The sequence below is a fragment of the Lissotriton vulgaris genome, chromosome 12 (assembly GCF_964263255.1).
Source record: "Lissotriton vulgaris chromosome 12, aLisVul1.2, whole genome shotgun sequence".
Lineage (NCBI taxonomy): Eukaryota > Metazoa > Chordata > Amphibia > Caudata > Salamandridae > Lissotriton > Lissotriton vulgaris.
The window spans coordinates 492,418,326-492,490,414 of record NC_141700.1 but is presented as its reverse complement, the minus strand read 5'-3'; the positions used below and the strand labels follow the sequence as shown (position 1 = coordinate 492,490,414).

The 72,089-nt window shown below is 45.5% G+C and overlaps 1 protein-coding gene across 1 annotated transcript; it reads right to left on the bottom strand.

Moving 5' to 3' along the window:
* Positions 1–13,487: 13,487 nt before the first annotated feature.
* On the bottom strand, positions 13,488–57,749 carry LOC147677584 (chymotrypsinogen 2-like). The gene is made up of 7 exons (XM_086945243.1): positions 57,617–57,749; positions 52,809–52,912; positions 49,103–49,182; positions 40,377–40,455; positions 38,699–38,879; positions 27,191–27,324; positions 13,488–13,737 (listed from the first exon to the last, which is right to left on the bottom strand). The coding sequence occupies exons 1-7, from the start codon at positions 57,666–57,668 to the stop codon at positions 13,576–13,578; spliced, it is 792 nt and encodes a 263-aa protein (XP_086801369.1). The 5' UTR covers positions 57,669–57,749; the 3' UTR covers positions 13,488–13,575.
* Positions 57,750–72,089: the final 14,340 nt, after the last annotated feature.

Genomic DNA, 72,089 nt, shown 5'->3' with positions numbered 1-72,089 from the left:
AAATTGAAGAAGGGGCAAGCTCTCTCCGGATCTGCGCTAGGCTGGTGTGGAAAAAGAAAGAACTGACGTAAGTTCGTAGGGGGTGAGTGTTTGATTTCCTCGAGCGCTCCGTCCATCATCACCTCTGGTATAGCTTTGTTCGCCCTAAGTTGTCAGGGTATGCCCAGACATGGGTCCCTTGCTCACTTTGCCACTGGATTCAAGATAGCCTAGTTGATGAGGGTTATGAACCCGAAACCGGTCCCAGGATGCTTGTTTCCGGTCCAGGGAAGACATGGCTTGGCAGTTTGGGCTGGTTTGTTACATTGAGGCACAGGGTTAAACTGATTTGCATATGGCCATGTCTGAACTGGGGTGGCGGAGTGAGCTAAAGAATGATGATGGATTAAACCCAGATCAGTTGAATGGGGGTGAGTGTTTGATTTGCTCAAGCGCTCCGTCCATCATCCCCTTTGGTATCGCGGTGTCTAAATAGACACTGCAACATCATCCCGGAGAACACGACGCTGATGACGGACGTAGAGTCGAACAACACCACCTACTGATGCACAGGAATACTTCTAAAGAAAGAATCTCCGGATCCTATCTGACACCTGAGGGTAATTCTGAAGGTAAGGAATCTATAACTACAGTCTCTTTCACATAGACTTCTTTTCAAGAGGAAGAGGGAGCATAGGAGTGGACACTTCAAAAGAAGCAGAACCCCAACAGAAAGAAATCAAAGACTCAAACCTTAAATCACATTTGGTGTCTGGAAATGGATGGTAAGAAGGGGCGACTGACACACCAAAAATTGTCATCTGCCAAGCTGCCATACTCGTTGTGAGAGGAGGGGAAGCTCTGCAAGACTTCTTCCTGTGACCAGGACTGGGAACCAAGGGCTGCTAGTTTCCTTGATTTGTGAGGGGACATCACCCCAGGAATCCAAGCCCACCTTCCCTGGAGCCCGGAGCAATAGCACCTACCCATTTTCCAAGACCAGTGTTTCCTGTGCGCAAGAGGAGAGAGTTGGATGGTGCATGGTTTAGTGGGGAGCCTTGCTGAGTGGACTCTGTGTGCCAGGTGTGAGGAAACAGCTGCTGCACCAATCGAGTCATTACCCATGTACAGGACAGTCTTATTGTCAGCAGAGAGCCGCCGTGAATCGAGCTGTGTGACTTGCTGCGACGATAGTACCAGAGCCCGTGTGTGGTAGCATGCCTGCAAACCAAAAAGCCAGGAGAGACTGCCTAAGAAAAACTGCCATGTGGAAAGGGGCTGCATCCCAGTGCGGTAGCAGAGTGGCGACCATGTATGCCAGGAGGGCTGCCAGAGGATGACTGCCCAACGGAAAGGGGCCGTAGCAAAATGGTGACTCAGAATGCCAGGAGGGGCCACCATAGAGAGTATCACCACGAGGATCAGGCCAGAGCTCATGGACTATCAGTTGTGGTGACCTTGTATGGCAGAGGAGGTCCCTGGGAGCGTCAAAGACTACAATTTGTTCAGCCCTGGTGGAGAAGTGAGGATGCCAAGGGAGCACTGGTGCCCTGTCACCTTGGCAAGGGACCCAAGACAGGACTGTCTTATTCAGCCCATTCTGGAGCCGAAGAACACTTATCTTGCAGAAGGAGCTGGAGGAAGCTTCCAGTTACTTCAGGAGCACGACAGCGAGTGAGAGATTCTGCACCCGCTAATTGCAGCCGCCTGTCAGCATGAGTCTGACTTACCTGAACTTGGCAGCAGCTACTGTGAGCGCCTGGGGGCTGGGCTCACAAAAGACCTCCAACCCTGCACACCTGCTGGTGTGGGTAAGACTGGTTCCAGGCCTGTCAGCCCTGGGGGAACTTGCAGCTAATAGCGCTGTGGCCCTAGAACATAGTTAACTTTTACTAAATGTCAAAGTGGACTCTTGACACTCGGACTACTAGTAGAGCATACCCTGGATGTTGATAATAGTGAATGGGGAATGACCACTATAGCTAACACGAAGAGGTAGTGGGACAGGGAAACACCATTGTAAACCTGGAGTTCCTATCTCAAGAGGGGTTAGTGTAGTTGTCAGTGAATTCTGTATTTTTCCTTTATGTGGTTAGTGGTAGAAAAAAATACTTCTCTTTTTTAATAAAAGTGAGCATTTGGCTGTACAATGATTTATTACTGCTGCTGCGTGCATTTTAGGTGGTGAACCTGTGTTCACTATTCTTTATCCACAACTTCCCTCCCGAGGGAACCTTGGACTGATCTGATCATGATATCCTGAGAGTCAAGTGCAGAAGGATTTCTTGGTCCAGTTACTCTTATCCATAGTAGGCCGAGCCCCAGGTCATCAGGAGTAAAGGCCTCAACCTGTACGGTTGGGCCCAGTAGTGCTTGCGTGCCCCTGGTCCTTTCAAAGGGGTTCTGACAACTAAGGGGCATATTTACTAGGGCATTGCGCCACCAGAGCGTCACGTTTTCCGACACTCCGATTGCATAGTGCCCTGCTCTAAACCATTTTGCATGGTTTCACACCACCTTGTAAATATTGCCCTCCTCAATGCAGTTTTGTGCAGCAAAGGGGTGTGTGATGGGTGTTACTGTGGGCATTCCCAGGCAACACCCATTCCTTTTTGACACTGCTCCATATTTACAAGGATCTTTACATCTGAGGTGTTGCGAGAAACTAGCGTTGTTCAATAGGAGGCGTTAATGTGGTGCAATGAGGAGAAATTATTTTATATCTCCTAGTTTTTTGCTCTTTCTATGTGTGCCATATTCTGCAGCACACATAGAAGCAGCAAAAGACCATTAAAGATGGGCAACATGTTGGTTCTAAATGTGGTAGTGATGCTGAAACTTTAAAAAATGATAGAGGGGTGTGGTCTGACCGAGCTTGGCTTAGGACATCTCCTGCCTGACCTCTGGACCCCAGAGGCCCTTCTTCAGGCTATTGTCCACAGCAGGGCCACCGACCTATATAACCTTGGCCCCTGGAGCTACACGCTCCACACCAGGTGGCAGTGGAAGCATTGAGGCTTTACCTGGGTGCAGTGGACAGCGCAGCGAGGACGCTGACATCTTGATTGTAAGCCCGGGAGGCAGTGGCCTCCAATTAAGTAGGGTTGGCAGTTACCAATAGGCTGCTGATGTACCTCGGGGGGGGGGGGGACTCTACCTGGGAGTGGCCCCGGCAGCGGAGCTGTCTACCTGGGGGGGTGGATCGCAGGAGTCTCCGGCGGAGCTCCTGGAGCCTGAAGAGTGAAGGCTGCCCTGACCGCTTCTCCTGGAGCTCCTCCTCGCCCCACAGCGGTGTGCACCCTGGTAGGTTCCTGGCTGTGCCAGCCCTGCTTGTTGGTGCCTGTTGACTCGGCAACAGATGGGGGAGCATCAGTGGCGGTCCCGTCCTTGTGGGAGGTTCCAGACAGGGCCTGCTCACAGTGCTTAGAGCATCGCATGCCTGCAGCGGCCGCTGTGCTAGAGCCGCTGTGTTGCGTGCTCTAGCAAAATTGAAGGAAACAAATTTGAACATCAGGGGGTCAAGTGGAAGCACTCTGGTTTTTCCAACTGTAAGACCAAAAATGTTATATATGTCATCACTTGTCCTTGCCAAAAGATCTATATTGGCAAAACGAATCAGCAAGTTAACCTACGTATCAGTCAGCATAGGTCTCGAATTAAAAATAAAGTCCTAACTGCTCCCATGGTCGAACACTTCATGGAGAAATCTCATACTGAACATGATTTCAAATGGTCAGTACGTTACACAATTGGTACAGTACAGCGCCCAGCGGATGTTGACAAGGCGTTATTACAAAAGGAAGCATACCTAATTCTCAAATTTAATAGCACACTCACAGGTCTAAATAGTATGTCTGAACTATCCAGGATCTGAATGCATCCTTTTTTCGACAATAGCTTTCTTTGAATCAGACTCCGACCTCAAAGTCATTTAAGTATAAGCATTTGGAGTTGTAAATGTTTATGCCCTCCCCCACCAGCCTTCATCACCACATAAATCGTATGAGTTGATCCCAATTCATGGTGCTCCTCCATTGAGTCGATGAAATTTATTCAAAGGTAACAAGCAATTAGTACACCCGCGTCGATATTGTAGTCATTCAAAATCATAAACTAATATTGCCCAAAATGAAATACACGGTATGGGACTACGTGTCCCACAATACCTCGGGACGGGAATTTCGCGTTTGCTTAAATGAGACAAGATGGCCCCCGCGAGCTGTTAGGCAATCGTTTGGGAGCCCGACATTGAAGGCATTGAGTGCATTGATTCAGGTAAGAACGAGCGTCTTTCACTTGTAGACCGATTCTGGCAAGACTAGTTCCCGCGGTTATCTTTTCCAGCGGTCCCCGTATTGACTTTCCAATATTTTCCCATGCAGTGCGCCACGAGCGATAGAGGGACGCACAGGAAAGTCACACGAAAAAATGCCTGGAAAGCAGACTTCGTCTAACATCCAGGTACGCTTTATTTCGCATGGAACAAAATGATGCTGGTGTTCACAACCAATACACAAGTGTCTTTGCTTACAAGTCCTTTAATACCTGTCAGGTTATAAACAATCCGCCATTGAATGATAGAGACCCGAATCGTTTTCCCAACTCAGGATGAAGACGCAAGGTATGGGGCCTTCTGAATAAATAATTACCCACTCGCTGAAAAGCTAACATGATAGTACAACAACTTCCTCTTGTTTCCCAACTAGGATTCCTAGAATAGTGATCACAACCTTCTCCCTCTAAGAGGCGCCGGACGGTGCACATAGAGGTAGGTAGAATTAAATTACATGCACCGTATTGTCTGTAAAGAGACATTATTACCAAAATGCTTCATATAGTCCTTGCTTCACTTACTGTAGAAGTTAAGCCTGAAGCGTCGTCCCCCAGGTCCACCATTGGAAATCGCGAGCCTGGTTCTCAACAGAACTTTATTGTTTTTTGTGTTCCTCACAGACAAATAACAAAGCCCTGATGAGGGTTCGAAAACTGGTTACTCGAACCTGAAACGCGTCGGCATATCTACAAGAGCCAATCATATCATTGAGTGATTTATTTTCTAAAAGAATACACACTGTTTTTGCTCTTGTTTTTCACGTTGCTTTGTTTGTCTTGAAACAGGAATTGATTTGCAAACATTGATGAAATGAATATTTTAATGTGTAATGTTCTGCATTAATCCGATGTCCTTTTTGATTTATCTGTAGTTATTATTGTCTAGTTTTGCGATGGGATAAATGTGTATCTATTTCTGTCTAAAAAAGTCATCCTATAAAAAAAGTACAAAATATGAGTGATGGGTATAAATAAAAGTACCTCACCAGGTTTCATTAATTTGCACTTGGTCTTTATCATATAATTGTCATCCAAATATTTGAGGGTTCGGGCACTTCTTCTTTGTTTGAATAATATTAAGGTCCAGCCCCCCCTCAGTCCCCCAAAGGACCTTACTCCTTTTGTTTTTTCCGTGTTCCCCGGTAGGGCATGAGCACCTACTTGTGGCCACCGTGCTGTCCGGCTGGCCGTCAGCTGCTGCCCACCTGATGTCCGGATGGACACGAGTACTTTACGACGGGTCCAGAGGCTGGACATTGCTACCCAGGGGAGAGGTGAGGAAAGAGCTGGGTAGATTGATTTTGGCCTTGGCTGAAGAGTCCCTGCACCTTATTCTCCTGACTTTTGCTTCTCTGCGGCACTCCTCTATGCCTACTCTAACCATAGGATCTGCTTCCTTTGCAGTGATCTCCACCCCTGGAGGATAAACCCCCACCCTCCATGCCAAAGGTGCCTGCTGCTGGACTGTGCTGTAGGTTCCCTGGACTCTATTGCCCTGTCTATTACCTGACAGATGCTGTTGCCCTGGACCCTTGATTGTAGTGTGTAGCCCCTGCATCCCCTCCTTGGGGACCCCTGCCCTCTGAGCTGAAGGCTCCAATTGTCCAATTAATGGGGGGCCATTGACACTGGACCTGCTAGTGGACCACCTCATATACGTAGCAGAGGGATTCTGTCATGAACTTGAGTGCCCTTTGTCCTACAGAGTGCCTTGGCTTGTTCCTTTTCTACTCCCTACCCCTCCCCGGTGCCACACGGTGATACTTGAACTGCGTGATATAAGTTTTGCCCCTACTCCTTGCCATGCCCTTGGCAAATCCAGTTGGGCCACTTCCAGTTCTGTAGCTAAGGACATCTCAGTAGCTTCCCTCTGGAATAAGGGGAATACAGTACCAGTGGAGTCAGCGACAACAGGGCTGGAATCCTCAACTGAGAGGACTCCATTCAGGAGCTTTGGATGGCGATTAGCTCCCTCAAGGCTGAATTCAAGACATGCCTTCATAAAATTCAAAGAGATGTGGAGGGGCTCAGTAAACGGGGTAATGACATGGAACAAACTTTGACCTCTCGCAATGAAGACCTTGAGGCACTCTGGTGTCAGAAGGCTACCCTGGAAGACTAGCAAATTGATCTTCAGTTAAAGTAGGAAGACACTAAAAAGCGTAGTTAGAGAAACAATGTCCATGTCAGAGGCATCCCAAAGGGCATGGAGGGCTCAAATATCATAGGTTTCAAGGTGGATCTGCTCCATGCCATACGGGGGATCCAGAGGCCTCCCCTCCAGTTCTAGACAGGGCACATCAAGTGGCGATGACGCCGGGCTAGACAGACTTCCCTCCCGACATTCTTAAATGAGTGCACTACTTTGTAGAGAAAGAAGCAATGCTACAGGCTTCTCTGAAAAAAGCGAGAAAATAGTGGGAGGACAAATACAAGACTTATAGATTGTTGTGGGAAGCCTCCTGTCTTTTGAACATACTGCTGAATCCAGAGGGGACACCCTTTCCTCCCCTAGTTCTCCAACTTGCCGAGCGCTACACCCAGCCTGGTCTACTCTCGCTCCTTAGATGCTTCCAAGCAGAACAGGGATTTTATGTCTTGTGAAATCAAAAGAGACATTGTTCAGCACCTTCCCAACATAGAGGAATCAACTGCGCCCCCTCCTTTGACATCGGAGTCGAATTAAAATGCTGCACTAGATGAGCCCACCAGGGGTAGAGATGGCCTAGAAATCTCTATCCCCTCTTGGACAGACTTTTGTCTTTGAGGGCCTGTCCCCTATGGGTAGAGGTGATTGGAATCGGCATGGACTGTGTGTTGCATGGCCTGTACTGCTCTCCTACCTCCCTTACGGTCTCATTATAGGTGCTGCTCCACCATAGGGGATACATTGGTGTCCTCCTGGGTCCTGGGGTCTGGAGGCCCTGGAATGTGCTGTGGCCATTGACCTGTCCCACAAACCCAGACAACTGGGGTGGGTCAACCCCTGTATGACCGGCGCTGTTAGGCGTATGTCCTACCCAGTTCTGGGTCACTTGTTCTGGCCCGGTTGGCCTTTGATACATGTTCACTTCCACGCACACTTTTTCCTTCTTAGGTTATTGACTGTCCATGTGAACTACTTTTTAGATGTACAGTTGCATCAGTTGCAGCACATGCATGACACGTTCTTCCGACTCACTGCAGAGGGCCTATCCTTCCCTTCCTTCTCCTCGACTCTCCCCTCCTCCCCTTCGCCTATTGTCTCTGTCCTCCCTAGAGACACTCATATCTGTTATGGGAGCATATTTACCAATCCATGCATTTTACTACTGGAACCGGGGTTAAAATCCTTACCCTCAATGTGTGATGATTCAACGTGCCCAACAAGACAAACCAAGTGTGGGGTTATCTCCTTCAGCAGAACGTCAATATTATTTTCATCCAGGAGACCCATCTCCTCAGACAAGATAATCCCGCATGACACACCCTGCATACCCCCTCCGTTATTGGGCCTATGCTTCACCAAGACGGCCGGATTGACGATTTTTTGCAAGTCCACATTCCGTTCTAGGGACTTGAGGGTGTTTCAGGACTGGGAGGGTCGTTATTTTAAATTAACGGTACAACGAGGCTTGCACAGCCTCACTCTTCTTAGCGATTGTGCCAAATCAGGCCCAGGACGCATACCTCAGGGACTTGCTCAAAGTCCAGTTATCTTGGGAAGGGGGATGTGCTTTTTGGAGGAGACATTACTCTACTGTGGGATCCTGGCCTCAATTGCAGCGCAGAGTACCTCCAGGGCAGAGGATCTATGTCTGCAGCCCTTAAACAAGATATCACCGGCATGGGACTGGTTGATGCTTGGCAACATCTGCACCCAGATGGCCGAGACCTTTCCTTTTTTCGCACTTTCAACAACTTTATTTGCTCATTGATTATCTCTCTCTCACCCCATCTTTTTTGCGCAATCTAGACATAGCCCTAATATCGGACATTTCAATATATGACGACGCTAATCTCAAGCTTCTTTGGACGTTACCAAAGGGTAGGACTCAGTCTTACTCGTGGTTGCATCTTCCACTGCCACTACTGCGTACCCCAGTAGATGTGGGGAACATCCGAGGAGCTATAGTTGACTACTTCGAAATTAACTCACATCCTGATACCTCAACACATATCCATCTGGATGGATTTAAGGCTACCATTCGGGGAGCCATTACCACTATCTCAATTGCCTGGACTCAAGAGGCCAGGCTGGTGGAGACAGGCTTTACAGCCGATATTAAGGAACTGGAATGCCTCGACCACTCTTCCCCATCCAGGTGTACTAAATGGTGTTTAGAGTTGTTGAGGGGCCAGCTACGGGTACACCACACTAACAAGGCTGAACAACATTTATTGGCACTTAAACAAAGATATTATGTGGGGGGGGTGAGGTGGTAATCCTTCTGGCACAGAAGCTTCAGCAGCAGCAGACCGGCACCTGGTTTTTTGGGCTTCGGTCTGCAGATGGCACCTGGGCAAACTCGGAGGAGGTCAGACGGTGGCTGTTTCATGACTTTTATCATGCCCTTTATAATGACGAGGACACTTTTTGGGAGACCATAGAAGACTATCTTGTGGGATGCAGATGGGAGGCTTTAGATTGGATATACTTGGAGGCCCTTGAGGTTCCTGTCTCTTCTGAAGAGCTTCAAATTCCTCTAAATGCGGTCTCTCTGGACAAGACCCCCTGCCTCAACGGCCTCCCAGTAATCATTTACTGTACATTCTTACCTCAACTACAGGTGCACTTACTTACACTGTTTAACACATTCACAGCCAATTCCGACTTTACCCCCACATGTCAGAAGCTGAGATCACCTTGATACCGAAGCCAGGCAAAGATCCCTCCTCCAGTGCTTCTTACCTCCCCACCGCACTGTTAAATGCAGATGCCAATCTCTATACAAAAATGTAAGCAAATAGAGTGAAACCCTATCTTTCAGGTCTTATTGAGCTAGACCAGCCTGGCTTTATTCGTAACAGACAGGGGGCAGACAATGTTCGCCAACTGGCGCACCTGGTAGAAAAATCACACAGCCACGCTATTGCATCTTGCCTTCTCTCCCTAGACACAGAAAATACTTTTGATAGGGTCAGTTCGCCATTTCTGAGGGCAGTGCTTGACAGAATAGGCTTGGGGCCTTTGATGACCTTGAGAATAATGACTTCTTATGTCTCCCCCAGCGCCAGGATCGGGGTGAATGGAGGTCTGTCTCAGTCCATCTAGTTGAGGAGGGGTGCACAACAGGGCTGTCCCATCTCTTGTTTTCCCTTGCAATGGAACCCCTGGTGATTGTCATACGGCAATCGGAAGACATTGTGGGTCTATCCTTTGGGGGGAGCCCTATATGCCTATGATCTCATATTGACCCTTGCCCAGCCTGAGTCTTCTCTCCTGTCGTTGGTGCGGGCATTGATCACCTTTGAACAGGTCTCTGGCTTTAAAATTAACAAGGCTACATCCCAAGCCTTGAATCTAACCATTGCCCCCAACCCTTACCTCCGGTGCAACCTCTTACACCTTTTCAGTGGGCCTCTGCACTCTATTCGATATTTGGGCCTTAACCTGACACCCTCTCTAGCTATGTGGACGAAGGCCAACTGGCCAGAGTATTGTAAAACCATTATGGAAGACCTTCGCTGTTGAAAGCCACTTCAGGTTTCCTGGCTCAGTCAATTACATGTGGTAAAGATGTCCCTCCTTCCCTAGCTCCTGTACCTCTTCCAGATCCTTCCTACCCCGAACCCTCAAGATGGGATTACACGCCTTCAGTGTAACAAACGCTCGTTCATCTGGCGGAACAAACACTCTTGTTTTTCTAATTCCATATTGATGCTACCCCAGGACGGGGGTGTGTGTTTGGGTTGTCCCAACCTTCTAGAGTATTATTGGGCAGCTCACTTGTGATTTACCTCTGAGTGGGTGGTGAGGGAAAGCAACAAGCACTGGTTCCCCATGAACCGTGCCGTGGCGTGTCGACCTCTATGGGATTTGGCATGACTCCCTAAGCATGTGAGGCCACGGAGTGCCTACATTGCTGTCCCTATGAAAACTGTCCCTGAAATATGGGATATGGTGGCCTTAAAACGAGTTCTTACTACCTTCCCCTCACCCAATACCCCTCTTGCACGGAATCCAGAATTTGTCTCAGCCTTACAACCACACTCTTTTCCACATTGAGATCTGATTGAGGGTGACTCATTCGAAACGTTCGACCAATGCCGCAGGACTTTGGTCGCCTCTTATCCACAAATCTACAATATATTCAACGTCGTCATTGGGCCCTTTCCCCGCCCAACGCCCAAGAAGCCACTCGTCAGCCAACTGCTTTCAAGACCTTGGTCTGATCGTTAGATGAGACTCCCGCACGTACCAGGTCCTACAGTATTCTACCCCCAGCCCACATCCTTATCGAACACAATGGTGAGGGGAGTTTGGTGAAGGTATAAACACGAGACAATGGGACAACTTTGGTGAGACATTCCTAAAATACCTAAATGCATTTTACATCATGAAGCGGCATATAAGATAATGACACGCTGGCATCTCACACCTGAGCGCCTACACTCTATCTACACTGCCACCTCACCACTCACACTTCATACACATATGGTGGTCCTGCCCCAATCTTTTGGAAAGACATTCTTAGTGATATTCCCCCTCCCAGAGTCCTACTCGACCATTATTACAAGCGTCCGACCTCCGCTCTTACAAGCCATGTCAGGTGCGGACAGGCATTTCATCAGCCACATGTTAGTAGGGGCAGCCAAACAACTGATAGCGTTACATTGGCAAAAACCACACACTCCCAACGTGGCTCAATGGCTTACGCACATGTGGCAGGTCCTCGCTATAAAGATCCTGTCTCACAGGATCACCCACATGGAAAAGAGTCACTCGCATCAGGCGACCCCTAGTACTACATCTATCGAGATTGAGGCACTCGTGCTTCACGCCCCCTAGGCTTAAGACCCTCTGGCTCTTCAATTGAATGTTAACGCCTTGTTTCCGCTGCCCGTCCTTGCTGTCTCTGGCCTGCACTCCCATGAATGGATCCCCAAGAGATATTCCCTGGAAACAGACAACTGTCTTAACCTGTACGCTAACTCCCCTTTTACTAGCGTGCTTTTATTTTTTTTCCAGGTTGTATTGTTGAATGTTTATTTTCTCCATTAGGCTGGCACGTTAGCTAGATTACTGGCAAGGCTCTTTTGGCCCTTGGTGATTCTGTCATAGTAATGGGGGTGTAAAATGGCTACACTGTGACAGGTGACCCCAGTGGGACATCATACTGGAATGGTGCAACCTTGAGGTAATCGGATGATGTGGCTTATTTACTGCGGTTCTTGTACACAAAAACTGTTAATAAAGAGACATTTAAAAGAACTTTAAAGAATGATAGTCGGTGGATAGATGAATGGATACTTGAGTGCAAAAAGGAGTGCCAAAGTACTTTTATGATGACCTACTGAGTGCCTAAACCTATCAGTGACACAAAAGGCACCACTTTCATTTATGAGCCAGACCTATTGCCATTGCGTGTTCCTTCTGTGCATGTGTTCTTTGTTCTACAGCACACATATGAAGAGCGAAATACCTTACAATCCAGTATTTGTACCGGAAGGCACTCCTTCCTGTACAAAAACTATATTTGCAATAACGCAGACACCCAAACATTATGGCGTAAGGGTGTCTGCGTTGGTACTCGCCAGCCAAAGGTGGTGCAGGGCCAGAAGAGAGCAGAACAGCAAAGTCTCTTAGTAAATGTGACGCTGTTCTGTTCTCTTCCCTTCCGTGCTGCAACTTTACTCGCTACGCTGTTGCATGATTTCGCTGTAAATTTGGCTTCTAATGTATTGCAGAAATCAATGGGGCATATTACCAAGGCAGGTGAAATGAAATTATCGCCGCTTTTGCGGCCGTTTTGGGCTGCAAAGCAACGATAATTTCATGGCCCTATTAACAAGCTGTCCCTAACAACAGTTAGCGACAGCTTTTAGGTGATAGCGAGCGGTTTTGGGGCCCACTTTGCATGTCAGCGATATTTATCCCTAATGACATGCAAAGTGGGCGTACCCAACCTGTTAGCAACTGAAAGCAGTCGCTAACATCGCTATCGCCTATTATCAACGTAGGCGTAGCGATTAAATAATTTGCGCTAAGTGCGAATATCACTGAAAACTAACGCCTGCTCAGACCACTTCTTAACCTGTATATCCAATGGGAGTTGGATATTCAGGTTAAGACCCTATTGGCGTTAATGCCTGAATATTGCTGGATTTCCAGCGATATTCACGCATTTCGCCGCTATCGCTGGATATTTTATCGCATTGGAGATAAACGTTGCTAATAGCACGTTATCTCTGCGATAAAATCCGGCGATGCGCGGCGATAAAATGTCGCTAAGCTTATTTTGCGATGAATATCGCTGGTTGTTGATAATATGCCCCAATGTTCCTATCCGGTTGAAAGTATTTGGAGTGACTTGGGGGCATATTATCAAAACAGGCGATAAAATTATCGCCGCTTTAGCGGCAGAAAACTGCAGCTAAAACAGAGATAATGGGCTTGATAATATGCTCTATGGTATTCCAATTGAAGCCCGTGTTAGATGTGAAGGATGTCTAACCTGAGCTTCAATTGGAATACCATAGAGCATATTATCAAGCCCATTATCGCCGTTTTAGTTGCAGTTTTCTGCCGCTAAAGTGGCAATATTTTTATCGCCTGTCTTGATAATATGCCCCTTGGAGCTTATTTTATTCACCAGTATACTTCACCCAAGGGTATTCTCTTAATTCACTTCACTAAGAGGCTGGGCCTGGAAATCTCCCTGATAGATTGCGTACAACTGGATCCAATTCCAAATCACAACTTTCATGCAGGAGTCCTACATGATTTTAAAAGAGTACTTACTTACAGTGAACTATGATTGCAAATGGTTAGTTTCTTTGGTCGCATTGGCCTCTGCTACACACTTGATGATAGGTGCTTAACTGTTGCTTTCCAACTCTTGTCCCGCCCCCCTCCCGCCTTCACACCTCCTTGGACAACCCGGCTTCAGTCTTTAAGGCTGCCATCTCATTCTGTCACAATAATCTGATACAAATTGCTATAATTGGTTATCATTAAATGTAAACATCAACAGTCAGTGGCAATCTTTTTATTAAACATTTTGCCATGTTTCCTTGAAATTGACAGTCACTTCCCTCAAGGTTCCTTCTGATGTTCAGGCCTCAGTTGGCCGCGATGATCTGGTCAGCCCAGGCCCTGAGCTCGGTGACGCGGGCGTAGACGCCAGGAGAGGATGGGGAGCAGGTATTGCTGCCCCAGGAGACGATGCCCACCAGGGTCCATGCACCATTCTCCTGGCACACAAGAGGGCCGCCAGAGTCTCCCTGGATGAGGAAAGAAACAGGAGTGAGTTAGCAAGTTATGCTCTCAATGCTCGCAAAGCCTATCGCCTCATTTGTAGAACCAGAAACCGTCAGCCTCCCATCGGTCCATGTCTGTCCATCTCAACAACTAGTCCTACCAGGCGCACTTGACACATTCGACTCACATACAACTCTATGGTAAACTTCCCACACCTGGGCCTACCCTTCTTGCTGGCAAATCATTATTTGCCGTGTTCACTTTGGCTGGCTCCATTTTGAAACAGTTTATAATCGGTGTTCATATCCTTACACATTAGGGATCAGCCAGCTTCCCTCACAAAGGTCTGCACTGGATTCTGTGATAGAGTTGGGCTTTCAGACCCAATGATTGCTTGAGTTTACTTTGATTACAATGTGCACACTGCAAAAGGTGTAGAGCGTAGGCACTGAAATGGAATACATACATGAAGATGGCATTTAGTATGACATGATCTTACATAATAAAGTTTAGCACCAGCTTATAGAGGCCAGATACCCAGGATACAAAGATCAAGTTGCAAAGTTGCATAGGATGCATAGGATACATAGACGATACAATGTACCTGGCCGGGTGCTATGGCTGGGCAGTGTAGAGTAATGGGACTGGGACGAAGAGGCAGTTGCAAGGCCTAATTTATTTTATTTGTATTTAATTTATTTATAAAGCGCTAACAATCATCCTAGGTAGGATATCACGGCGCTGAGGTTTGGTGCTGAGGGGTACGGTGACCGCATTGATTACTGATTATTCTGGTTTAGGGAAGAGTAGTGTCTTTAATTGTTTCCTAAATGATAAGAGACATTCTGTCAGTCTGAGATTGGGAGGTAGATCATTCCACTTGGTTGCAGCTAGATGAGAGAAAGCCCGCTCTCCCATCCTGACAGTCTTCACGTGGGTAGTGTTTGCTCTTCCTGAAGTTCTGGATCGAAGGTTCCTCGATGGTCTATGGAATTTGACTTTATTGTGTAGAATGGTAGGGCCTGTATTGTAAAGTACCTTGTGTGTGATACACAGTAATTTGAAGTTGGCTCTTTGTCGCATTGGGAGCCAATGTAGTTCTCGCATGCAACATGCAACTTAATAAACATTAAAATGACGATGCACAAACATATATGAGATTATTCAGTAAAACATGTCAGGAGAGGTATCGAGACAGCAAACAAGATCAAAAGGAAAAAGGGTGAAAAATAAATCGAGGGGCAGATTTACAGCAAAGTAACGCAGCACGGTGCAGCAAGTCATTTTGATGAGCCGTGCTGCGTTAGTTTGGAAAGCACAGAGATGCGATATATTTACAAGAATATGTCACATCTCTGTGCTTCCCCTCCGCTGGCGCACAAACTGCAGCCATGAGCCAGCGCAGGAACACTTGCACCATGGTGCAAGGATGCCTGCGTCGTGGGGAGATTGTTTTTGTGCAGGAAGGGACACCTTCCCGTACAAAAACAATCACAAGAGGCTTTTTCCTCTTTCAATGTGTGCTGTAGAATGCAGCGTGCATTGAAAGAGGAAAAAAGGAGGAGAAATTAAAACATTTCTCCTCGTTACGCCTCGCTACACCACCTCTAGGGTGGCATAGCATTCACACGCATCTCCAGATTTACGATTTCTCATAAATCTGCATGTGTCTTGTTCCATCAGTGTTGCGTGGGAACACCCATAGCAACAACCATGGATTGCCCCTTCCACACACAGTGCTGTGTGTGAAGGGGCCATATTTACAAGGAGAGGAAAAGTCACGCAGGGTGGCTTTTCCTCTCCATGTAAATTGGGAGGAGACCCCTGCGCCACCAGTACATCACGAAAAGTGTCGTAGTGGTGGCGCAGGGGGCTTGAAAATCTGTCCCACAGTGTTTAGAAAAGGTGAGTCTTGAAACTCATAACTGCCTCGGCGATGAAAAGCAGTGTGTTTTCACGGACAGCGTGTGTTCACGAGGCGAGGATCTGCCGCGCAGAATCCCCAGTCATATAATCAGGGCTGGAGGATCGAATCTGCGCAGTGAAGGTTCCTTGATGAGGTTATGGCATCGTTTTTTTCTGCAAATAATTGGGGATTGCACCTTTAATGTATTTGTGTGTTGGCTAGAACATCTTGGGGCAGATTTACAAGCGCCACTTTTGCATCACTTTTCACAGGTAAAAAGTGACGCAAAATTGGCGCAAGGGGCTTGTAAATCTGCCCCTTGTAATTCTTTCTCTTGCAGGCAGCCGGTGTAGACTTTTGAGGTGCCCTGCTAGAGGTGCATGTATTTTTCAGACCACGAATCAGTCACCCAAGAATGATTTGCACCGTACGGAGTGTTTTGTTTTGATTCGGTTGGCTGACTGGCAGCCAATGGCACAAAGCGTTGTCCATAGTTCAGGCAAAATTTCACCAATCCCCCACACACAGGATGATACTGGATAGAATGAATGGACGGGTCTGTCCTATAAATCAGACTTGATGGAATGAGCTTTTTTTAATTATTGAGTTTCCTTAACATAAAAAGTTTTAAAAAATAATCTACATCTGTTATAGCTAATGTTGATACATATACTACCAGTGACAGAGGCTGGCAAAATATATAGGGGCATCAAGAGCAACCAATCAGGTCTCTGCAGTGATGAAAGTGTAAAAACACCGTTACATCGAACAGACTACAACTAAAATGTCAGCTGTTTCCAACAACACTCACATTGTGTGCCTCTATTAGGACAGCGCAGTACGAAACGCAAAAAAGTCACTGGCGAGCTCACAAGCAACGTGACAGTATTTTAGAAAAATTGTAGCAGAGCCCGGATGTCTTTCAGTGGATTGGCAAGAGGTGACATTGAGTAATAAGAGCCCAACAGTCCATTGCAATATATCATGTCCAGCAACCACCTTTTAACCATAGGTGAACGACTCCTGCCAGTAGGAGCACCACCGATGCCCTTAGGAAGTTTAAATGTATAGCCCAGCAGCACCATGGGAGGAGCTTAATAGGTTTCGCCTGCACAGCGCTTGCACTGTGCTTGTGAAATCTCTTGTATTTACTATATCTTAAAAGGGGGCTCTTATCATTTCCCATAGCCAAATTATTGTGTTCATTCGTTTTTGAGTGGAATTTTTTTTTTTACGTCCCCTGGCTGCACACATTTATGATACTTCTACTAAAGCTGTTCAAACTGTTTGAGCCCCGTTTACTGTCAAGATAAGATCTCTTCCCACAGAAAAGGCAGACAGATTCTCGCACAGTATGCTGGGAGGCTTGCTTCTTAGGTTTTGCCTGCACAGTGCTTTCACTGTGCTTGAGAAATCTATTGTTTTTAATATAAACATAAAAGGGACATATATTCCACCTCCTCTCTTTCCTGGTTTCTTATTGCTTCCTGTGTGTGCCAATTACCTTTCCTTCATTTTTATTGGCTGTTGCATATTTTCCTGTATTTACCAATGTTTGTCATCTGTTTCTCTCATCAATTTCCTGCCGCTGAAATACTGGTAATATCCGCTTTGATGGAACTATAGTTTCATAAGGTTTTGCCTTTTACTCTTGCAGCATATTTATATAACAAGTTATCACACGGAGAGATTAAGTGATTTGTGATTTGCATAAAATCACAGGATGGTGCAGGGCGCCGCCGAGACTCGAACCGGTAACCCTAACTCTCGAGTCAGCAGCTCTAGCTGCTATGCCACATCCTCTCCACTACTGTGTAATCTGTCAGGGAGCTCTTTCCTTCTCCCGGACAATGATTGATTAAAACAAATCTTTATTCATTACAAAGGCGAAACCGATGCATTACCAATGCTTGTTTTTATTTAGTTGTAAAGGAGATGCTTTAGCCTTCGAACATTTGTGGCATTTCCTATTCATGCCTCAGTGCCTTTCTTTGCACTTTGTAGGCATTATCGGATAGATTTTTTCAACTTAAACTATTTGGTCATTGCAATCAAATTCTAAATGTTATAATAAACATTGAGCTTTAACAATACAGACAATATACAAGAACTAGGCAATATTTTCCTACTAAACAGACAGCCACAATTACAGTTACCTTGGAGAAAACAGAGTCATGATTTGAATGGTGCAGCAGTTGCAGTGGCACTGGGCCCAAAAATTGTCATAATTGCAGTTACCTTGAAAGGTTGTCAGAAATCCTCTAAACACCTAATATTGTTATTTTGTACTACTATACAGGCAGTCACAATTGCAGTTACCTTTCAGTGAAAAGGGGCTTGATTTAAATGGTGTAGCAGGTACAGTGGCACTGGGGCCAAAAGTTCTCATAACACCACTAAACACCAAATATTGCAGTATTTTACTACTACCCAGGCAGACACAAGTGCAGTTATCTTGCAGGCAACACAGACCTAATTTGAATAGTGCAGCAGGAGCAGTGGCACCAGACCCACAAGTTATCAGAACTCCTCCAAACACCTAGGGGCTTTTTTACAAGCCCTTTGTGCCACTGGGCCGCTGGTACAACCTCCTGCCACATATTTACAAGGATACATTAAGCCACCCTGCTTCCTTGTAAATATGGTCCCTTCTCACGCAACACTTTGTGTGAAAGGGGAGTGACATGGGTGTTGCTGTGGGTGTTCCCATACAACACCAAGGTATTCTGCAGCATTTCCAGATTCACGAGAATTTGTCAATCTGGAAATGCGTCAGAATGCTACGCAACCACAGGGAAGGCGTAGCTAGGAGATATGTTTAATTGTATCCTCGATTTTTCTTATTTCCAGGGGTGCTGTAATATGCAGCACACATAGGAAGAGTAAATCACCTCTTTTAATTGTTTTTGTTATTGTTTTTGTGCAGAACGGTACCCCTTCCTGCACAGCAACAATCTCCCCACAACACAGGCACCCTTGCACCATAGCGCAAGGAACCTGCATGGTGCATGGCCGCTGATGGTGCGCCAGCGCTGGGGAGCGCACAGGGATGCGTCATATTGTTGTAAATATGACCTATCCCTGTGTTTTGAATGTACTGCAGCATGGCGCAGCCAAAGGGCTTGTGGTGTTGTTAATGTTAATATATATTTATAAAGCACCAAATCACCAACGCTCTCTAAGCGCTAACACATTGACCCAGAACCCAAACGCCCCCTACTGCCAAACGATCAGACAAAGGTGGGGAAGGTTATCCAAATGCCTCAATAAACAGAATGGTCTTCAGCTCCCTCCTGAAAGGAAGTAGCGTTGATTCTCCATGTAGGCTCTCCGGTAGCTTATTCCAGAGCTGGGAAATTACTATGGAGTAAGACCGCCCTCCCAGCGTAGTTCTATTAAAGCGCGGACAAGTCAGCAAATTTCTCCCGGATGAGCGGAGACACCGACTAGGAGTGTACGGCTTCAGTCGATCTTTTATATAGCTGGGAGCTGCTCCGTACTGAGCTTTGTGTGCAATACACAGGCCATTTAACCTGACCCTCTGCTTAATTGGGAGCCAATGTAGTTGTTGTAGCAGGGGTGAGGCGCTAGTTTTACTTGGCATCTTAAAAATCAGACTTGCCACATCATTTAGTGTCACCTGGAGTTTCCCCAGGAGTTTCTCTGGGAGTCCAATGTAGACTGAGTTGTAATAATCCAGACGTGATAGAATTAATGCGGACACAATGGTACGCATGGTGGAAACTGACAGCAGGGGAACCAATTTCCTTAGTTGTCTCAGCAGATTCGCCCAGCTCCCTACAAATGCTGCTTCCTGATAATTCATTGTTAGCTTGGTATCTAACCGATGCCCAGGCTCTTCACAACTGGCACTGGTATCGGAGTGGTGCCACGCTCTTGTGGCCAGAAAAGGCTGGATAATGGGTTAGCCCCTGTGCTGTGGCACTTTCTTGAGGCCCCTAATATTGCAATTTTAAGCAGGCAGTCACAAATACAGTTATCTAGCAAGTGTCATGATTTCAATAGTGCAGCAGGTGAAGTGGCACCGGGAGCAGGGACCAAAGTTGTCATAACTCCACTAAACACTAAATATTAATATATTTTACAACTATACAGGCAGTCACAAGTGCAGTTATCTTTGAGGCACTAAGGTCACGATTTGAATGGTGCAGCCGGTGCAGTAGCACTAGGAAAAAAAAGTTCTAGGCACGCCACTAAACACCTAACATTGCTATATTTTACTACTAAACAGGCAGTCACAAGTGCAGCTACCTTGCAGGCAACAGGGTCATGATTTGAATGGTGCAGCAGGTGCAGGGGCACCAGAGCCAAAAGCTGTCAAGACTCCTGTAAACACCAGATCTTGCTATATTTTACGACTAAACAGCCAGTCAAAATGCAGTTATCTTGCAGGCACTAGGGGCATGATTTGAATGGTGCAGCAGATGCAGTGGCTCTAGGTCAAAAAGTTGTCAGAACTCCTTTCGAGTTACTGAGATGTATGTCATTCAGACTTCCTTGTTTCATGATTTTGTTTTGATGGGAACTTACAAAAAAGAGATTGGGGCTATCGGTGGACATCTATAGGTAAGAGAACAGCAAGGCTAGGGCCCATGCGTAGCACTGTAATGAATGAAGGGTCGCGGATGTGTAGTGCAGTGATGGTACCTTGAATCTGTCACGATTTCTCATTTTAACTCATTACTGTAAGAGAGTGGAAGCCCTAGGCCATGATGCTCTTTTACCTACAGATGTATTGTACCCACCAAAACTAAATCGTGAAACATAGGAAGTCTGTGTAACATGGATCTCAGCAACTCGAATGTGAGTCCCCTAGCAAAAAAGCTCCTCCCATGGTGCTGCTGGGCTATACGTTTAAACTTCCTAAGGGCATCCAGCACCTGGCATCGCGGCGCTCCTATGGGCAGGAGTCGTTCACCTGTGGTTAAAGGGTGGTTGCTCCAGTGGACAGTTGGGCTCTTATTACAGTTCTACGCATGGGCAGTGGGAGGGAAAGGGACATATATCTAGAAGGACAAAAGAAGCAGAAGACGAGCTCTCAAGTGACGTCATTTTACTTTGTGCTTTTAGTGCTTTTATTATGGCACTAGCATACTTATAAACATTGTTTGAGGAAAAAGAGGTTGAGTTTTTAAGTTTGAGAACCACTAATAAGTATAATGATGACAGAACTGGACATTACATCTCATGACCTTTGGCAAGATGATGACATCACAGGATTCAACGTTATGTGTTGAGTGACCCACATCGGAGAAAAGTGCCACAGGACTTCTGACCTAATGTCATCAGGAGAATTGAATGTTCTGCACCATTATGTAAGGGTGACTGCTTTGGCGCTAGGAAGCCAAAAGGGCACCAGCGCGAGGGAAAAGGCAGGAATGCGCCGTATTTACTTAAATAACACGCATTTCTGCGCTTTCTCTGCCATGCTGACCCTTGATTTTTCCAACATGGATAGTGTGACTTCTAGAGGCACAAAATGACTCAAAACCTGCAAGAAGACGATGCATTGCTGGTTCTGTTTGGGTTAGTAGTACCACGTCGTACGCAAAGAGCAGTATTGGCTCTTTGTTTATTTTTGTTATGTCTAGATCAAGGTTCGTTAACGCTTTTACAACATCATTTATATAGCAGTTAAATAAAGTTGGTGCTAACCTGCAACCTTGCTTAATGCCCTGTTCTATTGGGATCTCTGCAGTGAATTCACCCCTTGTGCTGTATTTTTCCTGAGTGGTAATCTCAAAATGTATCATAACTAGCAGATCAAGGGGCATGTTATCAAGGACGGTGTTAAAATTATTGCTGGTTTAGCGGCAGAAAACTGCTCCTAAAGCGGCGATAATGGGCTTGATAATATGCCCTGGAGAATTCCAATAGAAACCCATGTTCACACTAGAACACGGACTTCTATTGGAATTTCCACGGGCATATTTTCAAGCCCATTATCGCCGCTTTAGTGACAGTTCCTGCCGCTGAAGCGGCAATAATTTTTAACACCGTTCTTGATAATATGCCCCTTAGTGACTTATGGGGGACACCCTGTTGCTTTAGAATTTGCCATACAATGGAATAGTTAACGCTGTCAAATGCCATTTGAAGATCAATAAATACCAAGTATAAGGAAGATTTTAAATGGGAAATGGATTTTGAGCAAATGAGATTTCATCTCATTATTTGGTCCACTGTGCTCTGGCTCATCCTGAAGCCTGCTTGATATGGAAGTAGTAGATCTTTTTCAGTCAACCACTGGTCTAGGAGAGATATCAACAATTTTCCAAAGATTTTTCTGACTCCATCAAGCAGTGAGATTGCCTAATAGTTTTCCAGTTGTCTCTCGGCCCCTTGTCATATAATGGGACAATTGCTGATTTTTTTTCCAAGAAGATGTAATGTCTTCATGAAGCCAGATGTTTTTAAATCACCTAGTCAGTGCAGTTGACCATAAATGTAAGTGGTTTTCAGAAAACATCTGTTAGGAATTTTTCTGGGCCAGCTGCTTTACGCAGTTTTTGGGCTCGAATCGCTTGAACAACTTAATATTTAGTGGATTCGTTGATTTGCCTCGGGTTTAAATAATATAAAGGAGCGCCTGTTGGATCATCTGACAGAATGCAGAAATTTGGCAAATTAACCAGGGTTCTTAAGCGGGCTGTATTTTGATGTACGAGTTTCCAATTCACGCTCATATGTACACTCCTATTTGCCTTTGAATCAAAATATCTGAAAATGTTTTTCAATTCCTTTGATACATTTCAAAGGGATATTGACCTTTAGGTGATCCTGGTTTTGAATGACTTGACCATTGGTTATTAATAGGAGTTTTACACCTGTGTTCGGATAAAGGATTGCATAATGGTTGAACCCGGTTTGTGGGCTTATGTTCAGCTCTAGGTTCCTTGCAGGGTCCTCACTACCAAACAAGTAGTAGCCTACCTCCGAAATCAGTGGGGTCGGCAAATATGCAACGTTGCGCGTAATCCCAGCTGGGATACCCAATTGATACAAATCTGAGAGTATCAATTCTCTACTGGGGATAAATGTATGAAAAGATCCAGGGAACTATCATCTCCTCTAACATATACTCAATGATTTCCAAGCTATCTTGCAAGCAGTAATGCCATTAAACCATGACCAGGGACATTAAAATTCCCCTTGTTCTTTTACTTAATTTCATGCTAACTTAGTAACGTAGCAGACATACCTATGTGAATAATTTGTATGACCTTCTTTAGGGTGGAAGATTTGCAGGGCATAGTTCCTCTGTGTATGTACTCTCAGCTGAGTGCCAGGGAGCCGATGCCCACAGATGGCATTTGACCAAACCCTAGAGTATTTTACACCCAAGCTTAGGGTTTGAGGATCAATCATTCCCATATCGGTGCTGGAGTTGGTGAAATAACTTCCATGTCTGACATAGTTAGGGGCCAGATTTAGCAACACTTTGCAGGGGTGCAAAGTCAACGAAAGCGACACAAACTGGTGCAAAGTGTTGATTTGGGATTTACTATCCAGTGCAAAACTTTTTGCATTACTTTTCATCAAAGGCCGTACCCAGGGGAAGTGCATGGGCATGCCCACTCTGTCACCTTTGGTTTTTGGCACAACACCCTATCTGCTAACGATGGAAATTGGGATTGTGCGCTAAACCGGACTTCTCCTCAGGGCAGACACAAAATTGGAGGAATGCTTTTACTCCTTCAAACTTTTCAGACTTTGCACATGTTCTGTGTGGGAATAGTTTTAACGTTATCTAGGCATAGCATTTCTACTTGAAGGGTCCCTTTCTGTACACATCCTCTGAAAGACTCACAAACACACCTTTGTACTATGGTGCAAAGGTGTGTGCATGGCCCTAGGCAGCCTGTATGTGTGCCAGTGCATGGGAAGAGAGTAGCAGCATCTATCTTAGTACATGTATTGCAGTCTTGCTCTCGTCCAATCATGCAAAGAGCAGGGTAACCTGAAATATCAGCAAATGTGGTCCTTAGAGCCATAAGATACACTTCTTCTGATTTGTATTCCCCTCATGACTGCTCGTGCCTTTTCATAACCTTTGCAGATTTCATTGTATATTAGGGTGATGCAATAAAAAGAAGGAAAACACTTTTAATCTAAATATTACTATTATTTTTAAAAGGAGAAATGCGACTTTCATCCCAAAATGTATGCAATGTTTAGCCTGTGGACACTGACGCTTGGAGGATGAGCCGCAGCAAGTTTCGGACCCAATTAAATTTGACCACCATTAGACTGGACCATGTGGTCCTCTTCAACAAGGTCTAAACATTGCCACCACCCATTTCAACCCTTAGTTACAGTATTGACCAGTGCCTAATTTGACCATGGGGTGCAGGAGGAGCTCATTGGCACTCGTTTTGGGGGGACCAGCACATATTATTCCTCAACAAACTATGTTCCAGAGCAAGAAAAAACAAACAGCAAAGGGGGACAGAAAGAGCAAGAGAAAGATGACAAAATATTGACAAAGGGAGAAAGCAGGGATGAAAAATAACCCGCAAGAGTGAGATAAAGAGGCAAGGAGGGCCCGATTCACAGAACTAACTTAAGACAAAATCCTAAACTTACTACTTTTGGTATTCAAAGAAGTTAGGCTTTTGTCTCAAATTTGTCTTAAGACAGACTTAAGACAGACTTAAGACAAAATCCTAACTTAAGTCTGTTTTAAGTCTGTCTTAAGACAAACTCCTAACTTCTGTGAATACCAAAAGTAGTAAGTTTAGGATTTTGTCTTAAGTTAGTTCTGTGAATCGGGCCCGTAGTGTCTTGTGGCGGATTGAAGCAGCATTAGGTCGAATAAAAACTACGCAGTCTTGGTATTGGGCTCCTCAACCTTTCTAACATCAACCCCGACCTTCTGAACAAAACTTTGGGCCGCTTGACGTATTCATTTACAAATGAAAAGGAAATCCGGATTGAAATCTGCCAAGATGCTACATGTGCCCTACTCATGTCCCTGTTCAATCTAGCAGCACTGTAGGGATGCCTCGAAGAACCAAGAGGCAAAATGAACCGTATCAGGACCATTGCACCCCTGAACCTGGAGGGGTCCCCAAGTTTCCTTTTTGCACAAACATGATGTGGTGGAGAAACCCTGAGACTGCGCAGAATGTGGGGGCATTTTTACCATTTGGACTGTTTTTGGGGCATGCATGCACCCTCCATCACAAGGGGAACTCCATAGATCCCCTGGCAGTACCACATCCATGCATGTTTCCTGTGAGACTCCCCAGAATTTTTATTTTATCTGGGTTACTTGCACACTACATGCAAGGAAAAATACACTCCAGGCCTCATTTATGGCATTCTGCAGTAGGACAGTGCAACAAGGCACCTAGTTGCATTGATCTAGGCCAAAGTGAAAGGGATGGACTGCACTGTATTTAGGCAATACGATCCATTCCTGTCTTTACGCATGGTGCTGGTGCCATTTTGGCAGCCTAGCGCAAAAGTAGGCACCCTTGCGCCATGGTGGAAGCGTGCCTCCATTGCAGGCAGGATTGGTTTTGTGCAGGAAGCGGCTCTATCCTGCAAAAATACAACCCTACAAGGCGTTTTTCTCTGCAGCACACATGGAAAGAGGAACTCCTTACACCTCGACTCGGGAGGCCCCCGAATTTGGAGCTTCCCCTGGTTTACATTGCATTGTAAATCTAGGGCAGCGACAAATTCCATGGGACTTGCAGGGGAAAACCCACCTCAATGACCATGGAACGTCTCCCGGGCGAAGAATAAGACGACGCAGTGATTTGTGCTGCATCACCTTACTCATGATTCATGAGGCCACTCAAAGCCACACACTGTGGCTTTCCTTGGCTTCATAAATCTTTATGAGAGCCCTGTGTCATGCATTTACATGTTTACGTGGTGCAAAAGTGATGCAGGGCTCTCATAAATAAGTCACTCCCTGACCACAAGGAGAGGAACACAGGGTGCTGACCCAGAGTTCCAGGGTGAAAGCACCTGATGTTGCTCTCCTGGTACTCAGGCGTACCTAGGGTTTTAATGGGAAACATCCTTTACAACGGAACCGTTACAACGCGGTACCGTTACCACGCAGGATTCACAACGATAGTCGTTACAACGACTTTCGCTGGAGGGCGCTCTAGGATAGGGGATAGTTTAATTTACTATCCAACACCTTACCTACTATCCACGGGGACTGGAGTTGGAATAGTAAATTAAACTATTCACTATCCACCGACCCCCAACGCAAGTCGTTGTAACGACTTGCGTTGTTAAACCTGCGTCGTAAAGGTACTTGTTGTAACGGTACGCGTTGTACCGTCATACATCCGGTTTTAATGGCCTCTCAGTCTGTCTCTAACTAAGCACCTCTATTACATATCCCACCATCTTGTCTTGCTATCTGGCCATGCGAGAATTGGTTAGTGAGTACCTCCTCCACATTTCCAATGGCACAAGTTTGTCAGGCCCCTGATTGGCCGTGGATCACACCGCCTAATTCATGCAAACTATGCCTCTAAATGCTGCCTTTGGTGGCACGTGATGGGAACTTACCAGAAGGAGGCCACAGCTTTTCTCTGCCGAATCCTAAATGAGCGAGAAACATTATACCACAGGAATATGGAACGGAGATTTGATATAAAACACTGTATTCCAGATAGAGGTATGCAGTTGGTTATACTGGCTGGCAGGCAGATAGATGGGCATGAGTCCTATGGAATCTTACTGAGCATAGGGTCAGGTGATTAAATGAGAGGATATATGAGTTAATGGGGCATTTCGAGTTGGGGAATCTGCACATTTCTGAATGACATGGATGGGTCATTTGATTGATGGATCAGTAACTTTGACATGTAAGTAAATACTGAGGGCCTCATTTAGAGATTTTGTGCCGTAGAGCAGGGAAGCGGGCCTTGCTGCTGCGCTGTAAGGCAAAAGAAATAGGCAGGAATGTGCTGTATCTATTAGATACAGTGCATTCCTGTGCTTTTCCCCTACGCTGGCCCACAATGGGCTGCCATGCGCCGACGCAGGCACCTTTGCACCATCGTGCAAGAGTGTCTGTGTTGCGGTGATGACTATTTTTGTGCAGGAAGGGAAACCTTCCTGCGCCAAAACAATCACAAGAGGCTTTTTCCTCTTTCTGTGTGCTGCAGAATGTGTCCCTTAGACATCCCTTGGGGAGGATTAAGTTGTTGGCGCTGCCTCAGACTTACGATTCTCGTAAATCTGGAGAATGATCAAAAAGCAATGGATGTTGATGGGAACCCCCCCAGCAACACCCATGGAAGGCCCCTTTCATGCATGAAAAGGACACATATTTATAGGGCCACGAAAAGCCATGTAACGCTTGTAAAAATGCCAGTGGCACATTGCACCACCTGAACGTCCAAAAAGGGACGTTAAGGGCCTCATAAATGAAACCCTGAGAGTTACCATTCCAAGAGGTGAAAACGACAGACAGAGATGCTGAACAGATACAGTGGACAAAGCAGGAGTTGATGGACAGGTGACAAGAGGAGGCTGGGTACACAGACAGCTAGTGAAAGTGCTAGATGTGTTACCATGCAGGAGGAAGCCCCATCAGCTCCGGCGCAGATCATGACGTCGGCGATCTTGTTGCCCCAGTACTGCTTGCACTCAGGGTTGGTCAGGAGTGGCAGGGCTACTTGCTGCAGCTTCTCGGGGGTTTTGCTCGCTGCAAAATAAAAGACAATTACAGCTGCCATTGATCTATTAATACATCCTACGACCCCCAGCAGTTGTAAAGTGCCCAACACTCCAAAGAAACATGGCATGACTGCTAAATGAAGGCGGGCTTGTTAGGCATGTTCAACAAATGCAGGTCTCTTAAGGTTGCCCATAAAAGAAGCCAAGAGAACTCTTTCTCCAACTAACCACAATGGCTTCCTACCATAGCTGATATTTTTATATCGATCTACACCTATATCGTGCTTATTTATGAGCCCCTTGCTGCACTTTTGCACCGCTGCTGCGTCACATTTCGTGATGTAGCGATGGCGTAAACAATGCACCACATTGTGCCATATTTACAAGGTGGCGCATTTAGGCAGATGCGTCACCTTATAAAGCCCTGCACTACATAATACAACACAGCCTCGTAAGAGTGGCATGGTGAAATGTATCAGATTTATCTGCACTACTTCTAGGACGCCACTGCACCAAAACCTTACGCCTGCCTCATAGCAGGCATAAGGGTGATGCAGTGCTATGCGTGTGAGCCTGCCTCATGCATTGCTGGAGTTGCGTCTTGCTTGCGACACAACTCCAGCAATGCATAACTTTTGTGCAGACAGACACGTCAGGTTCCTGATGCACCTGTCACTCCTTGCGACATGGAGCACCATACAGTAAATACAGCGCATCCATCGTGTCGCAAGGAGGGCGCAGTGAAAACGGTCCCATCGCTGTTTTTACGCAGCGATGCATCTGTTTTTATAATTAAGCCCCATTGATTATACAATATCAACTCCTAACATCATCCAGTTCAGGAGATGTGGAGTTACAAGAGTCAAGTCAAGTCAAGTCAAAAACCACTTTATTCGATTTTGTTAAAAAATCATAAAAGCATACTACAGTAATTAAAAACAATCCAATTACAGTAAAAAATATTTCATACAGTGCATTACAGTTAAAAACAATAAACATCATCATGTGCAAATAAGCTATCATCATGTGCAAAAAAGCAGTATATACCACGTTCTTCACTGACCCCACAACTAAATTTGTAATTTCTTCTTCCTAATCCGCACCGCGGCAACGAGGTAATTTGCTACACTAAACATTACCAAGGGTGACTCAAGCATTTGTAAAAACAGAAGAGCAGGTTTTGCTTGCGTAAATGCTTTCTCTTTCAACAACGGTAACAAATACTTTTGCCTAGGTACATGATAAAAAGGGCAGAATAACATAAGGTGCATATTATCTTGTGTGGTGAAATTATCGCACTTGCATACAGGCGCATCCTCAGGCTTAAACCACCCCTGTCTGTCAGAAAGTACCAAATAAATCTGGTTGAATCTAAACTTAACCAGGAGCCACCTGTGGAACGGAATGTTGACTAAGACAAGATATGGTTGAATGGCTACACAAGTGATTGTCATATAATGTGCTCTGACCATGGGTTTGGTTAACTGGACTTGTTCTCTCTCCAAAAACTTAAGTTTGTGAAAGTTTTCCTTGACCCAAGCTAGATCTACTTTTCTTAGGTCAAGCGGGGAGGAGAAAATCTCCGGCCGTCCAAGTTCTACAGAGCACTTGTGTATGTACGCCAGCCAAGGAATGTCTTTGAATTTGTCAAGTTTTAGACAATCCATCAAAATTTTGTGGTTAAGGCCTAAATTTTCGTTAATCCAGATTCTTATCCACAAAAGAATGGGTGCCATAGAGAGGATATCAGTGATGTATCCTACTCCAAGCTCCTGATGGACAGAGAAGGTGGGTGTTGAAAAGGGGAGTCCTAATATTGAACAGAAGAACTTATTTACCTCTGTTTGGATGGATTCAGTTTTAACATATCCCCATATCCCAGCTCCGTACCTAGCTATAGCCAGTGATTTTGCCCTATACAAAGCTAGCAGTGCACCACTTGGTTTCCCCCCAAGTCTCTTTGAGAAGCTCAGAATAGCATTAACAGAGCTCCTTACTGCTTTGGTCTTTGCTGTTATCTGCGGGATCCAACTGCCCTTGGTATCAAAAATTACACCGAGGTAAGTGAAAACCTTTACGTTAGTTATCGCTTCCCCTTTACAGTAAAAAGATCTAGTGTTATTTTTTGCTGCCCCAAACACCATAACGTGAGATTTGGCGTTATTGACCACAAGGTCAAGGGAAGACATAAAATCACTGAATGCATCAAGAAGTCTCTGGAGGCCCAGATGTGTCCTAGCTATTAGAGCGGCGTCATCCACGTACAGGAGCACTGGGATTTGAGAGTCTCCTGCACGTGGTGTGTCCACGGATGCAGCCAGCAGATTTTTTTCCAGAGAGTTTATGTATAAAGTGAACAGCATAGGGGCAAGGATGCAGCCTTGCCGCACACCCCTGCCAGATTTAAACCATGCTGTACAATGTCCCTCTTGATCCATTCTGATGGAAGCCTTTAAATCCTTGTGGAGTTCAGCCAAGAAGTGGACCAAAGGAGGGTCTAATCCCATTTTTAATAACATGCCCCACAGCTTAGCTCTATTCACCAAATCGAACGCTGTGGACAGGTCCATATAAGCAACAAAAATTGCCCCCTTTTTTGCCTTCGTATATTTGGAAATAATCATGTGCAGGTTCAGGCATTGGTCCTCGGTCCCTCTACCTGACCGGAATCCATACTGGGCATTGGACAAAATATCATTCTCTAATGTCCACTTGTTAATTTTTGCCAACAGTACTTTTCCCAGGATCTTCATAGAGGAATCCAGCAAGGATATGGGGCGGTAGCATTTAGGGTCACTTCTTACTCCTTTTTTAAAAATTGGCACAATGATTGAACATGCCCAGGTATTGGGAAATCCCCCTTTAAGTACATGGTTAAAAACATTTGTAAGTATAGTTGCCCACATCTCTGGATTTGATTTATATAAGTCCAGAGGGACGCCGTCGGGACCCGGAGCTTTATTCTTAGCGGACCCAATTATCGCGACCTTGACTTCATTTTCAGTAAAGACTACCATGGATTGCATTTCAAAATAGGGAGGTATACAAAAAATTTCATAGACTTGATTGCTACCATAGATAACTGAAAAGTGATTAAGCCACTCTAGTTCTGGTATATTTGCCTCCAGATCTGTGTTGCATGTTTCGGCAAATATAGGGCTGTTTATTATGGACCAAAATTTTGAGCTATTTCTCAGGGTGGTTGAGTCCATTAATGCATCCCAGGCTTCTTCTTTTACTGCTTTTTTGCGTATCTTTAGCGCCTCAGCATATTTTTTCCTTAGCTGCGCTATCACAGACTTGTTTCTGGGAGAATGTTTTAGCGCTGCTATCAATGCGGAGTGAGCTTTGGAACAGGAGTGGTCGAACCAACCGGAGACTAGGGCAGGACCCCTTTTGAGACTAAGTGTAAGCTCTTCTTTCACCCTTGAGCAAATAGCCTCAAAGGCAGCAATAGTCTCTTGATCTCCCCTGGCCGGGTCCCTGCAGGTTTCAATTTCCGCCATCATCTCTTGTTCAATAAGATACGAAAAGTCTTCTGGACAAACTTTGCTCCATTTTAATCGCCTCCCCTGGTCTTTGCTCTTTACATGCCTCACAGAAGTGGCCAACATAACCCCCTTGAGTAGTCCAAGCGACCCATCCAGAGTTAGGCACACCGGGTTGTGATCACTAAATCCACTTTCAATAGCATTATAAAAGTGCACATAGCGGAGTAGCCCTGGGGACACAAAGATATAATCAATAATGGACTCACTGCCCCTTGCATTATATGTGACCACCCGGTCCTTTGGGTCAGAAAAGCCAGGTTCATACAAATCGTTTGCTGATAACAAAAGTTCCATAGCTATGCCCTTCGGACTATGCTCAAAGTGGGGGGGAGTCGTGAGATCAGGCCCATTAAAATCTTTAATCTGGCAATATAATTCGCACAAGTGAACATTAAAATCACCCATTAAAATAATTTGCACAAAAGTGGTTTGATTTGACATGTAATCAGTTATAAATGAACTTAAACTCTCTAAAACAAAATTTTGGGGACCGCCGTGCATGGAGTTATAGCAATTAATAAGTACTATCTTGTTTTTGTCTGGGAGACGGATCTCTAAGAACTGAAAATAGTGTGAGGAGCATGGAATTTCCCTCACACTCCCAGCTATTTTAAGAGACACCAAAAACATCAGGCCACCTATGTCTCTACCCACCAAGGTACACTGTGCTTTAACAAAAAATGAGGAGTAACCATCCAGCCAGAAGGAGTTATCCCTTGCCCATGTCTCCTGCATAGCCACTATGTCGTATTCTTTTAGCTTACCCAGCCAGATTGGGTCATTCTGTTTGGCGCGTAAGCCCGCAATATTCCAGGACAAAAGCTTCGCTCTTCTAATGCCCCCCTCCGTTAACGCATCCCCTTCATTAGATACAACATTACAGGAAGTAGGGGTGTATGCAATATTGCAAGGAGTAGGGATGTTAATGGGGTCAACCTGAACACTCACTTGCAGTTTTATTTGCTTAGGCTCTAGTCAGTCCATATTTTCATGGTTAACGAGAGCAGCAAATCTATTTGTTAGTGGCAGGTTTTCTGCATGTGTGTGTATTGCAGAAGTGGCTACACCCCCGCCCCCTGATTTCTTGGTCACCCATTCATACCCTTGCAAAGGGAGGTTTTGTTTGCCATAAAGCCTGTTGGTGTAATTTGGCTGTGGCCAAACGTGGCCCATTGATTCTACAATACCAACTCCTAACATCATCGAGTTCAGAAGTTGTGGAGTTACAAGAGTAAGTTTATAATTCTGCATCTTTGATTACCTTGACGATGTTTATATTCAATACTGTAGAGTGGATGTATATGTAGGTACAAATTCATGAACTCGATATTTTGACATATCACAAATCTGCCCACTCACAGGTAGGAGTCAAGCAGCAACAATAAACTAGGGATGTTTGAAATTTGTAGAATCATTTTTTTCGTAATTCCACAACATTCGTTGAAATTGTGCAAACTAGCGCACAGCGCTACGTTTTATTAAAAATTGCAAACACACAAGCGCTGTAAACAATATCCACTAGCATTCTGTGTTTTCCCGATGCTCCTATGCCAAAGTGTTCTCGTTTACACAGCATTCGTGATATCATATCTAAAGGTATTTCGTGTAACAAGTTTAAAACTATGGGGCATATTATCAAGCCCCTTATCACCACGTCATCGGCACTTTTCTGCCGATAACGCGGCGATATTTGCATCGCCCTATTATCAAGGCAGCGTTAAGTCAATTAATGTGGCTTAAAGCCACCTTAATTGACTTAACGCTGCCTTGGTAATAGGGCCCCTTTCACGATAAACTCATCGTGAAAGGGGATGTGCAGTGGGTGTTGCGGTGGGCGTTTCACCGCAACACCCATTCACTTCGACGCTGCCACCTATTATCAAGAGAGGCGATAATAGGTGGCAGCCCCGAATTTAAGAACAGGAAAGACCAGTTCTTAAGGTGGCAAAACGAGGAGAAATGCTTCATTTCTCCTCGTTTTTTCTTTTTCCATGTGTGCTGCCTTGTGCAGCACACATGGAAAAAGCAAAATGCCAAGGTTTGTTTATGTACAGGAAGGCGTCCCTTCCTGTACATAAACAAACCTCTTTTTTAAAATGCCAATTTGTAACTTACATGTGTGCTGCATGAAGCAGCAACATGTAAGTTACAAAATGGCATTTAAGCTTTGTTTATGTGCAGGAAGGAACACCTTCCTGTACATAAACAAACCTTCCCTGCCTGCGCTGGCGTTAAGTTGTAAAACTTATCGCCATCGCAGGGGGAAACGCTAGGCTGCACCAAGCCCCCGCCCCCTTTATAATGTTGTCACTTCGTCCCCACATGCAGCACACAGAGCCAGGGTATGTTGAACTGGTTTAATGCTGAAAGAACAATTATCGCTAAGACATAGAGCGCCGAGCGTCTGGGTTACAAGCGCTCCGGTCGCCAACTGCCGCTTTTCCCTTTCGCGCTCTTCTCCGCCTCTCCGCTGCGCATGCGCGCCTGTTCCGCTCTCGTCTGTGACGCGGCGCGTCATCGCGTATGCGTCCACAGACTAGAGCGCAACACCACATATCTCCCCCTTTTTTACCAATAAACAGAAATAGCAATTATAGTCCAATGTCTATTTTCCACTCATTTCAAAGTCTTTATATCTTGCTGGCAATGTGACTCTTCTACCAGAGCGGGTACTTCTTACTAGTGTACCTCCTCCAGCTTCTCTCTCACCACTCATCTCTTCATCGTCTTTAGTTTCCTCTCTCTGTCCACTTCTGGCAGGGGCACCTTGACCCCTCTCTACATCTGCAGGTTGAGTCTCACTTACTCCACTTTCTCCTCCGTCTTCATTGGCGCTAATCGTGCTTTCCTCAGGTGTGGGTACTTCTCCTCCATCACCAATGGGTATTTCTTCCTCCTCCGGTTTGGGCCACCTCACAATCCTGTTTACTCTCGCCATGCGGTCTTGGGACCACACCTTGCCGTCGCTTAGAAGGGCCGCTCTTCCTCTCACTTCTTTGACAAGTAACGGCCTGCTATACTTGCTCTCTCCCTTCTTTTGCAGTGTTGGCAGCTTGACTCGGACCCATTCTCCTTCTTCCAGTTCGGTCTCCTTGGTGTTGCGTCGCCTGTCGTACTGGGCGGCATATATCCTTTGGGCCTTCTCTAAGTTGTGCAAGACCACTGCTGGGGACCATTTGCTGGTTATGGTCTTTTCCCTCCACGCCACGTTGTCTCTGGTGAACGGGTATCGGCCTCTCAACACTTGGAAGGGGCTGTATCCTACCACCGTGGGGGTGATCCTATACGCCCACAGCATGCTCTGTATTTCAAGTTCCCAGTCCTTGCCTTGCGTGATGGCTGCCTGGATGGACCCCATCAAGACGCGGTTAAACCGCTCGACTTGGCCGTTGCATGCCGGGTGGTAGATAGCCGTGTGTTTCGACTCTATCCCGTTCCTTTTCATGAAACGCAACCATTATTCTGAAACGAACTGCGGTCCGTTATCGCTCAGTATAGTTTTGGGTATTCCTTCTCTTAGAAACAAGGAAGTCAAGAACCTCAGTACAGTTTCGGTGTCCATGGACTCTTGTATATCGACTTCCGGCCATTTGGAATACTTGTCGATGACCACACATAAGAATTTGTTTACTCCTCTGTTATCCAGTACTGGCCCCAGGATGTCTATGGCAAGGTTCTCCCAAGGGTTGAGCGGGTTCTCGAATTTTCCTAGAGCTGGTCTGAGAGGTCGGAGTATTTTGTCTGCCCCTTGGCATTGCTTACACTCTCTCACTTGTCTTTCTATTTGGGCATCCATGCCAGGCCACCAATACATAAGCTTCACTCGCGCTTTGGTCTTCACTATGCCCAGGTGCCCCTCGTGCAGTAGTTTTAGTAACGTGGGTACCAGGGTTTCGGGGGGGACCACCCTCTCTCCCCTGTATAGGAAGACCCCTGAGTCGCTCAAGGATAGTTCTTCTCTCATCTCGTAGAACCTCCGTACGCCCGCAGTGAGCCTCCTTTTGTCTGGCCAACCTGAGGTAAGGTGTCGCTTAACTTCTGTTTTCTCTGCATCCAGGTCATATGCGGCAGCCCACTTTTGCCTGCTAATGGTCATCTCAACGTCCTCTAGGCTCGCTACCATTTCCTCCGCTTCCGGAGAGCTTTCCGGAGCCTCCTCCATGGCTGAGGCCCTGCTGAGGTAGTCCGCCACCTTGTTTTGAGTGCCTGGCAAATATTCAACGTCATACGTGTAGTCCAACAATTTGAGCGTCATTTTTGCTATGCGTGGGGTTGCTGTGTCGTGCCCAGACGACGTTAGGACTTTAACCAAGGGTTTGTGATCCGTCTGGAGCTTGAACCTGGTGCCCCAGATGAACTGTCGGAACTTGCCCATAGCCCAGGTGACCGCCAGCATTTCCTTTTCTATGACGCTGTATTTTTGTTCCGTCGGGGTGAGAGCACGTGAGGCAAAGCTGATGGTTTCTTTGGACCCGTCTTCTCTCTCCTGTGCCAACACAGCTCCTAACCCCTTGTCGCTAGCATCTGTCGTCAAGATGGATTTGCCCGAGGGGACATACCCTTGCAAGGGAATGGCTTCACTGATACAGTTCTTCACTGTCTCAAATTCACTCTGCGCTTCATGGTCCCACTCGAACTTCGACTTGTCTCTGATGAGTTGACGCATCCTATATGTTTTGGTGGCAAAGTGTCTCACAAACTTGCTATAGTACTCGGCCATTCCGAGGAATGACCGTACTTCTTCCTTGGTCGTCGGGGCCTTGGCTTCTTTGATGGCTCTCACGTTCTGTTCCTTGGGGGATATGCCATGCGTACCTATCTCATGTCCCAGGTACGTGACAGATTTCCTTCCTATTTTGCATTTGCTCCATTCTGCGGTGAGGCCTTTATCATGTAATATTTCCAGGACTCTGGTTAGCTTTATGTCGTGATCTTCTTTGGTGGATCCCATTATCAGTATGTCGTCTTGGAAATACTGTACTCCTTGTACCTCCTTGAACAACCGATGCATCAACTTTTGAAATACCGCTGCCGCTGAGGCTAGCCCGAAGGGCATGCGGCGGAATTGATAGCACCCAAATGGTGTGATGAAGGCGGTGTATTTTCTACTCGAAGGATGCAAGTCTATTTGGAGGTATGCAGACGTGAGATCGATGGTTGAGAAATGGCTAACACCTTTAGTCCTCGCTAGCATCTCCTCTATCCTGGGAAGGGGGAACTTCTCTATGATGAGGCATTTGTTGAGTTCGCGGAGGTCCACGCAGAGACGGACCTTCCCATTTGGTTTCTTGGCAACCACAAGGGGAGACAACCATTCCGCGCTGTCCACTGGTTCTATGATGCCCTGTTTTTCCAGTTTCTGATGTTCTTGTTGCACGGCTTCGCTGGTGGATATGGGAATGTTCCTGACCTTGTGGGTCACCGGTATCGCCCCCTCCTTGAGTACAATCTTGTGGACAAACTTGTCAAGTTTCCCCACTGTTCCACCGAATACTTTGGGGTAGTTGGCTTTCCAGTCTTCACCTTTGGGAATAGGCCATTCTTCCGTCAGAAGAATTTGTTCTTTGCCCCCAGGGTTGAGCACGATTCCCAAGTCGCCAGCATCTCTCCAACCTAGGACAGACGGACCCTTTTCAGCTACGTACAATGTGCAGGTGGCAGATCTCCCTCTGAACTCGAATTTGAAGTTTCGGCAGCCCACCATGGGAATGGCGTTCTCCGTGTACGAAACAGCTCGGATGTCCGGCGGCCGCAGTTCATGCCCCACCACGGGAGCGAAATCCTCCTCCCATATGGATTTTTGTACTATTGTCCAGGGGGAACCCGAGTCCACGGCTACGTGTACCTTCACACCCCCAATGAGCATATCCGTGCGGGGTTTGTCCCTGCGTTTTCCTGCTACGTCCAGGACTTGGTCTTCAATGCACAGCACCATCTCGCCATCCTCTTGATCCTCTTCTTCACTGAGTTCAGCCGTCGCAGATTCTACGCACTTGACTGTGGACTTGTTACCTTTCTTGCGGCACACTTTCTCAAAATGGCCGACCAGGCCGCAGAACGCGCATCTGGCGCGAAATGCCGGACAACGTTTATCCTGAGCTGAGTGCGCAGTGCTGCCACACCTATAACACGAGAATTTTCTGTCCCCAGTCGTGCGAACAGGTTGTTTCCCTGACCACTTGGCTTCACGTTTCTGGTCTCCACACGAACTTTTTTGTTGATGGTAGCAGGGGCTTCGTCAATTTTGTTGACCATTTGCTCAGGAGTGCTTTCACGTTTGGCTGCATCCGCACACCGTTTCGACATCTCCGCCTTTTTCACCATGGCTATTACGTCTTTGAGCGATGTTTCGTTCTGTGCCCACAGTTTGTCTTGCACTGATCTGTTGGTGGTATGCATGACTATCTGGTCCTTTATATACTCGTCTTGCAGTGTTCTGTATTGGCACGTGATGGCCAGACGACGCAGTGCAGCCACATAGTCATCTATGGTTTCTCCAGTTTCTTGCTTCCTTTGCTGGAAATTGTAACGGTCTATGGAAACACATACTGCTGGGCGGAAATGGTTGTTCAGGTCATCTAGTGCGTTTTTAAATACGTCGGTTTCTGTCGCTTCTCGTTCTTTGGGTACGATATTTTTGAACACCCGCACCCCTTCAGGACCTAGGTTGTGGAGCAACAGTCTCTTTTTCCTTGCAGGCATGTACTCTTCTCCATTTTCATCTTCTAGCGCTTCTATGTAGTTACCAAAATACTCCCTCCAATCCTCCCATTTCATTTGGGGTTCCCCTGGCCTGGGTAGAAACGGAATGGGGGCCATCAGCGCTGAGGCTTGGTTTGCCATCTTGGCTTCACCTCTGGGAGCTTCTGTTTGGGCTCTGAGGTTGCGGGATACACTGGGGGTCTCTGCTCCTATTGCAGTGTCTCCTTGGCTTCTGGGACTGCCAGGGGTGTTGTCCACTATCCCTTGCATAGGGTCAGTAGTTTGTGCCCCCTCCTCTGGCTTATGGCTGTCGCTTTTAGCTGCCAGCTTGCTGGGTTAATGGCTTCTTGCCCCTGGGGTTGCACTGACCTGCGTCACGCTAGTGTTGTGTCTCTTGTCGCGTGTTAAGGGTACGCTGCTGCCACGCTCTATGCCTCTGCGTTCTGGCTGCTTGGTTGTCTGGTTCTTCGAGCCCGGAGCGGAGATGGTTCCAGGATCAGCGTTCTCTGTGGCTGTGCTTGGACGGTGGGTGGATCCCAGCCTCGTCGCCAATATAATGTTGTCACTTCGTCCCCACATGCAGCACACAGAGCCAGGGTATGTTGAACTGGTTTAATGCTGAAAGAACAATTATCGCTAAGACATAGAGCGCCGAGCGTCTGGGTTACAAGCGCTCCGGTCGCCAACTGCCGCTTTTCCCTTTCGCGCTCTTCTCCGCCTCTCCGCTGCGCATGCGCGCCTGTTCCGCTCTCGTCTGTGACGCGGCGCGTCATTGCGTATGCATCCACAGACTAGAGCGCAACACCACACCCTTCTCTAGGAGTTGTCTGCACAGTAATGAAACGAGCAGCAGCTGTCAGTAGGGGCTCCACTGTTCTACTCTTCGTGGTGTCAATCAAAAGCCGAGAATGAATAGTTGGTTTGAACTTTAAATGTGACTTGTCAGTCACATCAAGTCCTCTCAAACATGTTCAACAATCACTGACTGGCTGGGCCGGTCACTGCCCTGTGTAATAAAGAAGTGAAGGGTCTGCTAAAGGCTGCGTCCTAGCCCTTGAGACTAGAAACCATCCCTTCATACATGTAGTCCGGCGCATTAAGGCCTGTCCCCTCTCCAGGTCCACAGGGACAATACTCCACCGTACGTACCGCTGGAATCAGTCAGGCCCCATCCGGTGGTGACACACCTCAAGCCACCGCTGAAGCTGTCAGTTGAGTCTGCCAGGCAAACCGGGGACACTCGGGCAGTCAGCTGGGCGGGAGATGCCAGCTTCAAGAGGGTGATGTCATTCTTGATGGTGAACATGCTGAACTGGGGGTGCTTGAAGACCTAAAACGGAGGAAGAGAAAGGAAACAAAGACGTCACACATACAAAGTACAGAGAGGAGCACATAGAGAATTGCGCGTGTGGCTCAATGACCAGCTCTTTCACCCAGGGCTTTAAGTCAGCCAGGTCTTGCCGGTACTGATCACCGGCAGTCCTAAAAAAAAACAGGGGGCATATTATCAAGACAGGTGATACAATTATCGCCGCTTTAGCGGCAGAATACTGCCGCTAAAACGGCGATAATTGGCTTGGTAATATGCTCTATGGGATTCCAATTGAAGCCCGTGTTAGATGTGAAGGACATCTAACATGAGCTTCAATTGGAATTCCATAGAGCTTATTATCAAGCCCATTATCGCCGTTTTAGCGGCAGTTTTCTGCCGCTAAAGCAGCGATAATTTTATCGTCTGTCTTGATAATATGCCCCCAGGTGCTGAGACGGAACCCTATCGGGCCCTCCGCTTTTGCGCTCACCCCCAGGGTGAGGAACACATGTTAACACTGCAGCAGTGCCACCCTTCACTGCCTTTGATGTAACTACAAAGAGATACCTTGGGGCATATTAGCAACAAATAGCGATAGAAGCGCATTTTTATTATCGCTGTCTATTGCCGGATATTATCGCAGATATAACATGCTATTAGCAACGTTTATCTCTAATGCGATAAAATATCCGGCGATAGTGGCTCAATGCGTAAATATCGCTGGAAATCCAGCAATATTCAGGCATTAACGCTATTGGGGACTTAACCTGAATATCCACCTCCCATTGGATATACAGGTTAAGTCATGGTCTGAGCAGGCGTTAGCTTTTGGCAATAATCGCGCTTAGCGCGACTTTTTTAATTGCACAGCCTGCCTTGCTAAAAGGCGATAGCTGTGTTAGTGACTGCTTTCAGTCGCTAACAGGTTGGGTACGCCCACTTTGCATGTCATTAGCGATAAAAATATCGCTGACATGCAAAGTGTGCCCCAAATCGGTCGCTATCACCTAAAAGCTGTCGCTAACTGCTGTTAGCGACAACTTGCTAATTGGGCGATGAAATTATTGCCGCTTTAGAGGGAAAAAGTCCTGCTAAAGCGGTGATAGTGCCCTTGCTAATATGCCTCCTTGTTCTTTCACAGTCTCGTCATTTCAGAATGGAAGCATTTTCAATACTATATACAATGAAGCCATATTTTAAGCAACAAATAACCGTTGAAAAGCCAGTAGCCTTGGCTTGTTGTAAGTGTAATGTTACTTGTTGTATCATATATCTGGATGCAATGACAGAAGAGGCAAAATACCAGTCAGGCAGAACACTATGCTAAGCACAGATTTTTAGTTTGTGATTTTGAGCCACACCCTTAATTACATCGACCACGCCACTTTCAGAGACCCCACTTTTAGAGACCCCCCGCCAGTTTTTTCACCCCACTTAAAGGCCTGCTTCTACCTGCCTCAGGGGCGGCAAGTGGAGTTTAGCGAGAGGAGGACCAGGTATAAGCACACCCCTTACCTTGGCAATAGTCATGACCTGTATGTCCTCGCTAGGAGAGGCGTGGTCGAATTCTCCCAGAATCACTCGATGGCTGGTTCTGCAGGATAAACAGAGGACGAGGTGAGTTAGAGATGAGCCACTGGCCAGAGGCAGCATCTAGAGATGTTCTTTACTTCAGTGGCAACAGCTTGTGTATGGTAAATTGTTACCCCGCCCCTGAGTGCCTTACTGTCCTTATTCCTCGGGTCCTGGCCACTCCTCTGCTTTTCTTTAACACACAGCCCTGAAGCTGAAGCGATGGTTTAGGAGCAAAAAGATGGTTGTAAAATCAGTGACCCCTGTCCATTGAGTATTGAGTTGGCCTTCCTGCGTGAATTGAGCCACGCCGGACCAGTTAGGGGGGGGGGGGGGGGTCATCACTATTAGGAAGAGGGAAGGGGCTTTACTGGAGAGCTGTGGGTGTGCAGACAAAATATTGGAGAACAAATCTTGAGTGGACAAAATATTGTATCAAGAATATAAAGGACAAAAATATTGCCAAGGTACGTTTCCATAGATAAGCAAAGCTTTACTATACATAACTCTACATACATGTACCTTGACGATGTATATATCTCTTCAAGGTACGTAGATGTGGAGTTAAGGACAGTAAATCTATACTTACCTATTTGCACTTACCTTCTCAATATTTTGTTCCTCAATATTTTGAACGCAATATTCTGTCACTGCTCTGAACTGTGTAGGTTCAAAACATCCAGGGGCACATTTTCAAGCCCCCATCACAACCAAAACGTCACATTTAGTGACGTTGTGGTGGCGATAGGGTCTTCACCTTATTTTACAAGGCAGCGTTGTAAATAAGGCCCCCTTTCACTCTATACTTAGCTTGAAAGAGGTTGGCAATGGGTGTTGTGGTTGGCGTTCCACCCGAACACCCATTGATTGTGACGCTGCCCCCTATTTACAAGAGTGTCATAAATAGGAGGCAGCGCCAAAATTAAGATCAGGGAAAACATGGTCTTAACCTGGTGAAATGAGGAGAAGTGCTTTATTTCTCGTTATTTTGCTGTTTCTCTGTGTGCTGCATTGTGCAGAACACATGGAAACAGCAAATCTATATGAATTCATGTTTATGTGCAGGAAGATGTCTCTTCCTGCACATAAACAATCATTTTTTTTTTTAATTACGATTTGCACATAAACAATCCAGAATGGAGATTTCAAATTTCTATGTACAATAAGGGACACCTTCCTGCACATAAACAATAATTCCCTCAACACAGGGACAGTGAAGTAGTGTGGCTCACTGGTTAGAGGCGGCAGACCCGAGAGCAGAGGACGGCCCGGGACCAGGGTTCGATTCCCGGCGCGGCAGGTTTCTGGACCAGGGTCAGCGGACTCGATAATTCTCTCGCCTCGGTGCCCACTCTGATCAGCGATCACACTCAGCAACTCTGGGCATTAGCTTGCCTCATCTTCACTAACGGCCCCACCAGACCGCCGGGGATGCCTGGTCTCACCCTGGAGATACCCATTAAGGGACCATCTCTCAGGGAAGCCAGGAAGGGTTTCGCAGCGGTCGAAGCGCCTTGGGACCCTACGGGTAAGTAGTGCGCTATATAAATGCCTATACATTTACATTTACATTGACCCTTGCACTATGGTGCAAGAGTGCCTGTGTGGGTGCTAGGCAGCTGAATTTAGCACCAGCGCAGGGGAAACGAAGGGGTGCTCAATATTATTGTAAATATGATGCATCCCTGCGTTTCTAAAGTGACGATGCACACCGTTAGCTATTTTGGAGCTAACCCCCTCACTGCCATTTTGTTGTAAATATGGCCCTCGTTCTTATACAGAATAGTGGACTATAGGCGTTGAGTTGAATTCAATACAATCAAAAACCTTCATGCAGGGCTACAGGAGTTATGGAGTGGGGAGGTCCAAATTATGCGGCAGGTATGACTAAATTATTTGGCAAGAAAGTGCGAATCATGCAGTGTAGTGCCTGCATATTTTTGAAGCAGTGTTCACTACTTTATAATTTTTACACATTAGTACTGTATGGACAAAGGTTTCAACCACATTGATATCAGTTTAACATCTAAATACAACAATATGCATCTGTGCGACAGAAGGCCTTCCCACGCTCAGCAACACATGTGGTAGAGTATTTTACTACGTTTTGATCTGGGAACAAAACTACCATTTTTTTATTACATTCTGTAAACTATGCAGTTGGTGATGGATTATGTGACAAGTGCTGCAAATCCATAACTATGCGGAAACTGCCGCAGGATCGTATAAATGCAGTTGGCCTGCTTCTAATGGGAGCTTTACAGATATTCGGAAGAAACCATTTAGCCAAACGTCTGGTGTAATGTCCTGCGGCATACTGCCATTTGTGGTTGGAATTTATCTGAGTTTAACCCGTTCCGCGCTGTGCGAACGCTTTATTGAGTGGGCAGAGTTCGTATGGCCCCGGCCGTCCTCCGCACATGCCCACAGTGACGTTGGATGGCTGGGGGCCGCCCGAAGCACACAAGGGGTTAAAAGGATACACACAATTTGCGGGAGCCCCATCGATACAATTCTGAGTGCAACGAACTATACCAGTCAATAGCGATAATTATCGCGATAATTATCGCTATTGCTTGGTTAGAGACAAAAAATTATCGCCGACCTGCGGGGATTTTTATCGCAGATAAACCTTGGTATTACCAGATAAAAATCGGCCACAATGCATGAATATCGCTGAAAAGTCAGCGATATTCATGCATTACCGAAAAATGCTCTTAGCCATGTTATCCACTTCCCATTGGATAACATGGGTAAGAACTGCTCAGGGCAGGTGTTAGCTTTTGGAGATTTTCGCACTTAGCGCGAATATCTCCAAAAGTTGGTAATAGGAGATAGCGATGTTAGCGACTGTTTCCAGTCGCTAAAATCTTGGCACGCCCACTTTGCATGTCCTTAGTGATACATTTCTCTGACATGCAAAGTGGGGCCCAAGATGGTCGCTATCTCCGACTAGCTGTCGCTAACTGGTGTTAACGACAGCTAGGTAATAGGGAGATAATTTTATTTCTGCTTTCTTGGCTTTTAAAGCCAAAAAAGTGGAGATAAACCCCCTTGATGATATGCCCCTATGTCAAAGATGTAACACGCACCTCTGCCGTGTAATGGCAGACGATCAGAAGGGCGGGCATTGGAGTGTGTAGCAAGTAGTCCATGGGCTCTTATGAAAGACTGTTGCCCGACTTGATACTAAAAGACAATCAGAAATAAAAACAAAGTTGATCTCTCATGCACTTTGGTCACTGTGCCACTGCACTTGCTGCACTGTGCCCCTGGCTGGTTGGCTTTGAAGTGGGCTGCATAGTTATGAACAGCCATTGTAGCTGAGATGGGTGATTTTGAATACACTCTTAGCCGCAGTGCCACATCCTATTAAAACACCTGGAAGACGTTCAACAATCATCAGGAGATTGATGCTCCCTGGGAGGTGTCTGGCCAGCCCTGTGTGTTGGGAGACCCTAGCAAGGCACCCTATGGATATGTGTGCTCCTGAACTTGATCAGTGGGTGAAGCTGGTCAGCTGGATAGCTGGGGTAAGTGAGTAAACAGCATTCACATAACACAAAGCCTTAGCAGCATCCTTAGGTAGGACGTTTGTACACAACTGCTATTAGCCCAGCCAATGTTAGTTTGTGTACTGGGGAGTGAGCGCAGATAGCGTCTAAAACATTGATGCAACAGATATGCCAGATTCTATCGATTTGACCATATTATTGGGAAACATTATGAGAAAGCCAGTAGCTCTGACCTGTTTGCTGTGAAAAAATGTAAAAAAGAGAGGGGGTGGTGCTAGCGGTACAGATATATACAGTGATTATCTTAGCCCACTTTATCTTTGTGGCTGATGGCGTGGTAACTCGCCTACTGTAAGTGTTCAATTTCTTTAAGCAAAAACGAAAAGGTGGGGGGATTCTAAATTGAAATAGGCACTAACAAGAATTGCTGAACTGAATCTAGGGATGTACAGAATTTAGACTTACACACTTTTTCAAAATGTATTCATTTCATATAATCTCAAAACACATACGACATATGCAACATTGTGGCTCACAATCAATAAAAAATATATACACACAAACTATTGAAAAAACATAGAATGTACAAGGTGAAAAAGGTGTCCACAACAGACGGAGAGCTAGCCCTTATTTAAGTTCACAAAAGAAAACACTGTCTCTAGGTACCAGTATCTATTCCTTTTAGACTGTCTAGTGCATTTCTAAAGATAATTTGTTGAAACAAAAATTACGTGGTCTTCGCCCAGTCTGGGTAATTGTCTTTGTCTCATGACTAATAAAGTAATCAATGGTTCTGGTCCTAGATTGTAAGGGCGATGCGTTTCGGCATCAAAATTGTGGCCTCTTCAGGACAAAGCAAGACTAGGATTACCCAAATTGCATGTCTCAACCGATGTTTATGGGGTGCATATGGTTGTAGTATGGATATGCCATCACAAAATATAACTATATATCAGTGCTCCGAAAAGTGGACCAAGAACCTCATGTGGCGAAAGTACAGAGGGAGGCACGGTATAACAGCTGCAGCCATCACAGCAGCATGAGTGAGCACAACTGCCACAAGGGACCTGACCAGACAGACCCAGCACCACCGCTGGTAGTTAGAACGTAGATGAGAGAATAATCACCAGCTGAGATTTCCTACTTACCTTTGTTGCAGTTAGGTCTGCTGAACAAAGTAACTTAAATCTTGATCTCAGAGGGTTGCGTGGATCCACGTAGGCCATGCGTTGCCTAGCCGAGGCGATGAGTTGGTTCTGAGATGCGATGAGACTGTGGTGCGAGGTCTTGATGTGTCGAAGTCAAGGATCCTGTTGATGGGGCTTGTGATGTAAAGTCTGGTGTCAAGGATGAAAGGCGCAGCTGAGGGGCTGCGTCCGTTCCGATGAGCGGTGAATCTGGGATGCAAAGTTTCATCATATTCATCAAAGCTGCTGTCGACGATGGATGCAAGAAGCTTGCCCAGGGAACAATGTTGTGCAGCAGCCATTTCAAAGATGATGTGATGGTCTCAAGATGTGGGTTGCAGCGGTGATGCAAGTCTTTTGCGATGGGTCCAATCCACGCAGCAGCTACAATGCAGCAGTTCTACTCGGGAATGCGCCACTCAGCCGAGAAGTTGCGTTGGTTCTGCTCGTGGATGTATCACTCAGCAGATAAGATGCATCAGTTCCACTGGCAAGCACCATAGGCCTGCTTCCAAGGGTCTAGGTCTGGGGAGGCACCACTAGGCAGGGTAGACTCACAGATGTCAGAGTCCAGGTACAGGGGTTGGAAGCCTTGTATGTTCCTGAGGCTTCAGATCAGAAGGCCAGCCTCTAGCCCTTGGAGTCACTCTGGGTTCTGGGGTCGAGTGATGCAGTTCCAATCCTTTTCACCCAGGCAGGAGGGCAGCAGACCAGCTGGTCGGCACATCAAAGCAGGAGTCCAGCAGAGTAGTAGTCCAGCAGAGTGGCAGTCCTTCAGCAGTGCAGTAGTCCTTCTTCCTGGCAGAGTATCCACAGGTCCAGAAGTGTACTGAATTGGTGATGTCTGAGGTCCAGTACTTATTCCAAGTGGTGTCTTTGAAGTGGGGGAGACTCCAAAGACATGCCTATGAAGTGCACATAGGCTTCCCCATCTGCCCTGGCAACAGACTCACTAAAGAAGGTATGAAGCCCTTTGTGCGTGGACTGGACACAGCCTATTTGGGTGTAAGTGAGGCTGTACCTAGCTCCTTCCTCCCATCCTGTCAGAGATGGCCCACTGAGACACACTTATGCTCCCATTGTGTGTGGCTGTCTTGGAGCAATACATAACCATAAAAAACATTATTGTTCAGTTTATTAAAGCTTACAATTTATTCAAGAGATCAAAATGTGCAATAAAATCCATGTTTACATATATTTGTACAGTTAGCCTTAATTTGTTATACAAATTTAACACACCTAATCCCCTAAACAAGTACCAGATTAAAAGGATTAATAATGAATTTACAATATAAAACAAGCAAGATTCTTCACGCAACAAGTGCAAGGCTAAATCGGAGAATCAGAATAATCAGCAGATATGCTACATATTAGCTTTGTTAATGCCAAAAAATTGCGTAGTTCTTAACATGAGTCCCCTGTCGTCATACAGAGGGCAAGAATCACATAATAGGCTTACAAATGTAAAATCATAATAGGTCAAATACTCAAGGAAAGGTGCTTAGTGCTTGAATTGGTTAGCAAATCATCACGAACACAAGGAGTAAAAACTAGAAAGAGTAAAACATAGCTGTCCTGATGCGATTCTTCTTTATCATTAGTTCAAAAAATCATTGTAGGCCAAATGCTGAAGGAAAGGTGCTTAGTGCATACATTGGTTAGCAAGGCATCATACTAAAACACTAAAGATAAAAACTGCTAAGACTAAAGCGTAATGGCTGTCCTTATGTGATACTTCTGGGAGAAAGTTCTTATTGCTTTGAAATTGGGTCCTCCATCATGGGGACCAAAAAGAAGATATCTATTTGTCAAAAGACAAAGCAACCAGGAACTTAATACAGCATACTCCTTTTTTAACACTTTCTTTGTTAATTTTTAATCTGCAATGCACATAAACTTGAGGAATTTCCCACAGAAAAAAGAAAATCATGTTCTGTTGATGAAATCTGTCTAACAGTATTTGTGTGCAAGTTATTACATTCAAAAACAGTTTGCCCTTCAGAAGACTTGTCTAAAAAATATTACAATTCACTTAAGTGAATTATGAAGAACATGTTAATAAATCACAAGGGCTAATGACCAATAACTTATTGGTGCTTCTTTGTTGAGCCAGTACACAAATCAGGGAGCTAGATCTTTTGCATACGTTATATTGTTAAGAGGCCTACTCTAGTTGTCATTAAGTTTCCACCCCCTTTCTTTTATAAAACATTCTAAATGTGGCATTTCCAGAATTGCAGTTTAAAATCTGACTTCAACATTAGTTTGAATTTTAAATTGTGATATCAAAGACAACAGACTGGAAGGGTTTATCTCTTTCCAACTGGGAATTACACTTTTAAAATATAATAAGTTAATCCCAATGTTATCTTATGATAGAGATAGGTCTTGCAATAATGAAAAATGAATTCAAGAGTTGTTCACTACCAGGACATGAAAAACTTAAAAGTACATGTCCTGCTTTTTAAATACATTGCACCATGCCCTCTGGATTGTTCAGAAAGACCATAGGGGTGACTTATATGTATTTAAAAGGAAGATTTGGACCTGGCAAAAGGTTTATTTTGCCAGGTCAAAATGGAAGTTTAAACTGCACACACAGGCTCTGCAATGGCAGGCCTGAGGCATGTTTAAAGGGCTACTTAAGTGGGTGCCACAATCAGTGCCACAGGTCCACTATTAGCATTACAGGCCCCTCGCACATGTATTGCCCCAATACTATGGACTTTAAGTAAATTAAATATGCCAATTGGGTATAAGCCAAAATTACTACGTTTAGAGAGAGCACATGCATATTAGCACAAGTTAGCAGTGGTAAAGTGCTCAGAGTCTTAAGACCAGCAAAAGCAAATTCAGCAAAAAGTGGAGGAGGAAGGCAAAAAGTTTGGGGGGACTCTTCAGAAAGGGTGATTTTTTAACACACATGTGGTAAAGTTTCCGTCCATATTAGTAATTTGCTATCTTACCCTGTGAATGACGGCATTTTCTGATCACGTGTGCACATTTTCATGAAAATCAGGTGTTTTAGTGTCAGGGCTGGTTGGACAGTCCTCTATTTTTTGTTTTTTTCCTTCTATTGTTCCTCTCGAATTTGTTTTCATCTCTCTTTTCATGTAACATGTTCTTAAGTGGATGCTACAGCTCCCCGGGCAGTGTTAATGAACCATTTTTTTGTCATTCATTTCATCCATGTTGCTACTTCCTCTAAACCAGGCAGCCATTATGGAATACTGCTGTCCATAGGGTATCATTCTTTTATCATTCCAAGATGGCCAGCATGTTGGTTTTGAATGTGGTGGCCATGCTGGTACTTTAATACCAAAAATAGGCTGTGTACAGTACCACTGCAAGCTGGGCACCTACTACTGTTTTAGATGAGGTATTCCAAGCATATGCCCACCTCTTTTAATAACAGCATGATTATATTGTAATGTTAAGTTTGTGTGTGATTTATAACGATTGCTTCAGAGGTTGAATACATTAATGAGCCAGCCGACAGATGAATGGATGCATGATGGACAAGGTGACTGACATTATCCATCTATGATGACTTATTGAGCGCTTAAACCTATCAGTGACATAAAAAGCACCTTTTTTCTTAAGCTAGACCCATTGGCATTGCCATGCTTCTTTTCTGCAGCATCTATTTTTCAGACTCCTTTATCACCTTTTACTCCCCCATTTTACTGGGCTGCTAACAGACTTAAACTAGTCTTTCATAATTTCCAGTGCAGCTGAAGGACTGACCAGCCAATATTAAAATGACCCCATCAATATACTCTGGTGGCTGAGCCAAGATGTGATTGACTATGTTGCATAGCAAGTGTCCACGGTCTCAAGGCAACAAATACCCACTGGTTGAAGGTGGCTGACGAAGCCCCTTAAAGTAAGCATAGAATGCAGTACGTGCTCGATGAATGGCACAAGTGCCTTACAAGTGAACCCTTAAAATCACATCATACAATACCTGACATTGCAGTGGGCTGCAGTCACCACCCAATTCTCGTTAACAAGAGAGCCACCGCAGAAGTGGAATCCAGTGCTGTCCTGAAAAATAGAAGGGATTGTTAGCAACAGATCTCAATGATTGACGATGCCAGTTGCTCACCTTGACTCAGTGGTGTTGTTACCACAGTGTAGGGTGTCTTGGAGAACTTGTAGAGTGCATGCACTTTCTCGTATAGCACTGCAAACCCCCAAATTTCTACACTGAATATTACACCTTCTGAGGGTCATAGCAGAATATTAGAACAGAGTCACCTACAACACGCAGACTGCCCTCTTATAAATCTGACTGTTAGTGGGACTTTGTTAGTTATGGTGAAGAGAGAGAACAGAAGTTTTCAGTTTTCTGTACTCTCCATGCTCCTATGCTAAGCTCTGTATCTACTCTCAAAACTTTTCTTTTTTCTGTGAGCACATAAGAACTCATTGAGTGAAAGGTGTTTCGGCATTCTTAGAGTCTGAGGGGTCTAATTACTATAGCCTTATAGCCCGCCGTAGAGGGCTATACCAGCTATTAAAGGCCCTCTCCAGCGTCGTCGAGGGCCTTTAACAAGGGAGAGGAACTTTAATAGCTGTTATAGCCCAGCTATGAAGGGCTATAAGGCTATTAGAACATTCTGCCACTAGAGGGCAGGATGATCTAACAAAAAAGAACAAAGCCTTAGGGGAGCGTGAGGGGATTGGAATCCCCTCAGGCTTCCTGAAGCCTTTGTTCACAGCCAGAGCTGTGAACAAAGAAACATTGGAATGTTGGAGCTCCAGGCTTATACCAGCCACTATAAGCCCGGAGCACTCCATTGTTTTCAATGGAGCTCCCAACATTCCAATGTTCTAATAAGATTTAAAGCAATGTTTGCATCACAAAAGTGACGCAAATTGGAGAAAAATCTTTTTTACCTATTTACCTTCCACGGTTAAACCTGTTTATCGCTGGAAAATCACTTGAAAGTAACGCAAAGCAGCACTATGCGCTGCTTTGCATTACTTAGCACCAAGGGGGCATTCCATGGATGGTGCATGGGCAGCCCCATGCAACCACCCAAGCGTTATGACGCTAAGCCCTATTTTCTTAAAAAAGTAGAAGGAGCAATGCTTTCACTTCTCCTTCCCTTTCCGACTCCGCATGTGTGCTGCACTGTAAAGCACACATACAACGTGGGAAATAGTTTAAAGTTAGTCTGAGCACAGTATTCACGCAGAAACCCTTGCACTATGGTGCAAAGGGGTGATTCTGGTGCACGGCAGCTAATTTCAACACCAGAGCTAGGGAGAGGGTGGGAGGGTGCCATATTTCTGTAAATATGGTACTCTCCTGCTCTCTTCTTCTCGCGCAACCCAGCACAACTTTTTTACCTACTGAGCTGCGTTGCGTTAAAATTTTGTAAGTCTGCCCCTGAGTGTCCGAAGCAACGCCTCCACCACATCGCTCCATCACCACTTAGAGCAGTGTTACCCCATTTAAAGGTTTTCAGGGAAAACTGAGATGTGAGTTCTGCGGTCGGCTCATATGTTACTTCTGAAGACAGACATCAAAGCAGGGTTTCATCTTCAGAAGTAACATGTCTAATATCATCCACACACTGAGGGGGGGTCATATTTCTTAACAAATCATGCAGGGCAGCAACTCTCCTTGCTGCACTGCAGGATAGGGAAAAAGCAGGAATGTGCCGTACTTAACACTGTATGGAACATTCCTGCCTTTTCCCTACGTTGTTGCACCATGGTGCAAGGGTACCTCCATTGGACGCAGGATTGCTTTTGTGCAGGAAGGCGCCTCTTCCTGAACATAAACAATCCTCAGAGGCCTTTTCCTCTGCTGCAGCAATACGAAGAGGAAACAACGAGGAGAAATAAGGTTATCCCCCCCCGTTGTGCCGCTTGGGGGAAAGTCTACAGTTCTGACGCATTCCTAGTTTTATCGGGAATTCGCCAGAATACATTGTTAGATGCTTGGGAACACCCATGCTCTACCCATGTAATGCCCTCACCACGCATTGTACCGCAAGGCAGTGACTTGCGCTGCCTTGCGTTACACTAGATTTACCAAGCCACGCAGGGTGGCCTTGCATGGCCTAATAAACCTCATTGTAGGTTTTGCACCGCCCTTTGTGGCTCAGGGCGACACAACACCTGAAATAATTATCCCTCTGGGAGTTTCCTCATGGGGGACATTTCAGGACATTCTTCTTGTCTCATCTGTTTTAGACTATTTCATCAAGTTTTCCCTGATTTCTCCTACACAACACTTCGGGGCACCTTTATCAATATTTCATGCAGCGTAGCAAGTCACCTTGCGGCGATGTGTGAAAGGGAAAGGGCAGGAATGCACCATATTTAACATCATACTATGCATTCCTGTCCTTTCCTTGTGCTGGTGCACAATGTGCTGCCTTGTGTCAACACAGGGACCCTATGGTGCAAGGGGGCCTGCACTGTAGGCAGCATAGTTTTTGTGCAGGAAGGGACACTTTTCTGCACAAAACAATCCTCTGAGGCATTTTCTTCTTTCTATGTCATAGAAAGAGTTAAGAATTAGTAGTAAGTAAAGATATTTCTCCTTATTACGCCTCACTTGGGGAGGCACAGCATTTTGACACTTTCCCAGGTCTAGCATTAACCCCTTAAGCGCTGCCGTCGGCCAACGGTCGTCGCGAGCACTACCTTGCCAGTGCTGCGCACGACCGTTGGCCGACGGGCCAGCGCTCGTTATTCGAACGTTCAGCACTGGGTGCTGAATGTTTGACACAGCTATGAGGCTAATGGTAAATCTGAGAATGCTTCAGAATCCATGAGCAGATGTGTAGGAAGCCCCACGCTCCTCCCATGGAACGCCTCCCTGGGGAAGAGTAACACACACTGATTTGTGCTTCATTACATTACTCTAGAATCATCAGGCCACTCCGGGCCGTGCAAGGTGGCCTTGTTTGGCTTGATAAATCTTGCTTAGTAGTTGCGTCACTCTTGCACCCCATTGTGTGGCGCAAGGGCATCACAACACTATGATAAATTTGCCCCAAGTCTGCTAACAATTGGCTCCGTGCAAGGCGACCCCTCTGCTAGCAACACGTGTGAACAATGTAATAATAATGAGTCAAAAGTCAGTTTCCATTTGCTTTTACCAGTTGAAGCACACCCAATGAGCTTTTCTCTCGCTCCTCTCAGAAGGTAACTTTTGCACCCTCAGATGGGGCAATTCAACAAATGCCTCTGTACGCCTATCAGAGGGCTTTCGCAAGCAGGGGTGTGGCTTGGGGTGCGGTTGGGGTGTTCCACCTCTTATAAATGTATTTTCTGGTAAATATTCGGGTATGGGTGCTTTCAGTCAGGTATGGTGAGATGTCTGTTGGATTTCACCAGGAATATACACAGAGAAAAATGCACACACTCTATCCCTCTCTCTGTTTTGGAAGTCTTCAAAAATGTTTATTTTACAAAATATTCTGGTTTCTCTTACTTAGGACAAGGACTCATTCCAATCCGCAATCCTCTTTCTTTCTACTGCCCTTTCAGCCCCTCCCATGCGCCCTGCTTGTTTTAAAATGTATTTTCACATTATATGATTGTTCTAAAATCTGAAGCTCTTATTGGCCAAGCTACGCCCTGGTAACTGAGGGGGCCATCAACACATTTTAGTGCATCACTGACAAGACAAAAAGTCGGCTTCTCACCTGCAGTGACACCTGCCAGGGCCAAGATCCGGGCACGGCCTCCTCACCGTTCACAATCCTGGCATAGCCGGAGAGCACAGGCTTGATGGCGGGAACACCGCAGCCTGAGAAAAGCAAGGCAAGACATCTGTGACATCCGCGGCACATTCATGCATGACAAACACTTGCAGCGGTACATGCAGGAGAAAAGAAACCCTCTGTGGGCTCAAAAGGGATGCAGCGTCTGCCCTAACTCCACAGTGCATTTAATGGACACTGCTTACTATACTGAAAGGCCTGCCCAGTGACACTGGACAAAGGTGCATTTTGCCCTGGGGCAGCCTTGTTCAATGATGCTAAACAACCCTATCATGCCTCCTGGAGCAGCCCTCTGGACTGGTGCTGATGCAGACATGCCCACTGTGAAGAGACCTACCATTCCAATTGGCAGAGGTGCTGTCCGACCCACTTCTCGATACTCACACCTAAAGGGGCGCCTCTAACCACTTGGGCTGGAAAAGCTTAGGTGCTGGTAATCCGCCATGTAAACCATCCCTACTTCCTGGTGATAGGACTGGCCTACTGGCTAGCAGTAGGAGACTGTCATGACCATACGTAGAATACAGGTTATACATAGACACAGCGCGGGTTATGAATGAGTAGGTGAGGTTATGAGACTTAGGGACAACATCCCCCAGAAGATCTGGGGAGAAGCTAACACTTTCAGCACCAATCACGAGACTACATAAGCTCCACCTTCACATGATCAGGTGCTTGTCAAACTGTATTCAAACGGCTTCAGTGAACCTTGGCAGTCGGCCGCGCTGGAGCGCTTGCCAATTGACTGCCTTTCTGAACACGACAGCGCTAGGGCGAATTTGTTCCTTGTGCATTAATGGTTACGGATATGCTCTCATGAGGTTCCATGACAGGGGATAAGGTTGCTTAGCTTCAGACATCACCTCGCCGTTCTCAGGACCTAAGGTTAGGGACCTTCTGTCTGTACCTGACCCAGACCCTACTAGACGAGCCCTGCCAAACAGCCTTTACTAGGACAACAAGATTTTGCTTCTTCACATGTTCCCTATTTATTAAATCTAATACAAGTCGGCCAGCTTCTTATGATGCTAATATTTTGTTGTGATTAAGAACTAGTAGCCAAAGAGTATCTTTGTAGTTTCTTTATTGGTCTAAGATACAGGATGGTAATCATGTGCTTCAGCCCCGGCGAGAGCAGCCTGCCTGCTGCTCAGCCCATCTTCAACTGTCACGCCTCGCCACACAGGCACCCAGGCATTCCAATCCTCTCCATCACACCAACATTCCACTCAGAACACTCACACTGGCTGAGCAGCTAGGAGCCAAAGTAACAGGAGAGATGCATGAGAGCCTAAGAAGTATATAACATAGCCTCCCCCTTTGAAACAGAAACTAAAATGAAGTTACTAAGTGGGGACAACTGTTCACCAAAATGTACACATGAAGAAATAGTTCAGAACCCTAGGATGTAAGGTAAAACCAAACATCTCTGGAGAAACTGAACAGTAAAGATCGCAGCGAGGATGAATAAATAGATACACAAGAATTGTCACCCATTCCCCCATTATAAAACATATTAAAAAGAAGAAACAATGTCATATAAAATGTCACAGGAAACTAGCCAGTTGACCAGGAAGGACTGAAAAGCACTAAATGATAAACTGATACACATCCAGGCCCATGAAAACGCAGCAGACATGGGTGTGAAGCACCCGACCATACATCTCAATACAGGGCAAAGAAATGTAACGAGTAGCCATGGGTGACACGCACCCCCAGAACCCTATCACTAATGTTAGAGACACAAGAGGGTAAAAAATAGACATGGGTATACTGCACCCCATACAGAGATCCCTCATGTAAGGAATTGAAAAGTATATGTGAAAATGGGACTAAAACCTATCTTGACACCCCTCATGCAAGGGTCAATTAATTGCAGAAATGGGACAATTACCCATAAAGGCATCCCTTGTTTAAGGGGTTTTATTGTAACTTGTGTAAATGGGACTGACACCCATTTAGCCACCACTCTTCTAAGGGTCAGAAAATAATAGAAATGTTCTACAACTCATATTGAATTCCCTCATGTAAGGGTTTGTCATGTGGTGCCTAAAAATAGGACTAAAACCCATTCCCATCCCTCATTTAAGGGAATGTAACGTGCAATGCAAATTCAGGCCAATTTCACCCATATGACAATCCCTCCAGGAAAGGTGTATAACTACAAACCTAGAGATGGGTGACCACCACCCACTAAAACCTTTAGACCACTCTCATGTAAGGGTACCTAGACTAACCAAAGAAAATGGGCCACTCCGGCCCATAACACAATCCCAAGAGTAAGGGATATGTATGGTCAAATGCAGCAGCGTACCATTAAATGTAATGTAAAATGTCAGTTTCACAACCATGCGTAAAAGAGAACATGCAGCCATACAAACATAGCCAAACCACCAAAAAGAGTTTCTCCTGTAAAAATCTTGAAGTTTATCTAGACCAACAATGAATAATTTTACTAGACCAACCACATCTATGTCGCTGCATCACCACAGTAGCGACACTTTTGAGCAGAAATAAACTTGCGGACACTATAAAAGCACTCCATATGTTGCAGCAGAAACCATCCAAAGGAAAAAATAAACTTTGTTCATCATGAAAGACAATCATGCAGAAGCAAAGTGTGACTTGGCAAAATAAACACTTTGCCAGTGAGCAAGCTCTCCCCCAAATGATATCTCTCTAGGCACACAGTGTTGTATTGCGCACCTCATAAATAGTCTTTCTCCGCAGTGGAAAGGAAAAAGAAAACGTTATGCCCAGTCATAGCTAGATACTAGAACCAATACGCCTGCATTAGAAAAACTGACAATGGTGAGAAACTTCTCCTCCCACCGCACCCGCCACCCTACCGCTCTTACCTGCATGGGCCGCGCCTGATATACACTCTGGTCTTCGAGCAGGCTTGCACACAGTGACAGATACTGACACTTTCAAGCCCACTGCTCAGGTAACCACCCGTACCACTGGTAATGAACCACCCTTAAGCATTGTTACTGGAAGAGTGCAGCGCGTCACACTGGTACCAAGGTATTCACCCCATAAGAGGTTTAATCAACTCTGGAGCCAAGAAGGCTCCCATCAACGAGCTAAAGAAAAGAGACGTCATTGCCCTGCAGGAAACCTGGGCTTTCCATTTGTCCCCCAATCAGACTCCATAGTTTACAAAGCTCCAGCACCAGCTTCACAGGCAGGGGGCCAGGGCTCTGGCAGTGTGTCGATTTATGTGAATTAAGAATTGGGGGCTACAAATCCTACAGTCCCAAGGTTCGAACTTGTACTTGGGACAGAAGAAGCTTCGTCACATGTACAGCCAATGCTTGGAACCTCCAATCCATTCACAATACATCCCTGCCCAGACTGTTATCTTTCAGGAAAGCGTTAAAAACCTGGTTTTTCTGTAATCAGTAATTTTTCCTATCCTGTTCAGCAGAGCCAGCGCCAAGAAACCTCTGGGTAATCGTGCGCTTTAAAAGTAGCCTTAAAACTAGCATTAAATATGGCACATTCCTGCCCTCTCCCGGTCACGCAATGCACGCATAAAGGCTTCACGCTGCGATGCTTTGTGTGAGGTTTTGATAACTATGCCCCAGGATGACTACGTAGACACTATTCGCTGCACCACTTGTCATGATAACCACATGCCTGGGCGATATTTCAATTAATTACGCTACCATTATGTATGTAATTTTCACCATACCAAAGTTACACTTTTTGCATGAAATTCAGCCATTATACCACACGGCATAATTGAGATTTACTTGGATCAAAAATATCCTATTGAGGTATCTCGTGAACTACACGAATTGACAGAACAGTTGTTCACTATCCTTTTGTTTTTTCGCTTTTTTTGTAGCGTAAAGTGGTCCTCACGTCAGTTTTGGACAGGAGGATGCACTTCTTGTTAAATACAAAGCACATCAATGCCAGATTTGCATTTTGCTTAATGTTGCATCATTTGTCAGATATTTTGTGGAATTACACAAAAAGAAATTACGCAAATCTCACACACCGTTAATAACCACGCAACGGTGAAGCGAATGAATGAAATCTAGTTTTAATGCTCCTACACCACGCAATATAATTTGCCTTCATGATTCTTTGAGGGCTTCCATCATCAATATACCTCGATTCACAAAAGGCAAGGCGTTCGATCAGCAGCTAGCGCTTGACTGAAAATATGAGCAGGAAGCAGCACATTGATTGGATGAGCTCACCAGCCAGACAATGCTAGTGTCAAGAAGGGAATCACTACAAGGTCTGAAAGCAGAATGTCTGTCTATGATCCTCCCTACAGATACCTCATACGGTTGTATGACGTTACAACGCATGCTTTTACCACGCATGCTGTTACAACGCAGGTTTTACTACGCATACCATTACAACGCATTACACTTAGGGGTGCTGGATAGTGAAAAGTTTAATTTACTATTCCATCTCCAGTCCCTGTGGACACTAGGGAAGGTGTTGGATAGTAAATTAATCCTAGAGCGCCCCTCAGTGTAATGCGTTGTAGTGGTATGCGTAGTAAAACCTGCGTGGTAAAAGTTGCGTTGTAAAGGATGTTTCCCACCTCATACTAGCCTGATGGTGAAGAGCATCTCATGCTAACAAGTACTGTCTGATCAGAATCTCACAGGCAATGTGCCAGCTGGTGAAAGCACTGCCACTACAAGAATACCCATACCTTCTAGGTGGAGCTTTCCCTTTCAAGGAAAGTCGGTGGAACTTACCATATGCAGCCCCAAAGAGGGCGACACAGGACAGGAGCCACAGGAATGCCATGTTTCTTTGGGGTCAGTATCAATTGGGCATTGATCAAGGATCCTCAGCTCCTTTTATGCCTTCAATTGGCCAATCAACGAAGAGCTCCATTTTTAGCTGTCTTAACAGATCAAGGTTGTGGAAAAGGTGTGAGAAGGGGGCCTGCAGTCTCTTATCGGGAAACCTTGGGCAGATAGCAAGAGCTTGTTTAAAGAACGTGCATTTCCAGGAAAATATTTAACAGCAATGAAACATTAGTTACACAGACGATGGTAGGATGTGGCCATGGTTAAGTCAGAGATTCTATTGAAAACCTGTTTATGTTTTCTTAATAACTTTGGTGCCATTCAACAAATCTGCATGAAACTTTCTTTTAAAAAGTTAATCCAATTTGGGTTCAGCGCTGCAAATTTCGTGCACATCTGTCAAGTGGGAGGGGTGGAAATGAAAGGGGGAAGGAGGTCATAAAAGGCACATTTCTCATTGTTCTCCCATAGGAAATGTCGCTACATTCAATTGGCTGACTGGAATGAAATGCCTTTGCTTGGTTTGGTCTAAATCCATTCAGTAGTTTTTGAGAAATTAGCATTACAAAAATGCATGAGGTGGGCTTAAAGGGGCGTATTTACAAGGGAATTGTGAATCAGGAACGTCACTTTGAACAACGTTCCTGTGGGGCAATGCCCTGCCCCATATTTATAAAGTGGTGTTAAACTTCGTAAATATGGTACCCTTTAATGCAGATATCTGCGTGAAAGGGACGTGCAATGCGTGTTGTTGTGGGCGTTTCACTACAACACCCATTACTTTTTGGCGCTGCCCCAAATTTACAAGGATGTGTAAATCTGAGGCAGAAAAACTTTTATTTCACCTCGTTTTTGCTTTTTCTATGTTTGCTGCATTCTGCAGCACAGATAGAAGTAACAAATTGCCATTATTGATTGTTTGTTTATGTGCAGGAAGGTGTCCCTTCCTGCACATAAACAATCATTCTCTGCAATGCAGGCACCCTTGATCTATGGTGCAAGGGTGCCTGCGTTGGCGCTAGGCAGCTAATTTTAGCATCAGTGCTTGGGAAAACACAGGGGTGCACCACTTGTAAATAAGGCACATCCCTGCATTTTGGAAATGTTGGAGGGCATCGCTACCAAATTTGGCGCAGCCCCATGCTCCATCATTTCCTTGTACATATGCCCCAAAATAATATGAAGTTAGAGCAATCTGTACCATTTGCAGACCCAAATTAAAAAGATAATTGGATTTTCATTGGACACAGGTGCTTTTTTGTCTGTCGTTAAATCAGATCCACTAGTATAAAACTCAGTGGCATAACGAAACTTGAAGGGGACCCCTGCATAGTTCATGAAGGGGGCGTCCCACACTCCGGACCCATTTCAAGCCAGGGACCCCACCAACCGTGCACAGTCCTGGGGGCCCCCCGCACCGGAGGTGCTATTATTATGCCACTGATGAAACTGAGTTCACCGGCCCGAAGCCTCTGATTGGCTGGCTGCAACAGAGAAAATTCTGTTGTAGCTGCCGTAATGACTCAGGGCTTGGTCCCCACTTCCTAAATATAAAATTGAAGGAGCCATAAGTGTACAGGGTGTTCAAGATATGGTTCGGATAGCTGTTGGGCTAGTTATGGACTGCAAGGCTAACAATGTCTTGGAAATTTCAATGGATGTTAGGTTTTGTAACCATAACTGCACTATAACAGTGGTTTGATGTGAATAAATATGATGCGGCTGTCATGAGAATGAGAAAGCCCACTTTGTGACTGAGAAGTTAGAAGACACTGGTGGTCAGAGAGTGACCAAACAGGCAGCCAAAGATTCATATCTTAAAGCTTGAGCACAAGTTGATCTATAAATCGGACCCTCAACCTTACAGTGATTTGGCGCTGCTAACAAAAATGGTATATTTGCCATTTTTAAACATCTTGCAACATTTCAGAAATGTTGTATAAAAAGTGCACAATCTGTATGTTGCCCATCTGGCAAAATTATAATTTGGCTTAAAGAAAACACAGAAGCTGCCTTTCCAAATGCTGGAAGCACCTGGGTGTTACCAAACAACAGGAATTTTTTCCCCAGTTATACTGCTAAATTTAGGGGGCATATTTACCAAAGTTTTCCTTCACCCTGGCGCCACACGGGGTAACCCGAGTGCGACACGAAACCGAGGGCTAGATTTCTCAAGGTTTTGCGTCGCTCTTTGTAATAAGGTGGCTATATTATGTGATATGACTGGGGGGCCTTACCATGTAATATTAACACAATACTCAAAAGTGGACCTTGGATTCACACTAGTAATTCTTCTCTCACTCCTGGTAGAGTGGCAAAGAGCAGACAGGCTTACTTAGAGAAGCACATGTAAAGAATATTACAGTACCAATATTGACAATAAGTAATTGACACGACTCAAAGACAATCCAACACCAATTAAAAAAATTCGAGATTTTTATTAACATACTTTTAGACACCAGAATGAAGTATGTACAGTTCGTATAACCAGAGTTATGGACTTTACAGGGATAATAGAATCAAAACTTTGCAAAGCTGTTAAACTTTATTATTATGTTCAAAGGGATAAACACAAGATGACACTTGGTCACTTGCGGGATGAGTTCCATGGAGCCCACTTGGAGTAAAGGTCTTGCGGGTCCCAGACCAAGCTTCGACAATCAGAACAATTTTACCTTGCCCAGGGAGTCTGGGTGAAGAAGTTATTTAGCTGAATGGGAGCTGCAGTTGCTGAAAAAGGAGTGCTTAGAAAAACTATACTTGCAGGCCGAATTCATGGGAGTCCCTTGGAGGTGAAGCTTGGAGGGGTCCCTGGACCAGGAATCACCAGGCGGAGCAGCTGGGCCTAGCTTGAGCATCTTGTTGCTGAATGGGTCTGCAGGAACTAACTTTACCAGGCGTGCCAACGCAGACAGCTTTGGAATGCAAGTACTTGGGAACTACAATACAGATGGAGAAGGTTGACAGAGCTTCTTGGAGTGTTGAGTGAAGTGGTTAGTAGTCAGCAAGACCATTAACAAACCTTGGCCATTGCACTGGCAGTGATGTAGGAAATCTTTATCCACAAGTCTTGGGAAGGCTGTAGAGGGCTGAGACTCGCTGGGGATCAGGACTACGCTTCCCAGAAGGCACTGGCCAGTTACTTTGAGCTGGTTCTTGACAGAGCTCGCTGGACAGACTTTCTTTGGATCTTGGAAGTGCGGTTTGTGTCTGCCGACTGCAGGTGACTTTACCTCTTCTCCTAGGGAGTGCTGTTGAAGTCTTTGGGTCACAGAGGGATTTCCCTTCCTTTCGGAACTGGTCTCTGGTCCAAAACAAGTCATAGTCTAATAGGTGCAGGGGGCTTCCATGGGTGCAGTACTTCATGCATCTTCTTTGTCGAGTCCTGCCTTGTGCTGACACGGGTCTCTTCTTTGTCCTTTTCTACTACAGAGCAGATCTGGAGTCCTGGTGTCAGGGGTGCCCCTTAAATCCGGGATTTTGGGGTGTTTAGGGGTGTGAATGCTAGTAGCCAAGGTGCTACTAGCCCTGCAGCTAATCTGCACCTGAAGTGACTACATCTGGTGGGTGTAAAATACTTTTCCCACCCAGAATCCACCACTTTTGGGACTTTTCAAGATGGCACTATCCATCTTCGGCTGTACAGTCCAGATTGCCCACCCTAGATGTGTGGCCGGCATGACTCGCCACCCGCAAGTCTGACCGACACTGCACACAACATCCTTGTTTAGAAGCTCTGAACACACCATGGGTCCTCAGGGTGTCAGAGAAGTTGAAGTATTAAAGTGTGAGCTGTGGTGTTCATTTTGGAGAACTTGTCCAAGAAAATTCTTTGGTCTCCTGGGAAGCCTCCGTCCTCTGACTGCACCAGAGGAATACAATGTAGCCAAGGTAGCAGCTAAGTCCCGTCAAGGGGGAACATCCTTTACGACGCGGATTTTACCCCACAGTGCTTTTACGACGCATCCGTTACAACACGAGTCGTAACCACGACTTGCGCTGGAGGGTGCTAGAGGATTAAGAATAGTATATTTACTATTCCAACACCTTCCCTAGTGTCCACGGGGACTGGTGTTAGAATAGTAAATTATACTATTCTCAATCCACGCCCCCAACGCAAGTCGTGGTAACAGCTTGCGTTGTAAGGGACGCGTTGTAAAAGTACGCGTCGTACTGTCATACATCCCCCGTCAAGACCCTGAATGCGATCATGGCTCTCTGGTGAGGATAGTTATACCTTACAAGAGGAGAAAGGCACAGAGGGGATCCATTGAGGTTTGGGGAGACCATACGAGCCTATGAAGAAGGGCCGTGATTGACTGGAGCAATAGTGCTGTAGAACAGTATTGAAGAGAGCTGGTGTTCACATTGTAGGTGGGACTCAGATGCTCAGAAGAGGTGAGACGGAGCAACTGCAATGTGCTGGCATTGACTGCGACTGCAATGGAGAAGTCCATCCTGACTGAGAAACCCTTTTAAGCATACTTGTATCAAGGCAGTGTGTGACCCTGATGCCACGATCAAAGTAATTTGTAGTTCCCTCTCATATAGACACCGGAGTTTGGTGAAATTATTCTCATTTGTATATGGGCTCAAACAGAGGGAAAAAGAGGCGAAAGAATGGTGGTGAAGACTCAAACTTTCAAAGGAGAAAACATCAAAAATACATTTCATTTCTATTTCACTTCCTTCATTCGGTACATATAAAATGACTATAAAAGTACACATACATCTTTAAATAAGTAAAATAATTTTTTTTTAAACAATTTATCAGAGCATCATTATTTCCAGCCTAAGTAAAATATATAGAATAAAACCACCAAGACAGTAAGACTACTCCAAGGTTTTGCCACAACTAACTGGTCCTTAGCAATTTGTCATGAAGCCATCATCACTATCGCACATAACTTCATCTTTCTGAAATGGTTGCCAAAACCCTCACCTGTATTGCACACTATTTCATAAATCTCCAATGTTATTGGGCAAGAAAACCTCAGAGTCCGCTACAATTTGGCCTCGCTCACCCTTGCTCATTCATATTATACCCAACAGTGGCCTGTAGCTCTTGCCCGTTTAGCCCAACTCCATCTTACATATTTTTTGCCACTGCCCTGCACACAATATAGCTTAATTGGTTCCAGTGCTCAACAGCCTAAGAGACACTCTATACTGTCTGCACCCCAACAGCCTATATAGTGCAAGTATCCATTTTTTCCTTGGCTGGATATACCCAGGACAAAAGAACATAAAATGAGCAAGGGACTCATCAGCACTGGAGCAAACAGGTGTTAGTCTGTTAGACCTTTAGGACCTTTAGGACCGGTGAGATCCATTTAGTTCTGGCGGATCTTAAGGGTATAAGAATGGCTGCTGCATAGTGAGACAAGCTAAGAGTACCCTTTCTGATCTGGTTCACAAAAGACATGTTTTTCATCAGCATAATACCCAAATAATTAAAATCAGAGACCGTTTCTAAGGGTACACCTTCTAATCAAACAGATCCAGTAAATGATTTGGCCGGGTTGATCGTCATAAACTTAGATTTCTCAATATTGATCGTTAGTCCTCTTTGTTTGCAGGACTCAGCAAATCTATCTGTCTGCAGCCCTTGAGACATTTTAGAAATTAGGAGTGTATCTTTGGCACACAGAAATACTTCCTACCTGCCAATTTAGATGCATCAGTAATACAATCCCATTCAGGGATAAAGAAATATAATCTTTTTCTATGACTTCTCCCTTTGGACTCCATCGAACCTGTGCACAAGTTTCATAGTGGAGGCGGATAATAACATCTAAAAGATCAAGTGGTAAACCCATATCTCGCAACACATCACACATTTTAAGATGGAGTACAGATAAAAAGCAGTTTTCAGATCAATAAAGACCAGGTATAGGTGGGCCTTTTCCAGTACCACTGTTTTCCAATAAACCGCTTTCAGCCTAAAAACCTGGTTGATAGCGCTAATTTGCTGTATGAAGCTTGCCTGAAGATTATGCCATGTTTCACTTTAATGCAAACAATGAGTCTACCACTAGGCTTTGACCCTTTATTTGCTTTTAGTTTCCAGAACCTCTTACAATCCCTCTTCTCCAAGTCTCATATAAATCCTCCCCAAAGCTATATTCCCCCTCCCTCTATGCCTTTTCCATGTTAGATTTATTGGAATTCCTAAATTTTCTAATGGATCGAATATCACCTTTTTTCAAGGCCTTCCCTTCTTCATTGGCCCTGCCACACTCTTTATTATACCAGGTGCAAGATGATTTAAGGGACTTCGCTCTGGTACTGGGTCTTGACACACGGCACCCACCCAATATTTCAAAAAGGGCGTGGTGTGCCTCAGCAACAGCCTTTAGGTCATTGGTGCTGGACAGCAAATGTTTTAAGACCTGAATAGACTTCATCAACTCTGTAATCATGTGGTCCCTGTTGTAATACAACTTTAGGCCGCTTTAGTCTCCTCCCATCCTTAAGTGTGTGTTAACTCTTGGGTTCTCGAGGTGGGGATATTTTTAGAAGGCTCCATAAAAATATTTAAAGAGCAATGGAGGGCATTTTGATTGCTACTGGATCTATCTACCACTCTTATGTCCTTAAGATCAGACAAAGTAATCAAAGCTACCATAATATAAACAATTCTGCTCGGTAAAAGGTGTTGGCTCCTTTTCGGTCAGATAAGGTACGTCCATTACAGACTCTCAGACCAAACGTGGCAGTAAGCACCAAAACTTGGTGAGCAAGGATTGTCCCTCCTTTTACTGGGCTCATCTCAATCTGTGGAATTTCTCACAACTCATCCTCTTTGTCAAAGGCAAAAGTCCAGCCTACATTCAAAGACTCAAAAGCTACACTGACGTCCCCAGCAACAATCAGCCTGTTGTGAGTTGCGAACCTGTTCCAAGGGTCAATAAATTAGTCAATTGTCATTGATTCGCAAACCACCCCTTGATCCTCGATTATAAATATAATATGGAATTAAATCTGCCCAAAAAAGTTTAATCCTCAAGATGTCATGAAAGTCAAAGTCAACTGGGTTAATTTTCAAATTGAGAGAGGTACGTGTTCAGATAAGGAGGCCACCTGAGGGCCTACCTGTCCCACTTGCACTGAGATGTGCTGGTTTATAAAAAGTCTACACTCTGGATATACCGCCTGTGTCTCCTGCAACAGACAAATGTCGAGATAGTCTGTACAATTACCCCACTCTGGGCCATCTAACTTCATTCAAACTCCTGCCACATTCCAGGAAAGAAAGATTTGTTTTTAGAGTCACTCAATTTTACCTCAGGAAGAAGTACTGGGTCTTTTTAAGTGGATCTAACTGAACCATAGATTATTCTTCTCCTAGTTGTGCCACATCCATTGGGGCAAAAACTCTGGATGGGCTAATGTTATCTCTATTTCGTAAATACGGGAGATTCCCCAACAAGTCAATTAATCATGGAAGTTTCTAAAGGGGCAGATGTTACTACATTTAAGCTAGACTGGCTAGCACAATTCTCAAAATGATTTATTTTTTAATCTAATGGAGGTGTTCAGCGTGGGGTCCTTTCTTCACCCTAAGCTGTATAGGCCCCAGAGTAGGAAATGTGATACCAGTGTGAGTTTTATGATGTCTGTATCCCCATCCACAGTACTTGCGGCACTCAGGCATTCTGCATTTACAATTTCTAATCTCTTGACAGAGTAGTAGTGCCTGACAAACCTAATATAATGAATGGTTTTATTAATTAGGGATTGTTCATCTTCTTTCGTGCCTTGGGGCAGTTTCGGGACTCCTGCCAAATAAATGGACCCATAATTTTCCTCCCTTCCCCTTATCCTGTCATTTATTGATTTACCAGGCTGATTTTTGGCAATAAAGGCTCTCGACCCAGCTCCTGCTCTTGGAAGTTGGGACCCTTGGTTCTCCTGCCAGAGCAGACCTTGCCGGTGATTAAGGGGTGGAAATAGGGGGCAGGAAGACATCCATTATGGCTAACCCTTCCTGTTTAAATTCTATACTTAAAATGCTACTCCACCTCCTATTACCTCCCATGCTTATGAGAGAGCGCAAAACTGTGTTATAAATTGTAGGGGTGCATCATATTCACAAGTAATTCGCACCCGCATATATAGAGGCTTATAATCATGTTTAAGTGTGACACAACTGTGAAACCATGTACCCGAATTTACATTACTATAACGTAAAAGCGTTTCTCTGAAATACAAATGCCATGTTAACTTAGAAATGTATTTGTGGAGTAATGCTGATTCAGTTAGAAGACGCTTAAAGGGGCATGGATGTATTTTCAATGCACGTTTAGTAATTCATTATTATATTCATGTAACGACATATAAATGTTTAGTGGGAAAATGTATTCTTTCTTTTGCTATAATGATGTAGGCCTAACGAATAGAATTGTTTGCCAATGTTAGGGGGTGACATCTCGAATGTACAGAGGCCCAGGTGGGGATAGCGGATTGTGTAGGCCGAGCTAGGAATGTGTCTGCTAACGTTAAATCATGGAACTGCCTTTTTCCTAGAAGGAATTAATTGCAAGTAGCATGTGGCCGCGAATCGAGTTATGTGCGTTCCTTTGCTGGTGCAAGGTTAACCAAAGATAGTAGAGAAGGGCCCATTGTGTATCAGAGTTAGGATGGTAGTTACAGACCCGGAGGAGTGGCTGTGGAATTTTAGGGAAGCAACTTCAAGAGGAGACGACTGTGGGACCCAAGGCCGTTTTTCAACGAACAAGGATGAAGGCATCAAGATGAAGACCCTTTGAAAACTAATACTTTGAGAGGGGCGTCCCTTGGGGCGTGTCAACCGAATTGTGGGTTTCGTATTAGGGACAGCACCCCGGGAGGAGAGCAGAGTAGAAGCGCATGAGGGCGAAGAAAGATGCTGGGTAGGCAGAGAGCTGCTTGCGAGATGAACTCAAGTGGCTAAGTCCGAACTAAGTGAGTGTACTTCTTTGGAAGTCACCACGGCTGACACCTTTTGTTAGGAGAGAACTTGATTGTAGGGATGACACCTAGTATAGTGTAGGGACAGACTTATCTTGATGTATTTCTTCTTTTCTTCCATGCCTACCAAGACCCAAATCATAGCAATTCTTGCAAGTCTAGTGGTCTTGGAAATTATATTAGTGTTGTTTCTCAGTCGCTTGAGACTTTTCCGTAGGATCATGTTTGTACTAGTACCTGTGTATTTGCTGAACCTTTTACTGAGGTGTTTATATACACAATTGCTTTTGGCTTTATAATAAATTTTCAAACTTGACCTTTTGTCAGTGGTTCTTTGGGGAAGGAGATGGAAGTGGTTCGAATTGACATGTTGAAAAAGATTACCTTCTACACTCTATGACAGGTACAAAGGTCTAATCGACATGTGACGGGATTCTAGAGATCTGGTTCAAATTCTAGATTAAGATTCCCGTCTTTCCAGTTGGTAGCAGAGTAGGATGGTTTATCTTCTGGAGTGAAGGTAATCCACATAGGTTAAGATTTCCCCAAGGCCCATAGAGATCCGAAGATGTGCGTCCATAGAGCAACGGACGGAGAATGGCGATCCACGGAAGATGGCGGAGAGTGACGGTGCGGCAGAAAGCAGCAGGTCGTAAGAGTGTGAGTATAAAAAGGGTCATGCGTGTTAGATTGCGGTGTGGATTGTGTTGTCATATTGTATTGTCTAGCGGAGTTGAGTACCTGTAGTGTGAAAGGAGATCAGATTGTGAGCGCGCGCAACCGGTGAAAATCTTAAGCTCAAGAAGAGTTTAAGTGGTTCGGGTGTATCGAACACTCACAGTAATTGTCGACCATTGAAAGGGGATCATGAGGTAACATTGATCGCCCGCAAGACCGAGATAGGGGGCATGAATGTGCGAATGCGTGGGTAACGGACGCTGGTCGGAAGTTACCGTGTGTATGAAACCTATCAGAGAGGCGATTGTTTGCTCTTTAATTGGACAGACACTTGCCAGTCGGTGACAATTACAGTCAGACTGTGGACGTACAGTCAGAGAAGTGATTGCTTGGTCGAAAGTGATCATTTCAAAGAGTATGATTGGGACGCATGCATGACCAAGAGACGAGCGGAGAAAGGAGGGGAACTGCTGCAAAAGGAGGAGAGTGACGTCAGGAAGCGCTGCGCTGGGATAGGACGGTTAGCGTGAAGACTCGCTGAGATAGGGCGGTTAGCGGGAAGTGAGTGACGTCAGCGAAGAGCCGCGCTAGGATAGGACGGCCAGAGTGAAGCCGCGCTGGGATTGGTGGATTGTCATTGGGAAACGAACGAAAGTAGTAAACAAGAAATTGTTGTGGGTATCAGCATGAAATGTTTAAAAGGATTGCGAAGTTGTTTTTCTGGAGAGAAGAGGCTAGAACCTCGGGGTGGGGAAGAGGCTCCACCCGAGGATACGCCAGCTCATTACATGGCTACGAACGTTGGGTTACATACTATCTTGTGGCTTGAGAACTGATGTAAGGAGACCGTGGGAGTGAGGAAAATAGGGGTACGTTTACTCCTGGAACAGCAGAAAGAAGACAAGAGTGGGACTGCGAAAGATGGGAGAGAGGAAGTGTTCCCCATAACTCCCCTGAGGAAGATAGACGAGTGAGTCAGGAATGTAAAGGTAAAGACCCAAGCGAAACTTCTAGTCAAGGCACATTGAGGGCGGTGCTAAAGGCAAGGAGAATAGATGTGCTAAGACTGAAGTCAGAGGTAGAAGAGATAGTGGAAGGTACAATCCCTCTAGAAAGAAAAGAAATTTACGAACCAGATGAACTGTTGTTTGTAGCGAAAGATGTTACTCGCAGAGCTAGGACAGCTCACGAGAAGCTAACGGAACTAGCGAACAAATACTCAGTGGATCTGACCAGGACAAGGGCCTTGCAGGGTGGCCGTAGGCTACAGTACTCAGATCAAGAACTAGACGAGAAGAGGGCGATCGGATTAAAAACGCACATTAGAGAGCTAATAGTGGGTATCCGAACATAGATACAATTGGATAAGTGGGAGGAAAGGTGGTCCAAAAGGAAGAGTGTTAGGCGGAGCACTATAGAGACTTCTCCAGGAACAGGGCTAATGCATGCAGAAGCCTACCCCTTGAGGGAGGTTGCCCACGGAGGATATGTGCACGTACCCTGGAGTAGGGGAGATTTGGCTGCCTTTACGAACACATTTCCAAAATTGAGGGAAAACCCAGTAGAATGGTACAAGCAGGTAGAGAGGTTTGTCAAATTTTCAAAGGTACTGTGGGTTGATCTGAACACACTGTTTGACATTGAGGTACCGGGAGATCTGTGGGTAGCGTGCAAGGTCAGTGTCGAGGGGCCCACAGAGGAGCCAGAACGGGATGCACATACGAATGGACCTTCACCAAGAGTGATGGTAAAATATGAGCAAGTGATTACGTGGTTAAAAACCAAGGTGCCACCAAAAGACATAGATTGGGTAAAAATAGACCGAACTAGACAAGAACCGAAAGAGACCGTTCATGAATACTATGAGAGACTGTTACAGATATTTAAGCAGTGCAGTGGCCTGGATGTAATGGATCCAAAGGACATGGGACAGTTTGTGTCCAAGTTTGTTTTGGGCCTGAGACCCAAGATCTGTCTAATGATACAGCAGCATTTTTTTTTTTTTTGTATGTTCTTATATAGCGCTCGACTACCCGGAGGAATCTCGGCGCTTGCCTTGGGAACCCGTCCTGGCTTTTCCCTGTGAGATAGCCCCTAACGGGCATCCCCAAGGTAAAAGCCAGGCATCCCGCCGCGGGGGGCCATTGTGGAGATTAAGCAAGCTTAATGCCCAGAGTTGCAGAGTGTGAACCCATGATTAGGTCAGGCACCGAAGCGAGAATTATCGAGTCCGTGGACATTTGAGCTCAAGACCCTGCCGCGTCGGGAATTGAACCCTGGTCCCGGGTCTGACCTCTGCTTCAGGGTCTGCCTGCTCTAACCAGTGAGCCACACTTCTCCACATTTGATCTGTTGGCAGAACAAGCCTCTAGACGAGATCCTGAGGTACGCGAGGTACTGCAGTGATGAGATAGATTCTAAGACTAAGAAGCTTAAAGATAAGATGATGCTAATCCAAATGCAATCGGGAGGACAGGGTCAGTCAGGAAGTGGAACATTGGAGAGAAGATCGAACAGCCAGAAAAGGGACAGTGAGGATGGCCCAAGACCAAGGGTGGACCTGGCGACTCTGAAAAAGACAACAAGGTGTCATCAGTGTCACGAGATCGGGCACTGGAGACGTGAGTGTCCCCATAACCCGGAAAATCAAGTACAGGAGGAGGAAGAGGAGAGTCAGGCTCCCCAAGTTCCGAAATCAACAGTGGTCAAGCTCAAGGTGGCCAAAGGGGGGACTTCCGCTCCTAGAGCTCCCGTTCCCCAGCCACCAAAGATCGGAGCAGGGAACAAGGTATACCAACAGATGCCTCTTTTGATAGACGGAGACGAGTATTATGCCTTTAACCCAGTGACAGGAAGGTGTCTGGATGGAGAGGAGGAATGCACCTTAGGAGCAGCATTAGAGATAGACCAGAGAGGACCCTTTGTAGAAGCGGATGTAGCCGGACATCCCACTACCTTTCTGGTGGACACGGGTGCGACTCGTTCTACTGTACGGTCCGCAGTGGTCCCTAACCTGCCTCTGTCAGGACAGACCATTCAAGTTGTGGGTGTAGCAAATAGAAAAATGACGAACCCACTGACCGAGCCAGTTCCAGTAAGGATAGGAAATTTCAAAGACAACCACCAATTTGTGGTATGTGATTCTAGTCCTGTGTGTTTGTTGGGAAGGGATTTACTGTGTAAACTAAACTGTACCATCTACTGTACACCAAAGGGAGTAGAGTTGGAGACAAATGATGATCATGCTGCCTTTAAGGTTGCAAATACACGTCTATGCATAGAATTGTATCCTGCACTAACAGTGGAGGAACTCCCCTGGGACTTAAGGGAGACGGTCAGACAAGAGGTTTGGGATTTCACAGGAGAAGAGATTGGACTAATCAAAGGCGTAGAGCCAGTCAGAATACAAGTAAGATGGGATGCAGAATTTCCAAGAACACCCCAGTACAAGCTGACCCCAGAAACAATTGCGGGAATAAAACCTGTGATTGAGTCCATGATTAAACAGGGAATCCTAAAAGAAATAATGGGCAGTCCGTTTAACTCTCCGGTTATGGGCTTGCAAAAGCCTAGCGGGAAGTTCAGGATTGTGCAGGATTTACGAAAAGTAAACAACATTGTTGTTCCATGCTGTCCAGTGGTACCGAATCCATCAGTGATACTGTTTCAGATTCCAGCACAGGCTGAGTGGTTCACCGTGATTGATTTGTGTCAGGCATTTTTCCCCATACCGTTACATGAGGAGAGACAATTTCTTTTCGCTTTTAAGCTGGAAAACCGTGGATTAACATGGTGTCGTATCCCACAGGGGTATACAGAAAGTCCATCGATCTTTAATCAATTATTGAAGAAGAATCTTGAAAGTCTAGTAATGCCCCAGAACTCGGTTCTTGTACAGTACATAGACGACCTCCTTGTTGCATCAGAGACAGAGGATGCCTGTAGAATAGACACCATCGCCTTGTTAAACCATCTGGCAGAAAATGATCACAAGGTATCTCCTAGCAAGCTACAATACTGTCTTCCTGAAGTACAGTATTTGGGACACAGAATAGAGAAGGGAATAAGAAAAGTGTCCCCAGACAGAATAGAGGCAATAATGAAAATGATGGTGCCTACCACACAAAGGGAGGTTAGAATGTTCCTGGGAATGATTGGCTACTGTCGCCAGTGGATTGCAAATTTCTCACTAAAAGCGAAGCCTTTACAGAAACTGACGCTCAAGGACGTGAGTGATCCGGTACCATGGGACACAGACTGCATGATGGCTTTCCTAGTGTTGAGAGAAGACTTATGTCATGCTCCGGCCCTGCGAATGCCTGATTACATTGTTCTGCTGCGAGCGAGAGGGCTGCACGTTAGCAGTTTTGACCCAAGATCACGGAGGTGCCCGTAGACCAGTTGCATATTTCTCGGCTGCCTTAGATCCAGTAGCCGCAGCGTTGCCCGGATGTCTCAAATCTGTTGCTGCAATAGGTGTCAGCATTGAGCGTTGTGAGAGCATTGTAATGGGGCATCCATTGGTGGTACACGTTCCACATTCAGTAGAATTGTTAATGACAAGGACCAAAACGCAGCACCTGACTAACAACAGGCTCACACGTTACGAGCAAGTTATACCTGCCGCAGAAAATGTGACCCTAAAGAGGTGCTCAGTTTTGAACCCTGCTATGTTGATGCCATTGCCAAATGTTCTAGATGATGATTGTGAAGACCATGACTGCCTTGAAGTGACTGAACTATGCACCAAGCCGAGACCAGACATTGTCGATGAGCCTTTGGAAGA

Bases quoted from the DNA above. Each gene is read 5' to 3' on its own strand.
- LOC147677584 (XM_086945243.1), bottom strand. From the start codon at position 57,668: ATGGCATTCCTGTGGCTCCTGTCCTGTGTCGCCCTCTTTGGGGCTGCA. The intron at 40,456-49,102 runs GTATTGTATGAT...TTTATCCTGCAG, and splicing joins GCAGCCCACTGCAATGTCAG to AACCAGCCATCGAGTGATTC. The intron at 27,325-38,698 runs GTACGTACGGTG...TTTATTTTGCAG, and splicing joins GGGCCTGACTGATTCCAGCG to CGAGCAAAACCCCCGAGAAG.